Genomic DNA, 72,089 nt, shown 5'->3' with positions numbered 1-72,089 from the left:
GTGTGTGTGAGTGTGGGAATCACAGACGCAGATTCTTGTTTTATCACTGTGTGTGTGTGAGGGAATCACAGATACAGATCCTTGTTTTATCCCTGTGTGTGAGAGTGAGGGAATCACAGACACAGATCCTTGTTTTATCACTGTGTGTGTTAGTGAGGGGAGCAGAGACGCAAGTCCTTGTTTTATCACTTTCAGTGAGCGAGAGGGAATCACAGACACAGATCCTTGTTTTATCACTGTGTGTGTTAGTGAGGGAATCACAGACACGGATCCTTGTTCTATCACTGTGTTTGTGAGTGAGGGAATCACAGATGCAGATTGTTGTTTTATCATTGTGAGGGTGAGTGAGGGAATCACAGACACAGATCCTTGTTTTATCACTTTGTGTGTGAATGAAGGAATCACAGATACAGATCCTTGTTTTATCACTATGTGTGTGAGTGAGGGAATCACAGACACAGATCTTTGTTTTATCAGTGTGTATGTTAGTGAGAGAATCACAGACACAGATCCTTGTTTTATCACTCTGTGTGTGTGAGATAGAGAGAGAGAGAGAGAGTGGGAATCACAGACACAGATCCTTGTTTTATCACTGTGTGTGTGAGTGAGGGAATCACACACACAGATCCTTGTTTTATCATTGTGTGTGTGCGTGAGGCAATCCCAATCGCAGATCCTTGTTTTACCACTGTGTTTGTTCGTGAGGGAATCACAGATGCAGATTGTTGTTTTATCACTGTGAGCGTGAGTGAGGGAATCACAGACCTAGCCGCTTTTTATATCCCTGTGTGTGTGAGGGAGGGAAGCATTGTCACAGATCCTTGTTTCACCATTGTGCATATTAGTGACGGAATCATAGACACAGATCCTTGTTTTATCACTGTGTTTGTGAGTGAGGGAATCACAGACACAGATCCTTGTTTTATCACTGTGTGTGTTAGTGACAGAATCACAGATACGGATCCTTGTTTTATCACTGTGTGTGTTAGTGAGGGAATCACAGACGCAGATTCTTGTTTTATCATTGTTTACTTGAGTGAAGAAATTACTGACATCGATCCTTCTTTTATCGCAGTGCGTGTTAGTGAGGGAATCACAGACATAAATCCTTGTCTTATTACTGTGTGTGTGTGTGAGTGAATCACAGACACATATCCTTGTTTTATCACTGTGTTTGTTAGTGAGGGAATCACAGACACAGATCCTTGTTTTATCAATGTGCGTGAGTGAGGGAATCACAGACACTGATCCTTGTTTTATCACTGTGTGTGTGAGTGAGGGAATCACAGACACAGATCCTTGTTTTATCACTGTGTGTGTGTGAGGGATTCACAGACACAGATCCTTGTTTTATCACTGTGTGTGTGAGTGAGGGAATCACAGACACAGATCCTTGTATAATCAATGTGCGTTAGTGAGGGAATCACAGACACTGATCATTGTTTTATCAGTGTGTGTGTGAGTGAAGGAATCACAGACACAAATCCTTGTTTTATCACTTTGTGTGTGTGAGATAGAGAGAGAGAGAGAAAGAGAGTGTGTGTGGGAATCACAGACACAGATTCTTGTTTTATCACTGTGTGTGTGAGTGTGGGAATCACAGACTCAGATCCTTGTTTTATCACTGTGTGTGTGTGTGAGGGAATCACAGACACAGATCCTTGTTTTATCCCTGTTTGTGTTAGTGAGGGAATCACAGACACAGATCCTTGTTTTATCCCTGTGTGTGAGAGTGAGGGAATCACAGACACAGATCCTTGTTTTATCACTGTGTGTGTGTGTGAGGGAACCACAGACACAAATCCTTGTTTTATCGCTGAGTGTTAGTAAGGGAATCACAGACACAGATCCTTGTTTTATCACTGTGTGTGTGAGTGAGGGAATCACAGACACAGATCCTTGTTTTATCACTGTGTGTGTGAGTGAGGGAATCACAGACACAGATCCTTGTTTTATCACTGTGTGTGTGTGAGGGAATCACAGACACAGATCTTTGTTTTATCAGTGGGTGTGTGTGTGAGTGAGAGAATCACAGACACAAGATCCTTGTTTTATCAGTGTGTATGTTAGTGAGGGAATCACAGACACAGATCCTTGTTTTATCACTGTGTGTGTGTGAGACAGAGAGAGAGAGAGAGTGGGAATCACAGGCACACATCCTTGTTTTATCACTGTGTCTGTGTTAGTGAAGGAATCACAGACACAGATCCTTGTTTTATCACTCTGTGTGTGTGAGATCGAGAGAGTGAGAGAGAGAGAGTGGGAATCACAGACACAGATCCTTGTTTTATCACTGTGTGTGTGCGTGAGGGAATCACAGACACAGATCCTTGTTTTATCACTGTGTGTGTTAGTGAGGGAATCCCAATCGCAGATCCTTGTTTTACCACTGTGTGTGTTAGTGAGGGAATCACAGGCACAGATCCTTGTTTTATCACTGTGTGTGTGCGTGAGGGAATCACAGACTCAGATCCTTGTTTTATCACGGTGTGTGTTAGTGAGGGAATCACAGACTCAGATCCTTGTTTTATCACTGTGTGTGTGCGTGAGGGAATCACTCACACAGATCCTTGTTTTCTCACTGTGTGTGTTAGTGAGGAAATCAGAGACACAGATCCTTGTTTTATCATTGTGAGTGTTCGTGAGGGAATCCCAATTGCAGATCCTTATTTTATCACTGTGTTTGTGAGTGAGGGAATCACAGATGAAGACAGGTGTTTCCTCACTGTGTCTGTGTGAGGGAATGTCAGACTCAGTTCCTTGTTCTATCACTGTGTTTGTTAGTGAGGGAATCACTGATGCAGGTTGTTGTTTTATCACTGTGAGGGTGAGTGAGGGAATCACAGACCTAGCCGCTTTTTATACCCCTGTGTGTGTGAGGGAGGGAAGCATTGTCACAGATCCTTGTTTCACCATTGTGCATATTAGTGACAGAATCATAGACTCAGATCCTTGTACTATCACTTTGTGTGTGTATGAGGGAATCACAGACACAGATCTTGTTTTATCACTGTGTGTGTGAGTGAGGGAATCACAGACACAGATCCTTGTTTTATCACTTTGTGTGTGAATGAAGGAATCACAGACACAGGTCCTTGTTTTATCACTGTGTGTGTGTGTGAGGGAATCACAGACACAGATCCTTGTTTTATCAATGTGCGTGAGTGAGGGAATCACAGACACTGATCCTTGTTTTATTAGTGTGTGTGTGAGTGAAGGAATCACAGACACAAATCCTTGTTTTATTAGTGTGTGTGTGAGTGAAGGAATCACAGACACAAATCATTGTTTTATCACTTTGTGTGTGTCAGATAGAGAGAGAGAGAAAGAGAGAGTGTGTGGGAATCACAGACACTGATCCTTGTTTTATTTGTGTGTGTGTGAGTGAAGGAATCACAGACCCAAATCCTTGTTATATCACTGTGTGTGTGTGAGTGAGGACATCACAGACACAGACAGTTGTTTTATCACTGTGTGTGTTAGTGTGGGAATCACAGACACGGATCCTTGTTTTATGAGTGTGTGTGTGAGTGAGGGAATCACAGACACAGGTCCTTGTTTTATCACTGTGTTTGTTCGTGAGGGAATCACAGACACAGATCCTTGTTTTATCACTGTGTGTGTGAGTGAGGGAATCACAGACACAGATCCTTGTTTTATCACTGTGTTTGTTCGTGAGGGAATCACAGACACAGATCCTTGTTTTATCACTGTGTGTGTGTGAGGGAATCACAGACACAGATCCTTGTTTTATCACTGTGTGTGTGAGTGAGGGAATCACAGACACAGATCCTTGTATAATCAATGTGCGTGAGTGAGGGAATCACAGACACTGATCATTGTTTTATCAGTGTGTGTGTTAGTGAAGGAATCACAGACACAAATCCTTGTTTTATCACTTTGTGTGTGTGAGATAGAGAGAGAGAGAGAAAGAGAGTGTGTGTGGGAATCACAGACACAGATTCTTGTTTTATCACTGTGTGTCTGAGTGTGGGAATCACAGACGCAGATCCTCGTTTTATCACTGTGTGTGTGTGTGAGGGAATCACAGACACAGATCCTTGTTTTATCCCTGTTTGTGTTAGTGAGGGAATCACAGACACAGATCTTTGTTTTATCCCTGTGTGTGAGAGTGAGGGAATCACAGACACAGATCCTTGTTTTATCCCTTTGTGTGAGAGTGAGGGAATCACAGACACAGATCCTTGTTTTATCACTGTGTGTGTGTGTGAGGGAACCACAGACACAAATCCTTGTTTTATCGCTGAGTGTTAGTAAGGGAATCACAGACACAGATCCTTGTTTTATCACTGTGTGTGTGAGTGAGGGAATCACAGACACAGATCCTTGTTTTATCACTGTGTGTGTGAGTGAGGGAATCACAGACACAGATCCTTGTTTTATCACTGTGTGTGTTAGTGAGGGAATCACAGACACAGATCCTTGTTTTATCACTGTGTTTGTTAGTGAGGGAATCACAGATGCAGATTGTTGTTTTATCACTGTGTGTGTGAGTGAAGGAATCACAGACACAGATCCTTGTTTTATCACTGTGTGTGTGAGTGAGGGAATCACAGACACAGATCTTTGTTTTATCAGTGGGTGTGTGTGTGTGAGTGAGAGAATCACAGACACAAGATCCTTGTTTTATCAGTGTGTATGTTAGTGAGGGAATCACAGACACAGATCCTTGTTTTATCACTGTGTGTGTGTGAGATAGACAGAGAGAGAGTGGGAATCACAGGCACACATCCTTGTTTTATCACTGTGTCTGTGTTAGTGAAGGAATCACAGACACAGATCCTTGTTTTATCACTCTGTGTGTGTGAGATCGAGAGAGTGAGAGAGAGAGAGTGGGAATCACAGACACAGATCCTTGTTTTATCACTGTGTGTGTGCGTGAGGGAATCACAGACACTGATCATTGTTTTATCACTGTGTGTGTGTGTGAGGGAATCACAGACACAGATCCTTGTTTTATCCCTGTTTGTGTTAGTAAGGGAATCACAGACACAGATCCTTGTTTTATCACCGTGTGTGTTAGTGAGGGGAGCAGAGACGCAGGTCCTTGTTTTAGCACTTTCAGTGAGCGTCAGGGAATCCCAATCGCAGATCCTTGTTTTACCACTGTGTGTGTTAGTGAGGGAATCACAGGCACAGATCCTTGTTTTATCACTGTGTGTGTGCGTGAGGGAATCACAGACTCAGATCCTTGTTTTATCACGGTGTGTGTTAGTGAGGGAATCACAGACTCAGATCCTTGTTTTATCACTGTGTGTGTGCGTGAGGGAATCACTCACACAGATCCTTGTTTTACCACTGTGTTTGTGAGTGAGGGAATCACAGACACAGATCCTTGTTTTATCACTGTGTGTGTGAGTGAGGGAATCACAGATGAAGACAGGTGTTTCCTCACTGTGTCTGTGTGAGGGAATGTCAGACTCAGTTCCTTGTTCTATCACTGTGTTTGTTAGTGAGGGAATCACAGATGCAGATTGTTGTTTTATCACTGTGAGCGTGAGTGAGGGAATCACAGACCTAGCCGCTTTGTATACCCCTGTGTGTGTGAGGGAGGGAAGCATTGTCACAGATCCTTGTTTCACCATTGTGCATATTAGTGACGGAATCATAGACTCAGATCCTTGTACTATCACTTTGTGTGTGTGTGAGGGAATCACAGATGCAGATCCTTGTTTTATCCCCGTGTGTGTGTGTGTGAGGGAATCACAGACACAGATCCTTGTTTTATCACTGTGTGTGTGAGTGAGGGAATCACAGACACAGATCCTTGTTCTATCACTGTGTGTGTGCGTGAGGGAATCACTCACACAGATCCTTGTTTTACCACTGTGTTTGTGAGTGAGGGAATCACAGACACAGATCCTTGTTTTATCACTGTGTGTGTGAGTGAGGGAATCACAGATGAAGACAGGTGTTTCCTCACTGTGTCTGTGTGAGGGAATGTCAGACTCAGTTCCTTGTTCTATCACTGTGTTTGTTAGTGAGGGAATCACAGATGCAGATTGTTGTTTTATCACTGTGAGCGTGAGTGAGGGAATCACAGACCTAGCCGCTTTTTATACCCCTGTGTGTGTGAGGGAGGGAAGCATTGTCACAGATCCTTGTTTCACCATTGTGCATATTAGTGACGGAATCATAGACTCAGATCCTTGTACTATCACTTTGTGTGTGTGTGAGGGAATCACAGATGCAGATCCTTGTTTTATCCCCGTGTGTGTGTGTGAGGGAATCACAGACACAGATCCTTGTTTTATCACTGTGTGTGTGAGTGAGGGAATCACAGACACAGACCCTTGTTTTATCACTGTGTGTGTTAGTGAGGGAATCACAGACACAGATCCTTGTCTTATCACTGTGTGTGTGAGTGAAGGAAACACAAACAGAGATCCTTGTTTTATCCCGGTGTGTGTTCGTGAGGGAATCACAGACACAGATCCTTGTTTTATCACTGTGTGTGTGTGTGTGAGGGAATCACAGACACAGATCCTTGTTTTATCAATGTGTAGGTGTGCGTGTGTGTGTGTTGGCGGGGGAGTGTGTGTGTGTATGTATGTGTGTGTGTGTGAGATTGAGGGAATCACAGACACATATCCTTGTTTTATCACTGTGTTTGTTAGTGTGGGACTCACAGACACAGATCCTTGTTTTATCACTGTGTTTGTGAGTGAGGGAATCACAGACACAGATCCTTGTTTTATCACTGTGTTTGTGAGTGAGGGAATCACAGACACAGATCCTTGTTTTATCACTGTGTGTGTGAGTGAAGGAAACACAAACACAGATCCTTGTTTTATCCCGGTGTGTGTTCGTGAGGAAATCACAGACACAGATCCTTGTTTTATCACTGTGTGTGTGTGTGAGGGAATCACAGACACAGATCCTTGTTTTATCACTGTGTGTGAGTGTGGGAATCACAGACACAGATCCTTGTTTTATCAGTGTGTGTGTGAGTGAGGGAATCACAGACACGGATCCTTGTTTTATCACTGTGTGTGTGAGTGAAGGAATCACAGACACGGATCCTTGTTTTATCACTGTGTGTGAGAGTGAGGGAATCACAGACACAGATCCTTGTTTTATCACTGTGTGTGTTAGTGACGGAATCACAGACACAGATCCTTGTTTTATCACTGTGTGTGTGAGTGAGGGAATCACAGACACGGATCCTTGTTTTATCACTGTGTGTGTTAGTGAGGGAATCACAGACACAGATCCTTGTTTTATCATTGTTTACTTGGGTGAAGAAATTACTGACATCGATCCTTCTTTTATCGCAGTGCGTGTTAGTGAGGGAATCACAGACATAAATCCTTGTCTTATTACTGCGTGTGTGTGTGTTGGCGGGGGAGTGTGTGTGTGTGTGTGAGAGAGAGTGAGGGAATCACAGACACAGATCCTTGTTTTATCACTGTGTTTGTTAGTGAGGGAATCACAGACATAAATCCTTGTCTTATTACTGTGTTTGTGTGTGTGTGTGAGGGGATCACAGACAAAGCTCCTTGTTTTATCAATGTGTAGGTGTGCGTGTGTGTGTTGGCGGGGGAGTGTGTGTGTGTGTGCGAGTGAAGGAATCACAGACACATATCCTTGTTTTATCACTGTGTTTGTTAGTGAAGGAAACACAAACAGAGATCCTTGTTTATCACTGTGTGTGTGAGTGAGGGAATCACAGACACATATCCTTGTTTTCTCACTGTATGCATGAATGAGGGAATCACAGACACAGATCCTTGTTTTATCACTGTGTGTGAGAGTGAGGGAATCACAGACACAGATCCTTGTTTTATCACTGTGTGTGTGAGTGAGGGAATCACAGACACAGATCCTTGTTTTATCACTGTGTGTGTGCGTGAGGGAATCACAGACACAGATCCTTGTTTTATCACTGTGTGTGAGAGTGAAGGAAACACAAACAGAGATCCTTGTTTTATCACTGTGTGTGAGAGTGAGGGAATCACAGACACAGATTTTGGTTTTTTCAGTGTGCGTGTGAGAGTGAGGGAATCACAGACACAGATCCTTGTTTTATCAATGTGTGTGTGTCAGATAGAGAGAGAGAGAAAGAGAGAGTGTGTGGGAATCACAGACACAGATCCTTGTTTTATCGCTGTGTGTGAGAGTGAGGACATCACAGACACAGATAGTTGTTTTATCACTGTGTGTGTTAGTGTGGGAATCACAGACACGGATCCTAGTTTTATCAGTGTGTGTGTTAGTGAGGGAATCACAGACACAGATCCTTGTTTTATCACTGTGTGTGTGAGTGAGGGAATCACAGACACAGATCCTTGCTTTATCACTGTGTTTGTTCGTGAGGGAATCACAGACACAGATCCTTGTTTTATCACTGTGTGTGTGAGTGAGGGAATTACAGACACAGATCCTTGTTTTATCACTGTGTTTGTTAGTGAGGGAATCACAGACACAGATCCTTGTTTTATCACTGTGTGTGTGCGTGAGGGAATCACTCACACAGATCCTTGTTTTACCACTGTGTTTGTGAGTGAGGGAATCACAGACACAGATCCTTGTTTTATCACTGTGTGTGTGAGTGAGGGAATCACAGACACAGATCCTTGTTTTATCACTGTGTTTGTTCGTGAGGGAATCACAGACACAGATCCTTGTTTTATCACTGTGTGTGTGTGAGGGAATCACAGACACAGATCCTTGTTTTATCACTGTGTGTGTGAGTGAGGGAATCACAGACACAGATCCTTGTATAATCAATGTGCGTGAGTGAGGGAATCACAGACACTGATCATTGTTTTATCAGTGTGTGTGTTAGTGAAGGAATCACAGACACAAATCCTTGTTTTATCACTTTGTGTGTGTGAGATAGAGAGAGAGAGAGAAAGAGAGTGTGTGTGGGAATCACAGACACAGATTCTTGTTTTATCACTGTGTGTCTGAGTGTGGGAATCACAGACGCAGATCCTCGTTTTATCACTGTGTGTGTGTGTGAGGGAATCACAGACACAGATCCTTGTTTTATCCCTGTTTGTGTTAGTGAGGGAATCACAGACACAGATCCTTGTTTTATCCCTGTGTGTGAGAGTGAGGGAATCACAGACACAGATCCTTGTTTTATCCCTTTGTGTGAGAGTGAGGGAATCACAGACACAGATCCTTGTTTTATCACTGTGTGTGTGTGTGAGGGAACCACAGACACAAATCCTTGTTTTATCGCTGAGTGTTAGTAAGGGAATCACAGACACAGATCCTTGTTTTATCACTGTGTGTGTGAGTGAGGGAATCACAGACACAGATCCTTGTTTTATCACTGTGTGTGTGAGTGAAGGAATCACAGACACAGATCCTTGTTTTATCACTGTGTGTGTGAGTGAGGGAATCACAGACACAGATCTTTGTTTTATCAGTGGGTGTGTGTGTGTGAGTGAGAGAATCACAGACACAAGATCCTTGTTTTATCAGTGTGTATGTTAGTGAGGGAATCACAGACACAGATCCTTGTTTTATCACTGTGTGTGCGTGAGATAGACAGAGAGAGAGTGGGAATCACAGGCACACATCCTTGTTTTATCACTGTGTCTGTGTTAGTGAAGGAATCACAGACACAGATCCTTGTTTTATCACTCTGTGTGTGTGAGATCGAGAGAGTGAGAGAGAGAGAGTGGGAATCACAGACACAGATCCTTGTTTTATCACTGTGTGTGTGCGTGAGGGAATCACAGACACTGATCATTGTTTTATCACTGTGTGTGTGTGTGAGGGAATCACAGACACAGATCCTTGTTTTATCCCTGTTTGTGTTAGTAAGGGAATCACAGACACAGATCCTTGTTTTATCACCGTGTGTGTTAGTGAGGGGAGCAGAGACGCAGGTCCTTGTTTTAGCACTTTCAGTGAGCGTCAGGGAATCCCAATCGCAGATCCTTGTTTTACCACTGTGTGTGTTAGTGAGGGAATCACAGGCACAGATCCTTGTTTTATCACTGTGTGTGTGCGTGAGGGAATCACAGACTCAGATCCTTGTTTTATCACGGTGTGTGTTAGTGAGGGAATCACAGACTCAGATCCTTGTTTTATCACTGTGTGTGTGCGTGAGGGAATCACTCACACAGATCCTTGTTTTACCACTGTGTTTGTGAGTGAGGGAATCACAGACACAGATCCTTGTTTTATCACTGTGTGTGTGAGTGAGGGAATCACAGATGAAGACAGGTGTTTCCTCACTGTGTCTGTGTGAGGGAATGTCAGACTCAGTTCCTTGTTCTATCACTGTGTTTGTTAGTGAGGGAATCACAGATGCAGATTGTTGTTTTATCACTGTGAGCGTGAGTGAGGGAATCACAGACCTAGCCGCTTTGTATACCCCTGTGTGTGTGAGGGAGGGAAGCATTGTCACAGATCCTTGTTTCACCATTGTGCATATTAGTGACGGAATCATAGACTCAGATCCTTGTACTATCACTTTGTGTGTGTGTGAGGGAATCACAGATGCAGATCCTTGTTTTATCCCCGTGTGTGTGTGTGTGAGGGAATCACAGACACAGATCCTTGTTTTATCACTGTGTGTGTGAGTGAGGGAATCACAGACACAGATCCTTGTTTTATCACTGTGTGTGTGCGTGAGGGAATCACTCACACAGATCCTTGTTTTACCACTGTGTTTGTGAGTGAGGGAATCACAGACACAGATCCTTGTTTTATCACTGTGTGTGTGAGTGAGGGAATCACAGATGAAGACAGGTGTTTCCTCACTGTGTCTGTGTGAGGGAATGTCAGACTCAGTTCCTTGTTCTATCACTGTGTTTGTTAGTGAGGGAATCACAGATGCAGATTGTTGTTTTATCACTGTGAGCGTGAGTGAGGGAATCACAGACCTAGCCGCTTTTTATACCCCTGTGTGTGTGAGGGAGGGAAGCATTGTCACAGATCCTTGTTTCACCATTGTGCATATTAGTGACGGAATCATAGACTCAGATCCTTGTACTATCACTTTGTGTGTGTGTGAGGGAATCACAGATGCAGATCCTTGTTTTATCCCCGTGTGTGTGTGTGAGGGAATCACAGACACAGATCCTTGTTTTATCACTGTGTGTGTGAGTGAGGGAATCACAGACACAGACCCTTGTTTTATCACTGTGTGTGTTAGTGAGGGAATCACAGACACAGATCCTTGTCTTATCACTGTGTGTGTGAGTGAAGGAAACACAAACAGAGATCCTTGTTTTATCCCGGTGTGTGTTCGTGAGGGAATCACAGACACAGATCCTTGTTTTATCACTGTGTGTGTGTGTGTGTGAGGGAATCACAGACACAGATCCTTGTTTTATCAATGTGTAGGTGTGCGTGTGTGTGTGTTGGCGGGGGAGTGTGTGTGTGTATGTATGTGTGTGTGTGTGAGATTGAGGGAATCACAGACACATATCCTTGTTTTACTACTGTGTTTGTTAGTGAGGGAATCACAGACACAGATCCTTGTTTTATCAGTGTGTGTGTGAGTGTGGGAATCACAGACACAGATCTTTGTTTTATCACTGTGTTTGTTCGTGAGGGAATCACAGACACAGATCCTTGTTTTATCACTTTGTTTGTTAGTGAGGGAATCACAGACACAGATCCTTGTTTTATCACTGTGTGTGTGTGAGTGAGGGACTCACAGACACAGATCCTTGTGTTATCACTGTGTGTGTGAGTGAGGGAATCACAGACACAGATCCTTGTTGTATCACTGTGTGTGAGAGTGAGGGAATCACAGACACAGATCCTTGTTTTATCACTGTGTGTGTTAGTGAGGGAATCACAGACACAGATCCTTGTTTTATCACTGTGTGTGAGAGTGAAGGAAACACAAACAGAGATCCTTGTTTTATCACTGTGTGCGTGAGTGAGGGAATCACAGACACAGATCCTTGTTTTATCACTGTGTGTGTGAATGAGGGAATCACAGACACAGATCCTTGTTTTATCACTGTGTGTGTGCGTGAGGGAATCACAGACACAGATCCTTGTTTTATCACTGTGTGTGTGCGTGAGGGAATCACAGACACAGATCCTTGTTTTATCACTGTGTGTGAGAGTGAAGGAAACACAAACAGAGATCCTTGTTTTATCACTGTATGTGAGAGTGAGGGACTCACAGACACAGACCTTTGTTTTATCACTGTGTGTGAGAGTGAGGGAATCACAGACACAGATTTTGGTTTTTTCAGAGTGTGTGTGTGAGTGAGAGAACCACAGGCACAGATCCTTGTTTTATCACTGCGTGTGAGAGTGAGGGAATAACAGACACAGATCCTTGTTTTATCACTGTGTGTGTGAGTGAGGGAATCACAGACACTGATCCTTGATTTATCACTATGTGTGAGAGTTAAGGAAACACAAACAGAGATCCTAGTTTTATCACTGTGTGTGAGAGTGAGGGAATCACAGACACAGATTTTGGTTTTTTCAGTGTGTGTGTGTGTGTGTGAGGGAATCACAGACACAGATCCTTGTTTTATCACTGTGTGTGTGAGTGAGAGAATCACAGGCACAGATCCTTGTTTTCTCACTGTATGTGAGAGTGAGGGAATCACAGACACAGATCCTTGTTATATCACTGTGTGTGTGAGTGTGGGAATCACAGACACAGATCCTTGTTTTATCACTGTGTGTGTGAGTGTGGGAATCACAGACAAAGATCCTTGTTTTATCACTGTGTGTGTTAGTGAGGGAATCACAGACACAGATCCTTGTTTTATCACTGTGTGTGAGAGTGAGGGAATCACAGACACAGATCCTTGTTTTATCCCTGTGTGTGTGAGTGTGGGAATCACAGACTCAGATCCTTGTTTTATCACTGTGTGTGTGAGTGAGGGAATCACAGACACAGATCCTTGTTTTATCACTGTGTGTGTGAGTGAGGGAATCACAGACACAGATACTTGTTTTATCCCTGTGTGTGTGAGTGAGGGAATCACAGACACAGATCCTTGTTTAATCACTGTGTGTGTGAGTGTGGGAATCACAGACAAAGATCCTTGTTTTATCACTGTGTGTGTTAGTGAGGGAATCACAGACACAGATCCTTGTTTTATCCCTGTGTGTGTGAGTGTGGGAATCACAGACTCAGATCCTTGTTTTATCACTGTGTGTGTTAGTGAGGGAATCACAGATTCTAATCCTTGTTTTATCACTGTGTGTGTGAGTGAAGGAATCACAGACACGGATCCTTGTTTTATCACTGTGTGTGAGAGTGAGGGAATCACAGACACAGATCCTTGTTTTATCACTGTGTGTGTTAGTGACGGAATCACAGACACAGATCCTTGTTTTATCACTGTGTGTGTGAGTGAGGGAATCACAGACACGGATCCTTGTTTTATCACTGTGTGTGTTAGTGAGGGAATCACAGACACAGATCCTTGTTTTATCATTGTTTACTTGGGTGAAGAAATTACTGACATCGATCCTTCTTTTATCGCAGTGCGTGTTAGTGAGGGAATCACAGACATAAATCCTTGTCTTATTACTGCGTGTGTGTGTGTTGGCGGGGGAGTGTGTGTGTGTGTGTGAGAGAGAGTGAGGGAATCACAGACACAGATCCTTGTTTTATCACTGTGTTTGTTAGTGAGGGAATCACAGACATAAATCCTTGTCTTATTACTGTGTTTGTGTGTGTGTGTGAGGGGATCACAGACAAAGCTCCTTGTTTTATCAATGTGTAGGTGTGCGTGTGTGTGTTGGCGGGGGAGTGTGTGTGTGTGTGCGAGTGAAGGAATCACAGACACATATCCTTGTTTTATCACTGTGTTTGTTAGTGAAGGAAACACAAACAGAGATCCTTGTTTATCACTGTGTGTGTGAGTGAGGGAATCACAGACACAGATCCTTGTTTTCTCACTGTGTGCGTGAATGAGGGAATCACAGACACAGATCCTTGTTTTATCACTGTGTGTGAGAGTGAGGGAATCACAGACACAGATCCTTGTTTTATCACTGTGTGTGTGAGTGAGGGAATCACAGACACAGATCCTTGTTTTATCACTGTGTGTGTGCGTGAGGGAATCACAGACACAGATCCTTGTTTTATCACTGTGTGTGAGAGTGAAGGAAACACAAACAGAGATCCTTGTTTTATCACTGTGTGTGAGAGTGAGGGAATCACAGACACAGATTTTGGTTTTTTTCAGTGTGCGTGTGAGAGTGAGGGAATCACAGACACAGATCCTTGTTTTATCAATGTGTGTGTGAGTGAGGGAATCACAGACACAGATCCTTGATTTATCAGTGTGTGAGGGAATCACATACACAGATCCTTGTTATATCACTGTGTGTGTGTGTGTGTGTGAGGAAATCACAGACACAGATCCTTGTTTTATCACTGTGTGTGTGAGTGTGGGAATCACAGACACAGATCCTTGTTTTACCCCTGTGTGTGTGTGTGCGGAAATCACAGACACAGATCCTTGTTTTATCACTGTGTGTGTGAGTGTGGGAATCACAGACACAGATCCTTGTTTTATCACTGTGTGTGTTAGTGAGGGAATCACAGACACAGCTCCTTGTTTTATCCCTGTGTGTGTGAGTGTGGGAATCACAGACTCAGATCCTTGTTTTATCACTGTGTGTGTGAGTGAGGGAATCACAGACACAGATCCTTGTTTTATTAGTGTGTGTGTGTCAGATAGAGAGAGAGAGAAAGAGAGAGTGTGTGGGAATCACAGACACAGATCCTTGTTTTATCGCTGTGTGTGAGAGTGAGGACATCACAGACACAGATAGTTGTTTTATCACTGTGTGTGTTAGTGTGGGAATCACAGACACGGATCCTAGTTTTATCAGTGTGTGTGTTAGTGAGGGAATCACAGACACAGATCCTTGTTTTATCACTGTGTGTGTGAGTGAGGGAATCACAGACACAGATCCTTGCTTTATCACTGTGTTTGTTCGTGAGGGAATCACAGACACAGATCCTTGTTTTATCACTGTGTGTGTGAGTGAGGGAATTACAGACACAGATCCTTGTTTTATCACTGTGTTTGTTAGTGAGGGAATCACAGACACAGATCCTTGTTTAATCACTGTGTGTGTGAGTGAGGGAATCACAGACACAGATCCTTGTTTAATCACTGTGTGTGTGAGTGAGGGAATCACAGACACAGATCTTTGTTTTACTACTGTGTTTGTTAGTGAGGGAATCACAGACACAGATCCTTGTTTTATCAGTGTGTGTGTGAGTGTGGGAATCACAAACACAGATCTTTGTTTTATCACTGTGTTTGTTCGTGAGGGAATCACAGACACAGATCCTTGTTTTATCACTGTGTGTGTGAGTGAGGGAATCACAGACACAGATCCTTGTTTTATCACTGTGTTTGTTCGTGAGGGAATCACAGACACAGATCCTTGTTTTATCAGTGTGTGTGTGAGTGTGGGAATCACAGACACAGATCTTTGTTTTATCACTGTGTTTGTTCGTGAGGGAATCACAGACACAGATCCTTGTTTTATCACTTTGTTTGTTAGTGAGGGAATCACAGACACAGATCCTTGTTTTATCACTGTGTGTGTGTGAGTGAGGGACTCACAGACACAGATCCTTGTGTTATCACTGTGTGTGTGAGTGAGGGAATCACAGACACAGATCCTTGTTGTATCACTGTGTGTGAGAGTGAGGGAATCACAGACACAGATCCTTGTTTTATCACTGTGTGTGTTAGTGAGGGAATCACAGACACAGATCCTTGTTTTATCACTGTGTGTGAGAGTGAAGGAAACACAAACAGAGATCCTAGTTTTATCACTGTGTGCGTGAGTGAGGGAATCACAGACACAGATCCTTGTTTTATCACTGTGTGTGTGAATGAGGGAATCACAGACACAGATCCTTGTTTTATCACTGTGTGTGTGCGTGAGGGAATCACAGACACAGATCCTTGTTTTATCACTGTGTGTGTGCGTGAGGGAATCACAGACACAGATCCTTGTTTTATCACTGTGTGTGAGAGTGAAGGAAACACAAACAGAGATCCTTGTTTTATCACTGTATGTGAGAGTGAGGGACTCACAGACACAGACCTTTGTTTTATCACTGTGTGTGAGAGTGAGGGAATCACAGACACAGATCCTTGATTTATCACTATGTGTGAGAGTTAAGGAAACACAAACAGAGATCCTAGTTTTATCACTGTGTGTGAGAGTGAGGGAATCACAGACACAGATTTTGGTTTTTTCAGTGTGTGTGTGTGTGTGAGGGAATCACAGACACAGATCCTTGTTTTATCACTGTGTGTGTGAGTGAGAGAATCACAGGCACAGATCCTTGTTTTCTCACTGTATGTGAGAGTGAGGGAATCACAGACACAGATCCTTGTTATATCACTGTGTGTGTGAGTGTGGGAATCACAGACACAGATCCTTGTTTTATCACTGTGTGTGTGAGTGTGGGAATCACAGACAAAGATCCTTGTTTTATCACTGTGTGTGTTAGTGAGGGAATCACAGACACAGATCCTTGTTTTATCACTGTGTGTGAGAGTGAGGGAATCACAGACACAGATCCTTGTTTTATCCCTGTGTGTGTGAGTGTGGGAATCACAGACTCAGATCCTTGTTTTATCACTGTGTGTGTGAGTGAGGGAATCACAGACAAAGATCCTTGTTTTATCACTGTGTGTGTTAGTGAGGGAATCACAGATTCAGATCCTTGTTTTATCACTGTGTGTGAGAGTGAGGGAATCACAGACACAGATCCTTGTTTTATCCCTGTGTGTGTGAGTGTGGGAATCACAGACTCAGATCCTTGTTTTATCACTGTGTGTGTGAGTGAGGGAATCACAGACACAGATCCTTGTTTTATCACTGTGTGTGTGAGTGAGGGAATCACAGACACAGATACTTGTTTTATCCCTGTGTGTGTGAGTGAGGGAATCACAGACACAGATCCTTGGTTAATCACTGTGTATGTGAGTGTGGGAATCACAGGCACAGATCCTTGTTTTATCACTTTGTGTGTGAGTGAGGGAATCACAGACACAGATCCTTGTTTTATCACTGTGTTTGTTAGTGAAGGAATCACAGACACAGATCCTTGTTTTATCACTGTGTGTGTGAGTGAAGGAATCACACGCACAGATCCTTGTTTTATCACTGTATGTGTTAGTGTGGGAATCACAGGAACGGATCCTTGTTTTATCAGTCTGTGTGTGAGTGAGGGAATCACAGACACAGATCCTTGTTTTATACTGTGTTTGTTCGTGAGGGAATCAGAGACCCAAATCCTTGTTATATCACTGTGTGTGTGTATGTGTGAGGGAATCACAGACAAAGATCCTTGTTTTATCAATGTGTAGGTGTGCGTGTGTGTGTTGGCGGGGGAGTGTGTGTGCGTGTGTGTGTGTGTGTGTGTGTGTGTGTGAGAGTGAGGGAATCACAGACACAAATCCTTGTTTTATCACTGTGTGTGTGTGAGGGATTCACAGACACAGATCCTTGTTTTCTCACTGTCTGTGTGAGTGTGGGAATCACAGACACACATCCTTGTTTTATCACTGTGTTTGTTCGTGAGGGAATCACAGACACAGATCCTTGTTTTATCAATGTGCGTGAGTGAGGGAATCACAGACACTGATCGTTGTTTTATTAGTCTGTGTGTGAGTGAGGGAATCACAGACACAGATCCTTGTTTTATCACTGTGTTTGTTAGTGAAGGAATCACAGACACAGATCCTTGTTTTATCACTGTGTGTGTGAGTGAAGGAATCACACGCACAGATCCTTGTTTTATCACTGTATGTGTGAGTGAGGGAATCACAGACACAGATCCTTGTTTAATCACTGTGTATGTGAGTGTGGGAATCACAGGCACAGATCCTTGTTTTATCACTTTGTGTGTGAGTGAGGGAATCACAGACACAGATCCTTGTTTTATCACTGTGTTTGTTAGTGAAGGAATCACAGACACAGATCCTTGTTTTATCACTGTGTGTGTGAGTGAAGGAATCACACGCACAGATCCTTGTTTTATCACTGTATGTGTTAGTGTGGGAATCACAGGAACGGATCCTTGTTTTATCAGTCTGTGTGTGAGTGAGGGAATCACAGACACAGATCCTTGTTTTATACTGTGTTTGTTCGTGAGGGAATCAGAGACCCAAATCCTTGTTATATCACTGTGTGTGTGTATGTGTGAGGGAATCACAGACAAAGATCCTTGTTTTATCAATGTGTAGGTGTGCGTGTGTGTGTTGGCGGGGGAGTGTGTGTGCGTGTGTGTGTGTGTGTGTGTGTGTGTGTGAGAGTGAGGGAATCACAGACACAAATCCTTGTTTTATCACTGTGTGTGTGTGAGGGATTCACAGACACAGATCCTTGTTTTCTCACTGTCTGTGTGAGTGTGGGAATCACAGACACACATCCTTGTTTTATCACTGTGTTTGTTCGTGAGGGAATCACAGACACAGATCCTTGTTTTATCAATGTGCGTGAGTGAGGGAATCACAGACACTGATCGTTGTTTTATTAGTCTGTGTGTGAGTGAGGGAATCACAGACACAGATCCTTGTTTTATCACTGTGTTTGTTAGTGAAGGAATCACAGACACAGATCCTTGTTTTATCACTGTGTGTGTGAGTGAAGGAATCACACGCACAGATCCTTGTTTTATCACTGTATGTGTGAGTGAGGGAATCACAGACACAGATCCTTGTTTAATCACTGTGTATGTGAGTGTGGGAATCACAGGCACAGATCCTTGTTTTATCACTTTGTGTGTGAGTGAGGGAATCACAGACACAGATCCTTGTTTTATCACTGTGTTTGTTAGTGAAGGAATCACAGACACAGATCCTTGTTTTATCACTGTGTGTGTGAGTGAAGGAATCACACGCACAGATCCTTGTTTTATCACTGTATGTGTGTGTTTGTGTGAGGGAATCACAGACACGGATCCTTGTTTTATCAGTCTGTGTGTAATTGAGGGAATCACAGACACAGATCCTTGTTTTATCACTGTGTTTGTTCGTGAGGGAATCACAGACCCAAATCCTTGTTATATCACTGCGTGTGTGTGTGTGTGTGAGGGAATCACAGACAAAGATCCTTGTTTTATCAATGTGTAGGTGTGCGTGTGTGTGTTGGCGGGGGAGTGTGTGTGTGTGTGTGTGTGTGTGTGTGAGAGTGAGGGAATCACAGACACAAATCCTTGTTTTATCACTGTGTGTGTGTGAGGGATTCACAGACACAGATCCTTGTTTTCTCACTGTCTGTGTGAGTGTGGGAATCACAGACACACATCCTTGTTTTATCACTGTGTTTGTTCGTGAGGGAATCACAGACACAGATCCTTGTTTTATCAATGTGCGTGAGTGAGGGAATCACAGACACTGATCGTTGTTTTATTAGTCTGTGTGTGAGTGAGGGAATCACAGACACAGATCCTTGTTTTATCACTGTGTGTGTGAGTGAGGGAATCACAGACACAGATCCTTGTTTTATCGCTGTGTTTGTTAGTGAGGGAATCACAGACACAGATCCTTGTTTTATCCATGTGCGTGAGTGAGGGAATCACAGACACAGATCTTTGTTTTATAACTGTGTGTTAGTGTGGGAATCACAGACACGGATCCTTGTTTTATCAGTCTATGTGTGAGTGAGGGAATCACAGACACAGATCCTTGTTCTATCACTGTGTTTGTTCGGGAGGGAATCACAGACCCAAATCCTTGTTATATTACTGTGTGTGTGTGTGTGAGGAAATCACAGACACAGATCCTTGTTTTATCAGTGTGTGTATGAGTGTGGGAATCACAGACACAGATCCTTGTTTTATCACTGTGTGTGTGAGGGAATCACAGACACAGATCCTTGTTTTATCACTGTGTGTGTGAGTGTGGGAATCACAGACACAGATCCTTGCTTTATCACTGTGTGTGTGTTAGTGAGGGAATCACAGACACAGATCCTTGTTTTATCACTGTGTGTGTGAGTGAGGGAATCACAGACACAGATCCTTGTTTTACCACTGTGTGTGAGAGTGAAGGAAACACAAACAGAGATCCTTGTTTCATCACTGTGTGTGAGAGTGAGGGAATCACAGACACAGATTTTGGTTTTTTCAGTGTGTGTGTGTGTGTGTGTGTGTGTGAGTGAGGGAATCACAGACACAGATCCTTGTTTTATCATTGTGTGTGTTAGTGAAGGAATCACAGACACAGATCCTTGTTTTATCACTGTGTATGTTCGCGAGGGAATCACAGACACAGATCTTTGTTTTATGACTGTGTGTGAGAGTGAGGGAATCACAGACACAGATCCTTGTTTTATCACTGTGTGTGTGAGTAAAGGAATCACAGACACGGATCCTTGTTTTATCACTGTGTGTGTTAGTGAGGGAATCACAGACACAAATCCTTGTTTTATCCCTGTGTGTGAGAGTGACGGAATCACAGACACAGATCCTTGTGCATGTTAGTGAGGGAATCACAGAGACAGATCTTTGTGTATGTTAGTGAGGGAATCACAGACACAGATCCTTGTGCATGTTAGTGAGGGAATCACAAACACAGTTCCTTGTGCATGTTAGTGAGGGAATCACAAACACAGATCCTTGTGCATGTTAGTGAGGGAATCACAGGCACAGATCCTTGTGCATGTTAGTGAGGGAATCACAGGCACAGATTCTTGTGTATGTTAGTGAGGGAATCACAGGCATAGATCCTTGTGCATGTTCGTGAGGGAATCACAGACACAGATCCTTGTGCATGTTAGTGAGGGAATCACAGTCCCAGATCCTTGTGCATGTTAGTGAGGGAATCACAGACACAGATCCTTGTGCATGTTCGTGAGGGAATCACAGACACAGATCCTTGTGCCTGTTAGTGAGGGAATCACAGACACAGATCCTTGTGCATGTTGGTGAGGGAATCACAGACACAGATCCTTGTGCATGTTAGTGAGGGAATCACAGTCACAGATCCTGTGTGCACGTCGGTGAGGGAATCACAGACACAGATCCTTGTGCATGTTAGTGAGGGAATCACAGACACAGATCCTTGTGCATGTTAGTGAGGGAATCACAGACACAGATCCTTGTGCATGTTAGTGAGGGAATCACAGACACAGATCCTTGTGCATGTTTGTGAGGGAATCACAGACACAGATCCTTGTGCATGTTAGTGAGGGAATCACAGACACAGATCCTTGTGCATGTTAGTGAGGGAATCACAGACACAGATTCTTGTGCATGTTAGTGAGGGAATCACAGACACGGATCCTTGTGCATAGCAGTGAGGGAATCACAGACATAGCTCCTTGTTTTATGACTGTGTGTATCGTCTTGGTGAACGTGGCTGTTGCCTAACACCACTTGATCGCCCTCAATCAGTATTTGAGTTGCACCGATTAATGTGTTAAACTGCCATCTAGAGGTCTGTTTTGAGAACAGGTTGGAGTGTTCAGATTATATCTGATTCCCACTTCATTGCGAAATTGGGCACTGTTGCTTTTTGTTAATGGAGCTTTTGTGGCACACTGATAGTGTCCCCACCAGGATGTTTGGTTCAAATCCTACTTGCCATGAAGTTGGGTTGTTACACTTCTGAAGAGGTTGCTGGAAAATATCGACTCTTGTTCAAGGGAGTGTGTGGGACATTCGTTGTGTCCCTGCTTCTCAGCCAGATAGGTAAAGTCTCAACTGAAACCATCGTGGAGATGTGTCTGAACAGGTTGATTAAAACATCACCTTCTGTTCAGAGCATTCCAATCATTTGTGAAGGCCCTAAAGTAGCTGGGAGTGCAGAATTATTTTTCATTATTTTAAATGCTCGCACTCATGAAGAGAAGCAAGTGACCCAACAGTTGCTCAGCAATGATGTCATGAAGCACTTTTTCACCACAACCTGTTGTAGAATTATGGCAAGTTTTCCAAAAAAGGCTACTTGATGCTTGGTCTGTAAATTGGAGCTTTCAAAATGAGGTTGCAAGATTTTGTTTTGGATAAGTGTGTTAAAAGCTACAGAACGTACGTAAACTGGATACAGATATGGTCCAGATTAGCCATAATTAGCCCATTTATCTCTCCACCCTGGAGGCTCCCTGCCTTCATTCCTGATGAAGGGCTTTTGCCCGAAACGTCGATTTTCCTGCTCCTCGGATGCTGCCTGACCTGCTGTGCTTTTCCAGCACCACTCTAATCTCGACTCTGATCTCCAGCATCTGCAGTCCTCACTTTCGCCTAGTTGATTTTAACCTTACTACAAATCCTCTTGCAAGGAAGCCTATCTTGAAGAAGTTCTCCTCCTCTCTCTACAAAGATCTCAGTGAGTCCCTCTCTCACTGCAACCCCCAGGTCATCTCCTCTGCCCTGAAGCTCTTCAACCATGTACTGAAACAGACTCGCTAGCACAACCACATCTGCTTCCTCAGTGCCTGCCTCTGCAACTCCCATTTACCTCTCCACCCCAGAGGCTCCCTGCCTCATTCCTGATGAAGGGCTTTTGCCCGAAAGGTCGACTTTCCTGCTCCTCAGATGCTGCCTGACCTGCTGTGCTTTTCCAGCACCACTCTAATCTAGCCCTAATTCCCAGTTACTACAGATGGGAATGACAACAAATCGCTGATGAGTCAGTGAAACGATGACCTGCCTGCCTGCCAAGAACAAGGTGATTGCCTCCCAGGTAGCTGAATAACTTGTAGGTGTAAACAAAATAGCCAGAAGCTTTTGGATACCCAGAAATGAAGGTCCTGTCTTTGTCTTTGCAACGAACACTTCAAACTTCAAGACACTCAGTTAATTTTCCCTCAACAGTTGCTTTCAGCTGTTGTTTTTGACCAACAAGTGTGAGTTATGAACCAGTAGATTAGAGTCTCCTGCACAGAAGTGAAAGTACCTGATCTGAGAGAGAAATCGATGAACTGCAATCTCAAATGAGCAAAGGATCAGCTCAGTGAACCATGTGGACTGGAATCATTTAACTGCATTCTCTCCACCCTTAACACCATTAAGTTTTATCCATCCATTGTGTAAGGGGGTTAGAGTTTATGTGTAGATAAAATCTGTTTATTATTGTAAATAGTAATTCTTGTTAAGGCCAGAGACCAGGCCTGTGCTTCCTATCAACCTGGATCTAAACGTAGAGGTAAATTTGATGAATTTTGTGCAGCTTGATGAAACTTTTAACTTATCTGTTCTGAGGAAGGGTCACCAGACCTGAAACATTAACTCTGATTTGTCTCCACAGATGCTGCCAGACCTGCTGAGCCCTTCCAATAATGCATGTTTTGTTTCAGATTTACAGCATCTGCAGTTCGTTAATTTTAGTGATGACTCCAGGAACAGTGGGATTTGATTTTCAGTGCACCACCCCTGTCAGGCAATGACAAACTTTGGGGACCCAACTAGGATCGATTTTGAAACAGAGGCAATGGGGGGGGTGTGGTATTAGTAAATGTAACAAGTGAAGGAAAGTGCCAAGTTCTCTCTTGTACATAAGACATGGCATTGGAAATAGCAAATGATTTTGAGTCTCTGACAATGTTAAGAGAACTTTCAAAACTTAGGATGTTTGAATTTGTGGCCGCAAAGCAGGAAGCATTGCCTGAGAGAGCTAAGAAGGCAGATATAAGTGAAGTACTTGCATGACACTTGGGTTCAGGTGAAGTACAAGATACCAGATACTCCTGATCATGGAACATTAGAATCAGGTCATACTCAGTTATGGTTAATGCAGCTTGAGCAAGAGGTTGCAATTCAAAAATGAAGACCAAGGGAATACAGAAAAAGAAAAGAAAGAGCAGACAAAGATAAAGAAGGGGGAATGTAATTGCAAAGAATAGAAATGAGAAAATTAGAATTCCAAAGACAAGTGAAAATGAGGAACATGAATTACAGCTTGAAATGATACAATTGAAGAGACACCAGATCCTGCAGGTCATGATTTGAAGTCCTGTCAAGGAAATGTTTGGATAAACCTGACCAAACTTTGAAGAAAAAGATGTGGAGGCATTCTTCATATCATTTGATAAATAGTTAGACAGATGAGTTGTGTAAATGAGGCTGGATATTCCTCATGTCGAGTCAGTTGGCAGATAAAGCACATGAAACTTATGTCAGAGGAGGGTTCTCAGGGCTATGAGACTGTCAAAGAAAACTATATGATATGAGTTAGTACCAGAGGCATACAGGCAAAGAAACTAAGGAGGCAGTCTGAGCAAACCGATGTTGAATTGGAAACGTTGAAGCAAAGTCAATTTCACAGGTGGATAAGGTGGAAGCTGAAATCACAGACAACCACCATCTTTCTTGGAGAACGTATTCTCTTTGATTTCAAAATCTCACTACCTTCTGCCGTAAGAACCCATTATGAGAACCAGAGTTGCAACTGTTTGACAGGTAGGAATAATGACAACTGTGAGCTGATCCATAAAACGAAACCTTTTTTGTGGACCCACAAAAATCAAAAGGGATAGAAAGTGCAAAACTCAAACAAAGGAAAGTAGCCAGAGTCAAGAATGGATAGCCAGTTGGGAATGCCCTAATGTTTCCTCCTCCGATCAGAATGGGAAGTACAGAGGATAGAGGCGAAGATTGGAAGCTGAGGTATTTCCATTATAGCAAGGTGGGACACATTCATTCAGAATGTTGGAAGTTGTGAGGGAAACCCATGGGACATATTAGAACTTGCATGAATAAGTCTAAAAAGGAATGGCCATAGGTCAAACTGTAGCTTTAACTACAAATAAGAGACTGAAGGTAAACACTGTTGAGATTGTATATGTAGTACATAGTATAGATAAGAATTATAAAGCTTTTTTATCTAAAGGGAAGATAACCCCCTTTCCTTCAAATGAAGCATCAAAACCCATAATTATATCAAGATATACAGAGGTTATTCAAACTCTATTGATGGAGGAGGATTTCGCTTTCCTTCCAGGGAATTCAATGAAAACCAAAATGTCAGTAAGTGAGATAGGTGGAGAGTGTATCCCAGTATCACCATACAAAGTCCAGTTGGAGTCTGACTTGTCTGGACTGGTGGTGGTCAGGATATTTTAGAAATTAGTAGTGGATGGAGTCGATTTACTTTGGGATATGATGTAGCTGGAGGGAAAATTATTGCCTCGTCTATAGTCATGGAAAGTCTATTTGAGGCTATGGAGACCGAACAATTGTAGGAATTGGTTCCAGATACTTTTCCATCATGTGCCACCAGAGCAACAGATAAACAAAGCCCATTACCAGAGGTTCACCACAGTAATATCACAATTCAATGTTAGGATGATTGAAACTTTATTTTAGAATGAGGATAATTTTAAATGTTTGGCATCTCTTCATTAATTGAGGCTCAGAAAGCTGATCCAGAATTAAGTGAGCACAGTGAACGGTGGCTCAGTGGTTAGCACGGCTGCCTCACAGCACCAGGGTGCCAGGTTTGATTCCAGCCTCGGGTGACTGTCTGTGTGGAGTTTGCACATTCTCCCCATGTCTGCGTGGGTTTCCTCTGGATGCTCCGGTTTCCTTCCACAGTCCAAAGATGTGCAAGTCAGGTGAATTGGCCATGCTAAATTGTCCGTAGTGTTAGGTGCATTAGTCAGAGGGAAATGGGTCTGGGTGGGTTACTCTTCGGAGGGTCGGTGTGCACTGGTTGGGCCAGAGGGCCTGTTTCCACACTGTAGGGAATCGAATCTAATCACAATGAAGCTGAGACTGAGGGAGTTCCAATGTGTTGTTATATTAGAAAAAGTTTTGATGAAGAAGTGGAGACACCCTCTCAGACCTGCAGACAAAGAATGGACAGTTGCTCAGAAAATAGTGACACCACCTGAATATTGTAATGAGATATTGAGAATAGCACATGACATTGCAGGAATAGCAGGACACATAGGAATATGGAAAACACAGACATTTTCTCATGGACGTGACTGCATAAAGATGTGTTGGGTGTTAGGAAACCTCAACATGAAATCAAACCAGCAATTTTGGTTCTTCAGGAACTGTTGAGTATCGTTCAGTTGAGTGATATTGGATTGTATTCATACTATTACCAAAAATGAAAGCAGGTCATCAGTATATCCTTGCAATTCTGGATATGACCATCCAATTCCCAGAAATTGAGAACAACTCGGCTTTATTTTCCACTTGTCACAGATTACCAATTCAGATACAATCTGATCGGTGTTCTAACTTTGTCTCAGGTTTTCCAGTTAGTAATTTGGGTATAAAACAATTGAAGGCAACTGTGTATCATCTGCAAACACAAGGATCTTTAGAGACATACTTTCAGACTCTCAAAACCATGATTAAGGCATACAGTCACAAATACCCACAGAACTGAGATAAAGGATTAGATCTCACAATTTGCTACTAAAGATTCCTGAAATGAATTTGAATTGAATTTATGGTCATGAGATTACAGGTCCATTAAAATTGACGAGGGAAAAGTTTTGAATCATAAAGATGAATCCTCACTGTTGGATTATGTGTTGATGATTCTAGAAAGACTCACAGGGAGCATGTAGAGGAACTTTGAAAGCTTCACAAGTGAAAGAATAAGTATATGAACATTCATCAACTAGAAAATTTCAAGCAGGAAATAAAGTATTGGTATTGTTGCCTTCACAAGGTCAATCACTGAAACCACAATTCAGTGGTCCATATAAAATAGTTAGAAAGGTTAGTCAAGTTACTTATCTAATTAATAGTCCCTATCCTGGGAAGAAGAATTGGTTATGTCACATCAAAATGAAAGATATTATCAGAGGGAAGAGGATAAAGAGGAACAAGTGTGTTAGATGGTAAGAATGATGAAAAATAACAATGAGGGATGTGGAAGGGGAGATAGTTCTGAAAGCGAACTCCTCCTATTTGACTAGCCAACACAGAAACATTGGAATATTTATTCTAATATTTAGAGAAAAGGCAATGGGAGGATCTTGTAAGACTATTTAGAAAGTATAAATTCATCTGTAGAGGTACACTTGGATGTACTACATTAGCTAGATATAGCGTGAATGTAGGAGAGTTGAAAGCAAGAAAACAGCACCCAGAAAAGCAAGCACAGGTGGAAAAGCATTTAATTGAACCTCATCAAAGCAGCTGGAGTTCACTGGTACTGTGAGTTCCTATACTCGATGGATCAACTGGATTCTGTGTAGATTATAGAAGACAAATTCGGTCATGAAGACCGATTCGCACCCATTAACTGATATGGTTGGCAGCATCTCAATCCTTTCTAAAATTGACCTGTTTAAAGAGTACTTCTAAGTGCCACTGACATAAAAAACTAGGGAAATATCCACTTTTGTTGCATCAAATAGATTATACCAGTATGTGATGCCATTTGGTTTAAAGAACGCCCAGCTACATTCTAGAGTCTTATGAATCAAGTTCTAGCTGAGGTTTGAAACTGTGCAGTTTACTTAGATGATGTTTAGTGTGTGGGAAAACATGGGAAGAGCACGAGAGACAAGTGGAAGACCTATTTAAGTAATTACAGTTGGCGAACTTTGTAGTTGGTTTTGCCAAAAGTGAATTCAGAAGAATAAGAGTAATTTATCTGGGACATATTGTAGGATAAATGCTGCCAAGGACAGCAAAAGTAAAGGCTGTAATAGAATTCCCTGTTCCTAAAACTAAATGATATATTTTTTTAGGGATGTGAAGGCTTTAGCAGAAGTTTGTGCAAATTTCAGCATAATAGACAAATTTGTTCAAAGAAAATGGCTCAGCGCTTAGCACTGCTGCCTCACAGTGCCAGGGACCCAGGTTCAATTCCAACCTTGGGTGACTGTGTGGAGTTTGCACATTCTCCCCGTGTCTCCGTGGGTTTCCTCCGGGTGCTCTAGTTTTCTCCCACAGTCCAAAGATGTGCAGGCCAGGTGAATTGGCCAGGCTAAATTACCCGTAGTGTTAGGTGCATTAGTCAGAGGGAAATGGGTCTGGGTGGGTTACTGTTTGGAGGGTTGATGTGGACTTGTTGGGCCGAAGGGCCTGTTTCCACACTATAGGGAATCTAATCTAGTCTAAAAAAACAAAACAAATGTGGTGTGGTCAGCAGAATGCCAAGCAGCCTTTGAGAAGCTGAAGGCAATTTTAATAAATAAACTAGTGTTGACCACTCCAGACTTCTCCTGACATTTTGAAGTGGGAGCTGATGATAGTATCCTGGGGGCAGTGCAGTCTTGTCACAAGATGATGAGTCATCTTGTCACAAGATGAATACAGAAGCCAGTGGGGTTCTTTTCAAAGGAACTAAACAAGTATCAGAAGATGTATTCTACCATAGGAAAACAGATGTTGGGACACTGTACTTTCCAACACTTTGAAGTAAATGTCCAACATGATGTCAAGGCGACACTAATTTACACTGATCGTAATCCACTGGCCGTCTTTGAAAAGCTTAAAGGTTTGCAGACGACACAAAGGTTGGAGGTGTCGTTGACAGTATAGAGGGCTGTTGTAGGCTGCAGCGGGACATTGACAGGATGCAGAGATGGGCTGAGACGTGGCAGATGGAGTTCAACCTGGATAAATGCGAGGTGGTGCATTTTGGAAGGTTGAATTTGAAAGCTGAGTACAGGATTAAGGATAGGATTCTTGGCAGTGTGGAGGAACAGAGGGATCTTAGGATGCAGGTACATAGATCCCTTAAAATGGCCACCCAAGTGGACAGGGTAGTTAAGAAAGCATATGGTGTTTTGGCTTTCATTAACAGGGGGATTGAGTTGAAGAGTCGTGAGATCTTGTTGCAGCTCTATAAAACTTTGGTTAGACCGCACTTGGAATACTGCGTCCAGTTCTGGTCGCCCTATTATAGGAAAGATGTGGATGCTTTGGAGAGGGTTCAGAGGAGGTTTACCAGGATGCTGCCTGGAGTGGAGGGCTTATCTTATGAAAAGAGGTTGACTGAGCTCGTACTTCTTTCATTGGAGAAAACGAGGAGGAGGAGAGGGGACCTAATTGAGGTAAACAAGATAATGAGAGGCATAGATAGAGTCGATAGACAGAGAGTATTTCCCAGGGCAGAAATGGCTAACACCGGACTCATAGTTTTAAGCTGGTTGGAGGAAAGTATAGAGGGGATGTCAGAGATGGGTTCTTTACACAGAGAGTTGTGAGAGCATGGAATGCGTTGCCAGCAGCAGTTGTGGAAGCGAGGTCATTGGGGACATTTAAGAGACTACTGGACATGCATATGGTCACAGAAATTTGAGGGTGCATACATGAGGATCAATGGTCTGCACAACATCGTGGGCTGAAGGGCCTGTTCTGTGCTGTACTGTTCTATGTTTTGATTGTCCCAAGTGAAAGCTTTTGGAATAAGTTAAATATTTAATAAATGCTTAGACTGTGCTGTATAGGGTTGAATGGGGGGAGGTTGGGGAAGGGTGAATCGATGCAAGTCATGTGTTTTGTTTTTGTTTCTCACGTACTTTGTGATGAAAGAAATTTTTGAAATAGCATTTTCTAAATTTGGAGGTATGTAAAATCTATATTTTCTTATTTTTCCTCTCTTTTTGATTGTGGACTGAAGTTTTTAAAACAAAGGATTGTGGAAGAGATTGACATGTAAAAGAACTGGATCGACTGGACTTGCACTCATCGGAATTTCAAAGAATGGGGGGTGATCTCATAGAAACGTAAGATCCTGTTGGGGTTGGACAGGCTAATTCCCAATGTTGGGCAAGTCCAGAACTAGGGGTCATAGTTTAAGAATAAGGGGAAAGCCATTCAGGACTGAGATGAGGAAGAATTTCTTCACTCAGTTGTGAATCTATGGAATTTCCTACCATGGAAAACTGTCGGAGCCAGTTTGTTCAATATATTTAAGAGGGAGCAGGACATAGGCCTTTAGATTAGATTACCTATAGTGTGGAAACAGGACCTTCGACCTAACATGTCCACACTGACCCTCCAAAGAGCAACCCACCCAGACCCATTCCCCTACATTCACCACTGACTAATGCACCTAACACTACGGGCAATTTACCATGGCCAATTCACCTGACCTGCACATCTTTGGACTGTGGGAGGAAACCGGAGCACCCGGAGGAAACCCACACAGACACAGGGAGAATGTGCAAACTCCACACAGACAGTTGCCTGAGGCAGGAATTGAACCTGGGTCCCTGGCACTGTGAGGCAGCAGTGCTAACCACTGAGCCACTCTGCTGCCCTTGTGGCTAAAGGGATCACAGGGTATGGAGAGAAAGCGGGAATGGGATACTGAAATTGCATGATCATACTGAAGGGTGGTGCAGGCTCGAAGGGCCAAATGGCCTACTGCTGCACCTATTTTCTATGTTTCTATTGCTGTAAAAGTCATTTTAAAAGTCAGCTACCAGCACTTATTGTGTTATTCACACTGTTGTTTGTTCAACTAGTGGGGAGATCTTGCTGCAAATGAGATGAAACCAGAGATTGCGTCCAAAATGAGATTGAGATTCAGTTAGAAACAAGTAGTAGCTGATTGATAACTGGTCATCATTCTACAGACCAATGATAAAGGCCTTCTGCCTGAAAACAATTATGTAATTGGTGTCCAGATGACTGAACACATTGTGGGTGGGAATGAGATAGCCAGAAGTCTCCAGACTCATTGGAAGGAAGGACAGCATGACAGCTCAGTGGTTAGCACTGCTGCCTCACAACATCACAGACCTGGGTTTGATTCTAGCCTTGGGTGACTGTGTCTATAGCTTGCATGTTCTCCCCACATTGAATGGGTTTCTGCCAGGTGCTCCCGTTTCCTCCCACATTCCAAAGTGCGCAAATTAGGTGGATTGGCCATAGTAAATTTTCCATAGTGTACAGGCTAGTTATAATAGCTGTGGTAAACATGGGGTGATGGTGATGATGGGGGCTGGGCTGGACCTGGATGGTATGCTCGGAGGGTTGCTGCAACTCGATGGGCCGAGTGACCTCTTCCTGAACTCTATGGATTCTAAGTTGTCTTTGTTTCAACAGCAAAAAAGACCTAAAGCCTGAAGAAACCTAGTTCATTTTCCCTCACCAGTTGCTGTAAGCTGTTGCTTTTGATCAGTAAGTTATAAATGTTGAATTGTGAAACAGTCTTTCTGTGCCTCTTGCATGCAGAGATGTAGAGAGGGAGAGATCAATGAACTACAAGTCCTAACAAGCAAAAGGGGTCTTCTCAGTAAGCCCTGCTGACAGGGATCACTGAACTGCCTTCCCAAATTTCCCTCTATCCATAACACCAGTGTTTTTGTGTTCATCTGTCTGCGTCTGTATCAGGGAATTTAATGAAGGTGTTAGAGTTTCAACTCGTAGAGTTATATCAATAGTTCATAATTATTTGCTATAGTTAGAATCTGTTAACTTGTAATAAATGGTCATTCTTGTTAAGGACAGAAACTTGAACTGTGCTTAATGTCAATCTGGGTTTTAAAAAGGCAGGTAAATTGGGAAATTTTGCAGACATTGAACAATACAAAAAGGACAATGTAAAACTTACAGTTGTCAAGTACATGTGGTCATCAAATGCAACCTACCAACACCAAAAGACAGTGTAACTCATTTTAAGGAAAGAACACTGAAGATAATGGGTTTGTAAAATCATGCCTGAGAAGTGGGCTTAAATGGAAGTTAAGGCAATATGTTAGATTGCAACTGCGCTGCACACAGCTTATTCTGGACTTATATTGACCTCACTGAATTTAAAACCAGGCTCACTACTTTTGCATGCATATGTCGGATTCCCATTCTGTTACTTCCATGTGCAGGTATTTCTGCAATGTTTAGCAAAAAAAAATTAGCATCTACGATGCTAATTAGAAAGCCACAGCTGCAAAAAAAATGCAGAAGAAATGAATGTATTGAGAGGGAGCCGAGGGTCCCTCTGATTTTAATGTCATAACACTGAAGCAGCATGTGTATGTTAAGGAGCTCACGATCCTGCCTTGTAACCTGATGCAACATCTTCTGGTGTTGCAGGAACCCTGATTAGCAGGATAATTGTGGCTTCAGCAGGAAGGAGAATTTCCACAGCATTTTGGCAGGGGGTGGGTGGAGATAGTGTTTCTATTACCTGATTGTGAAAGACAAGTAAAATCTGGCTGCAACTGAGCCAACAACTTACATTTGTATAACACCTTGAATGTGAAAAGATGACCTACATTGCTTTACAGGAGTGCGAGCTGACAAATATTGATATTAAGCCAAAGAAGGAGCCATTGACCAAACAGGTTGGTGAAAGAGTTTGGTTTTCAGCAGTCTGTTAACAGAGAACTGGACAAGAAGTGAATTTTAGGAGGGAACTCCAAGGTTTACAGCGCATGCAAATGAAGGCAAGTCTGCAAATGCCAGATCTGAGGCGATTGATGATGTGCAAGAGGCCAGTTGGAGGAGTGCTGCATTCTTGTAAGGCTGTGGGAAATTACAGCATTAGGTAAAGCAAAGGGTTTTGAAAAAAAGAGGATAAAATTTGAGGCGCTGATAGATTGGGAATTAATTAAGGTCACTGCGCACAGGGCTAAATGATAATCACAATAGAGACAGCAGAGTATTGGATGATCTCAGTCTTTGGAGGGTAGAATGTTTCAGGCCAGGCATGTGTGTTTCAGACTCATTAATTGAAAGGTAACAAAAACACAAGCAAGGGTGTTAGCAGCAGGAGTGCTGAAGCAAGGCCGGAGGCAGGCAATTTTATGTAGTTGGAAGTATGCATTCTTGCTGATGGAGAGAACATGTGGTTGGAAGTTCTGCGCCAGGTCAAATAACTGCATGAGTAAGCCATTTGGCCCCTTGAGCCTGCTCTATCATTCAATAGGATCATGACTGGTCTGATAGTTCTCACCATTTTCCTGCCCTTTCCCCCAACCCTCGATTTCTCCCTACTGATCAAGAATCTACCTATCTCAGCCTTCAATATAGACAAAAAAGCTGCAGATGCTCGAATCCAAAATACATAGGCAGGAGGCTAAAAGAACACAGCAAGCCAGGCAGCACCAAGAGCTGCGCAGTTCTGACGAAGGGTTATACCTGAAACGTCGACTTCTTCACTTCCTGATGCTGCCTGGCTTGCTGTGTTCTTCTAGCCTCCTGCCTGTGTCTTTTCAATATACACAAGGCCTCTCCTTGCTACAGAGAGCTGTAGAAGCAGTTCCAAAGACACGCAACCTTCTTAGAGAAGAAATTCTTCCTTATCTCAGTCTTAAATGGGTGTCCCTTAATTCTGAGACTACGGAGGCCAAGGTTGAGAATGATCCGTTTCAGCCTGAAAGAGTGACCTGGGAAATTGACAGCGAGAGAACAAGGTTTGTGGCAGAAACCAAGAGCAAGTGGAATGAATGTTAACATTTACTATGTCTTTGTTAACATTTGCAACAACAACATTTCCACTCACTGAAAACTATCAGTTATGGAACATTTCAGTTGTTTTAAAAACACAAAAATACCAGTTTATAAAAAGCACATATCTGCACAAAAATACTTATTCTGAGATTATTCTGTGGACAAAGCTACAAAGCACAAGTTGGGAATGTGATTGGAATACTCCCCACTTTCCTAGATGAGTGTAATCCCAACAACTCTGGAAGTTTAACATCACCCAGGACAAAGCAGTTGGCTTCTTGAACACCACAACCACAAACATTCATTCCTTACACAATAAACGCTTAGTAACAGCAGTGTATACTATCTGCGAAATGTATTGCAGAAATTGACAAAGGCTTCTCAGACAGCATCTCCCAAAACCATGACTGCTACCACACAGAAAGACATGGGCAGTGTTCGAGGAACAACACCACCTTTAATTTCCTCCTCCAAGCCACTCTCTATCCTGCTTTGGAAATATATCACTGTTCCTTCAATTTTGTTGGGTCAAAGTCCTGAAACACTGTCCATGATGACATTGTGGGTCTGTTTACACCACGTGGACTGCACTTCTCAAGGAACATTGTGGATGGGTCATTGCTGCCTCACATGGATAAGGTCCCAGGTTCGATTCCAGCTTCAGGTGACTGTCTGTGTGGAGTTTGCCCATTCTCCCCATGTCTGCATGGGTTTCCTCCCACAATCCAAAGATGTGTGGGCCAGGTGAATTGGCCATGGGAAATTGCCCATAGTGTTAAGTGTCAGATGGAGATGGGTTACTCTTTGCAAGGTTGGTGTGGACTGGTTGGCCTGAAAGGCCTGTTTCCACACTCTAGGGAATCTAATCAAATGCTAAGTTTGTTTAGTAGTGCCCCCATCCTAAGAAAGAATTAAAAGAAAACTTATCTGTGAAAATTCTGATCCATAAGAAATAAGTGTTTGTAAGATTGTTCAAAAACAAAACAAAATACTTAAAGTCAGAGAGGTGTACAGCATGGAAACAGACCCTTTGGTCCAACTCATCTATGCCGACCAGATATCCCAACTTAATCCAGTCCCATTTGCCAGCACTTGACCCATATCCCTCCATACCTTCCCTATTCATATACCCATCCAGATGCCTTTTAAATGTTGTAAACTGTACCAGCCACCACCACTTCCTCTGGCAGCTCAGTCCATACATACACCACCCTCTGTGTGGAAAAAGTTGCCCGTTGGGTCAGTTTTAAATTTGTCCCCTCTCATCCTAAGCCAATGTCTTCTAGTTCAGGACTCCCCTACTCCAGGGAACACTTACTGAGCTTATGAACAAACATATTTGTAAGAAATGTTTATCTGTCAAATAGAAGTACCTACTTATTATAAATATATTTTCAAATTTATATCTATCCAAAAGAAATATTTAGAAATACTTATTTATAAGAAATATCTACCAACAAGAAATGTTTACTTGCAAAACAAAAAAACAGATTTCTATTTACAAGAAATATTTATAAGACGTATTTAGAATAAAGACTTATACTGTCAAACATCTATCCACAGCAAATATTTTAAGAAATTACAAGAAGTTCCAAGAAATATCTGTGGAGAAAAGAAAATTCTCCACAAGAAACTCATATTCTCAATACTTAGCAATTGGGAAAAAAAGGATGACCCAGAAACAATTATCGACATTAATTATATTCTCAAATAATCATCTCCTTGTCATGGAAGATGCAGTTCTACAATAAATGAACATCTAAAATAAACATTCCTCAATGAGAAATGTGAAAAAGTAGTTATAAAGTTTTAAAAAAACGCGTTTGTGTGTGTGTGTGTACATTACTGTCTACAGGACACCCGATTTACAGCGATAGAGGCGGAGAGTTCCAAGGGAGGGCTTACCCGTGCCCAGATGAGAACAGACCCCCTCCCCTTTATTATCCAGTTTCCGGGGCCTGCCTCTGCTGCTTGCATATTTAAAAAGGGGGGGGCGAGCAGGCTAAGCAATGTCGTGGAGCGGGTCAAGCTCTTGCAAACCATGTTCAGGATCTGTGTACTGCTGGCTTGCTTCGGAGTGCCCGGGCGGCTGGGGGCACTGGGCGCAATGATCGAGTGTGCCCCGTGCAACAAGCAGGCGCTGTCAGCCTGCCACCCCCCGCGGGGCTGCGAGCTGGTGAAGGAGTCCGGCTGCGGCTGCTGCTTGACATGCGCGCTGGCCGAGGGAGCTGCGTGCGGCGTTTACACCGAGAGCTGTGCGTCTGGGCTCAGATGCGTCCCGCGCAGTGGAGACAAAGCGCCGCTCCAGGCGCTGCTGCAGGGACGGGCGGTCTGCCGCAGCCTCAAGCGGAGGAACCAGGTCCAGCGGGAAGGTGAGTCAGCCGCCACCGCCGGGTAAGTTTCCCCCGTCACCCCCCTTTCCTCCAGCTCTGATTGACTAGCAAGTGGCTGCACTCGGGTTTGGTCAGTGCAAATCTGACCGAACTGTTCAAAACCGCAGTCCCAAAGATGTGCATGTCTGGTGGATTGGCTGTGGCAAGTGGGGAGGAGGAGGGTGGCTTTGGGGAGGATTCCCTCTTCGGAGGGTCGGTGTGGACTTGATGGGACGAATGGCCCCTTTTCTGCACTGTAGAGATTCTATGATTCATTGGGCAGCGATCTGATCGAGGGAGGGTACAAGACACTTAAAAGAAGTCTGTGCAGGTATAGTCAGGTTGTGATGTCTTCAGTTTAATGAGGAAAGGCAAGTGGGTGGGTGGGTACAAGGCAGCAGCAACACTAAATGTTAAACAGGCGAGGGAGGGACAGGGATTCACTTTCTGCCTCCTTTTGGCTCTCCGGTCTCTTGTCAAACCCACTAGCAAAGTGGGCACTGGGTCAAGTCACCAAGAATGGTTAGCAACTTGAAAAGTTCTGAATAGGAAGGAAAATGGCAGAACTGTGACTGGACAGGAGGTCACTTTTTCAGGTAAGTTTAAAAACAAAATCTGCATATGCTGGAAATTGGAATCTAGATCAGAGTGGTGCTGGAAAAGCACAGCAGGTCAGGCAGCATCCGAGGAGCAGGAAAATCGACGTTTCAGGCAAAAGCCCTTCATCAGGAATGAGGCTGGGATTTCAGCCCATGCCTGTTCTGTTTCTCTGTCTCCCGTCTTCTCTTAACTCTGTACATGATTCTTTTCCTTTCCGGATAACCATCTAGTTTCCTTTTCTACTGTTTTGATTTGAATCTGCCTCCACCAGACTCTCAAGCAGTACGTTCCAGAAATGATTTTCATTAAAAAAAATCGAAAGAATTGCTGATGCTGTAAATCAGAAAAACTCAGCAGGTCTGCGAAGAGAAATTCGGGGCGCGTTACTCTTGCTCCGAACTGGACCCAGTTTATTTTATCATAGAATCCCTCCACTGATCCATGCAGACCCAGTCCCCTGCCATTTTACTGTATACTTCCTAAACTAAACTATACACACTTGAACACTATGGCCAATTCACCCTGACCTGCACAGCTTTGGACTGTGGGAGAAAACCAGAGCACCCGGAGGAAACCCACACAGACGCGGGGAGAATGTGGAGGAAACCCACACAGACAGTCACTACTGGAATTGAACCCCGGGTCCCAGTGCTAACTACTGAGTCACCGTGCCGCTTTAGGCGGGAGAGTCCAAACCCCGCAAAAAGTGTTCAACGACATGTATTAAAACAGTGAGGATGGAGGGAGTATGCAGTATTCAAAACGTTGCCTGCTTAGACAGTCACTTCAGACTGTGTAGTCATGTTACTGTCGATAGGACTCACATGCTTTTGTTTCTTGATGTTTTGTGCCATCACGGCATCCGAATGCACCCTTCCCCCATCCCCCATCCCCCATCTTTTAGCGTTGCAAAGGGAAATTGCCGCAACTTATTAACCTGCTTAACGTTGGTTCAGGGATAATTTGCGGTCAACGACACCGGCTGAAACTTTTTCCGCTCTTCAAAATAGTGCCACGCCGCGGGTTCTTTTGTTTGAAATCCCTAACGAGAAGGCACAGCAACCCCCTGCGATGTAGTGAGGGCGCTGCCTGCAGCGGTAGCAGCCTGGCTTTTGTACTCCCAGTCTCTTCCCCCAGTCGGACTTGAAGCTCCGGAACGCTGCAGGACCGGTGAACTTCATTCTGAGGCGACAACATCATCGAGTCACCGGAGGGACGCCTGTCCCTTTTTTTTGGTCCTGTGTGAATCTGAACTGGAACAGCCTGAGAGAAAGCTCTTCAGGGGTGAGCGCAGCCAGCGAAGGAGCGTTTTCTTATCCCGGCTCTGTTTTCGAAAGGTCTTTTATTGAGTGAGTGAATGAGTGGGGAGTTTGGCCGGGTGAGTGTGCTTGGTTAAGGAGAGGAAGGGAATTGGGGGAGATCGCTTGTGCTGCTCGGTTGATTTTTGTTTATCCAACCCTTCGACCGGGTGTCAGACTAACATTGGCGGGATGGCGTAAAGTATCTGCTTGAACTTTGCGGACAATTTCTGTGGATGCCTGTACGTCAGGACTCCTGTAGGGTCAGCTCCAACGACCTGGAGACAGCGATTTACCGAACTTAGGACAGCTGCACTCTTTTTATTTTGGAAATCTTTCCTGAGACGAACCCACTAAGTCCCCTCTCCTGACAAGAACTGAGTCTGCAAAAGAAGTAGCGCCGATCTCCTGCAGTTAAACGGCGGTCGTTCCACAGAACGGATCAAACAGAAATGATTGTGCTTTTTTTTCAGTAAAGGCATTTAGTGCAACTGTAGGGACATGTTCGCATGACTTGGGATTCCGAACCAAGTCTAATATTGGCTAAATCAGCAGAAGCTCATTTGAAAGAGGAGGGTTTGAGTTTTCTACCCTGAACCCAATTCAGGGCTCCAACATATCCATGATGGGGAAGTGCCGGTGTTGGACAGGGCTGGACAAAGTCCCAAGTCACACAACACCAGGTTATAGTCCAACAGGTTTGGTTGAAATCACAAGCTTAAGCACTGCTCCTTGCACAACTGAAGTGGGGATATCACTTGATTATGTTGGACAAAAGTCACAAGCTTTCAGAGTGCTGCTCCTTCACCTGCAGAAGGAGCAGTGCTTAAGCTTGTGATTTCAATCAAACCTGTCGGACTATGACCTGGTGCTGTCTTCTGACTTGGTCCACCATAACCAAGGTATATTCTCCGAGCCATGAGTAACCTGGAGCTTGCTCTAGTGATGTGCTTGGTTCCTTGTGCCCTGGGATGCTGGATATTGATGTGGGCTGTGTGAGGCAATGGTGCTAACTCGAATTTTGTTGCATTGACTGACCTGAGAGTGATTCCAGCACCATCTCCTGACCTGGTTTGTTCCTCTTCCTGCAGGAAAGCTCCTAGATGGTGGAGAGAAGTATTCCTTAGCAAAGAAAGAGCACAGTGGCAAAAACCATGGACTGCAGCTAGCAAATCCTAGTCAGCATTTGACACCAAAACCTCAACAAGGAAATCACCATTCACCAAAGGGAACCGTGCACACAATAGTGAACCCTTCCAAAGTTCCATCTGTCACCACCCCTGTGGCAGACTCTGAATATGTAAGTGCCAGACTTGGCAGGGGGAGCAGATTGTATGTCAACAAATTCAAAGTATATTGAATTCCTGCCCAGGAGAGCTTCAAGTTAGAACAGTTTGGTTAGCAGATTTTATGCTGTCAAAGGCTGTTTGAATGTCCTGAGATTCATTGAGGCAGTTGTACACTCATTCTGATGATCGCAGCTAACAAGGTTAGACAATTGTGAATTGGGGGGGGGAAAAAGCTCAATACAAGTCATCAGATCAAACACCACAGTTTAATAATTCCAAGAAAGACATTGTGCATTTTGCATTGTTTAATTGCCTTTCACTCCATCAGACTGTCCCAAAACACTGAGCATTAACTAATGCTAAACCCTTACTTCCATTGTGGTCCTGAAGACCATGACTAAGTCAAACCTGAATTCCCACAGGAATTAAAGTTAGATCCAAATCTAGATTCCTTTGGACACTTCCAGTTCAGAAAACCCAAGTTATGAATTGAAATACATGTGCAGCATTCAAATTAGATAACACTGACTAGTCTCAATTTCTTCTGAAGCTGTCGCTCACTAGCGAGGATGACTTGCTTTCACTTCTGAGATGGTTGGCTGAGCTAAATGTGTACAGTCTCCAGCAGGTGCTGCTTGGAGGATCAGGTGGTTGAGTTGCTTGGAATTTTTTTTGCCCCCTCAGCCACGTTGAGCTCTCTAGCTCGGACACACTGCAAACCTAATCAGTTTGAGATTCAGCTTCCTGAAGGGTAAATACCAAACGTATTTTCCACTCAAACACGCTCCTGAGCGAAGGCAAGTAATTTTTCCCTGTGTGACTCCTCCCCATGTCACCTGATGTAAAGCACCACAAACAGTTACAACATTTACATCACTGTGCACAGTTGAGTAGGGCTGTTTCGAGATTCACAAAAATGAACATCCCAGGCTTCAGCTTATTCCTTGCAAAAACAAAACTCTTGATTTGGATATTCTTCATTAAGAACTTTTACTTCAGAGCTTTTTCAGAAAAAAACAGAATCATGGTTCTCAAATGCGACAGAGAGCCTGCAGTCCCATCTGCTTTTGGAATCGGTCAGGTCATGGCATCCAGTATCACATCAACACTAAATTATGGGAAACAATGTGCAATGATACCAAGGCTACATACAGTGACCTGACATGCTGCACAACCGCGCAAAACAATGTTGCATTGAAATTGAAAGCGCAAATCAGAATACTGGCTCTAAAAGTTGTGACTTTCAAGCAAAACCATTTAAAGTTGGACAACTTCAAAACAAACTTGCTGTAAGTACTTAATTGATGCATAGTAATGGCAGAAAAAATGACAACCAATGTAGCAAATTAACATTTGTACATGTGCAACAGGCCTATATCATGTGTGGCTCAGTCTTGCTCCTGTACATGCACAGAACACTGGGTAAAAAGGATGACTTAGTCCCACGTAGTACACTCCCTATATAGCCTGTTTGTCTGTCAGCTCCTGTACATGTAAGGTACACTAGATTAAAAAGGAATGATTTACTCCCATATAGCCTGTGTCATCATCTGTACATATACAGATCACTGGGCAGGTAAAAGGAAATGATTCACCATAGCAGCCATCCAAACTCAATTATGTGATCATCACCGTTACTCAAGTAACTGACTGGGACTGTTCCTTCCAGTTGGGAGGTGCTATAGAAGAGCGATCTGAAATAGGGGAAAGTCTCTCTTTTGTTGGATTAATTCTCCAGCATGGGAGTAACTCTAGTGAGAGTAATCGGAATCGTTACTGTGGAGTATATACCATTGCAATGAAGCAATTCTGATTGCAGAATCTGTGGGTGATGGTGACCTGGTGTTGTAAGAGACAGATCTACCCTTTGTGGCTCCCGAAACAATGCTGATGATACATAGAGAGAGAAGAATGGAAATAGGATAATCATGGCCAGTGGAAGTTAGGTACAATGGAAAGCCCAGTGCTTTGAATAAGTGCACATTGGCATGTTAAATAACATTTCCTCTCCTACCCTTCTGCTGACCTACTGACAAGTTCCATTAAAGTCTCTTAATGTGCAAAAAATCTTGTTGAGGTGGTTCCAATAGAGTGCGAAGGGCCTGAAGTGATTGTTTCTGGGTAATTGCTTCCTCCAGAGGCTGCTCATAATGCCAAGGAGTCTGGGTTTATACCTGATACTGTTATTTGTCAAGCATATTAAGATGATAGGATGAGTTTGAGTCTCCAGAGAAGTAGTAAATCTGCACCAACTCTCTACAGCTAACCAGGCAATGGCCTTCAGTCAAGATGTAGGTTTAGGGGACACCTTGCCTGATTATTTTTTTGACTGGAACAGATAATTTTGAAGTGTATAGTCGGGTAAGAACATTTTAAATAAGTAGAGGGGAAAAACTTGAAGAGCATTTTACTCCTATTTGGAACAGAATGTGAACAGCTTTTGTGAACAATGTACTTAGGCAGTAAAACAGGACTCAGTGGACTAAAGACTGAATTGGAGAGGATTCAGTGGGAGAGTTGGTGCAGGAGGGTCAGAGTTTGGTGAACAAATGAGTCTCTTTGCATGTACAACTTTGGAGTGGTGGCTCAGTACTGCTGTCTCCCAGCATGAGGGACCTGGGTTTAATTCCAGCCTCAGGTGACTGGCTGTGTGAAGTTTCCTCCGGGCGCTTTGGTTTCTTCCCACAGTCCAAAGATATGCAGGTCAGGTTTATTGGCTAGGCGAATTGCCCCACAGTGTCTAGGAATGTGCAGGCTTGTTGGATTAGTCATTTGAGAAATGCAAGGTTATTTGGATAGGGTGAGGGATGTTCTTCAGAGGAGTTTTGGGAACTTGATGGGCTGAATGACCTGCTTCCACGCTGTCGGAGTTCGATGATTCTAACCAGTTGCTTGTCTGTGCTTAGGGCCCATGTCGCAGGGAGATGGAATCAATTCTCCAGGACCTGAAACCAGAGTTTTTCCGTAGCCCAGAGGACATTTACATCCCAAACTGTGATAAACAAGGGTTCTACCGGAGCAAGCAGGCAAGTCGTAACAAATATCCCAACTGATTTGTTAACCTTTATACTGCAATCGTTAAGTGAAGTCCTCTCCTCCAAGCCACTAGTAAAGTCTGAGGCAGAGTGGTGTAAAATGGGTGAGAGTAAGACAATAGATCTTGGATTTGACTATGTGCCATTGATTTTTGCCTCCCCTCCCCTCCCCTCCCCTGTAAAACTCATGAAGGATGGGATTTCCCACCAGTTGCATGGCTGGCAGCAACACCTGCAGTGGTGACCATGGGCCAGGCTGGTGTGAGGGTGGGTGTTGTCCACCTTGGTGAAATCAGGGAAGTATTATTGAGGGCATCACATGCAGGATCCCCACCCTTGTCCAACTCCAGCTAGAGCTGCTGGCCTTCCTACGTGGTATGAGCCTGCTCTTGTGGTGGGTAGGATAGCAGTGGCCCAGGATGGAGCAATTAAATAGCCATTGAGTGCCCACTTACAGGTGTCAATTAGGCTAAGGATGTGTGAGCTGCCTAACAGCTTGTTTCAATTGTGGTGGGGAACATCGGAAGTTGGGTGGATGATGGGTAATAGCATCCAGTGGATTTTAGGTATTCTTGCCTCCTACTCTAGCTTGCCAGTGGGGCAGTATATAATCCAAATCCAATCCCAGATTTCTGAACAGTTTGATTTCCTGAATGGACTATTTATTTTATTTTTTTCCCCCTCCCATGTTGTTGGGCTCTGAGGGCAATTGTTATCCTTATCCTTTTCTCCCCCCCCCAACCTTGTGTCACCAATTAACTTTTCCTTTTAACCTATTGCGAATCCTCTTGCAGGGATGCCTTCCTTGAAGAAGCTCTCTTCCACTTTCTCCTAACCAATTAACTCCTCAATGACCAAGGTTAGGATTGGCTAGTCAGTTTGGCCCTATGTGTAACTGAAAATGCAGAGGCCTGGATTCCCTATACTCAATTTTTATGTGACGGCAAAACTCATTAAAATAAATTCCTGGTACTGTTGTCAATGGCTACGGCCGCCAACATGGAGTCCAGTCCTGGCTTGTGGGATGAAGTCTCCATGGTGACCACAGGATATAGTGAGTGTCAACATCTCAGTCCCCTGAGAATACGGGAGGGCGGTAACCTGGGCCAGTTCTTAGAGTGGCATGGTGGCTCAGTGCTGACCTGGATTCAATTCCACCCTTGGCAATTGTGGAATTTGCATATTCTACCCGTTTTCTCCCACAGTCCAAAGATGTGTGGGTTCGGTGGATTGGCCATGCTAAATTGCCCTTGGTGGTCAGAAATGTGCAGGTTGGGTGGATTAGCCATAGGAAATGCAAGGTCACAGGGATAGGGTAGGGGGTTGGGTCTGGGTTGGATGTTCTTCGAAGGGTTGATGTGAACTTGATGAGCCAAATGGCCTGCTCCCACATTGTAGGGATTCTACAATGACTTCTTCTCCTTCACAGTTCTGTTATGTAGCTGTTGTATTTTGTTTTTAAATCTAACTTGTCTTTTAGATGTGAACTCATTTTTAAGTGTCTCAGTTGGTCACATTCTCTTGGCACCTGAGCCAGAAGGTCAAGGCACACTTCAGGGACTTGAGCTCATCATCCATGACAATCGATCGCAGTACCAAGCGAGGGCTGTTGGAACATTAAGTATTCTTGGACACATACTATCTCGGGAAGATAGCTAGAACGGCAAAGGAAAAGTAAATGTGGGCCTAGTGAGAAAGGATCTGTTATCAGAAAATCACGAAGTTGAATCCTTCTAAGTGGAAACTAGGAATAATGTGTCAGCAAATACTGATGGAGGTTGTGTATAGACCCTCAAAATAGTTAAAACACTAAATCATAATTGAATGGAGCATATAAAAATAAGCAATGTAGTAATCGTAAGGGACTTCAATCTTCATTTGGACTGGATGGATCAAAGTGGTGAGAGTAGCTCAGATAATGAGCTTGTGACTTGTTGGTTTCCTGGAACAAGATGGTGGCACCAATTAGGGATAAACCTATTTTGGTTTAATGTTGTGTAATGAGGCATGGCTCATTAATAATCTGCTGAAAGCTATCAAAGAAGGCTGAGGTTAGAAACAGGAGAGGAGAGGTCACACAGCTTGAGATTTTTTTATAGGCCTCCGCAGAGTTCCAGGGAGGTGGAAGAGAGGATTAGCAAAATTATTCTGGGTAGGAGTGAAAGGAACAGGGTGGTCATTATGGGGGACTTTAACTTCCCCAACATTGATTGGAAATGCTGTAACTCTGTCGGATGGATCCGTTTTTGTCCAATGTGAACAGGAGGGTTTCCTGACACAGTATGTCGAAGGGCCGACAAGTGGGGAGGCCACACTGGATCTGGTGCTTGGTAATGAACCAGGCCAGGTGTTTGATTTATAGGTGAGCACTTTGGAGAGAGTGACCATAATTCAGCTACTTTTAGTTTAGCGATGGAAAGGAATAGGTACATGCCACAGATCAAGAGTTATCGATGGGGCAAGGGCAATTATAATGTGATTAGGCAAGAATTAGGATGCATAGAATGGGGTAGGAAAATGCAGGGGATGCAGACAATGTGGAGCTGGTTTAAGGAACTGATATTGTGTGTCCTTGATAGGTATGTCCCTGTCAGGCAGGGAGGAAGTGATAAGGTAAGGGAAAGAGCTGAAAATGTGTTGCTGGAAAAGCGCAGCGGGTCAGGCAGCATCCAAGGGAACTATGGTTTAGTACAGAAATTGCAACGTTTGTTAAGAAGAAGGAGGCTTCTGTGTTGATGAGGCGATGGAGTGTTACAGATCAGCTAGGAAGGATTTAAAGAGTTAAGAAGAGCAAAGAGAGGACACGAGCAGTCTTTAGCAAATAGAATAAAGGAGAACCCTAAAGCTTTCTATAGGTATGTGAGGAATAAAAGAATGACGAGGGAAGGAATAGGGCGAGTCAAAGACAGAAGTGGGAAGTTGAATGCGGACCCTGTAGAGATCGGAGAGGTGCGAAACGAACATTTCTCATTGATTTTTCACTCAGGAAAGGGAGAATATTGTAGAGGAGAAGAATGAGATACTGGACTAAAATGGATCGAGGTTAGTTATGCACAGGTGTTATCAATTCTAGGAGGAGTGAAAGTAGACAAGTTCCCTGGGCCGGATGGGATTTATCAGAGGATTCTCTGGAAAGCTAGGGAGGAGATAGCAGAGCCTTTGGCTTTGATTATTTGCGTCACCATTGTCTACCTGGAGGATTGCAAATGTGCCCTTGTTCAAGAAGGGCAGTAGAGATGGCCCAGGTAATTATAGACCAGTGAGCCTTACTTCTGTTGTCAGAAAGATTTTGGAAAGGATTATAAGAGATAAGATTTATAATCCTCTAGCAAGCAACAATTTGATTTCAGATCGTCAACATGGTTTCGTCAGGGGCAGGTCGTATCTTACAAACCTCATTGAGTTTTTGAGAAGGTGACCAAGAATGTGGATGAGGGTAGGGCAGTTGATGTGGTATACATGGACTTCAGTAAAGCCTTTGATGAGGTTCCACACGGTAGACTGATGGAGAAAATGCAGAGGCATGGGATTGAGGGTGATTTAACAGTTTGGATTAGAAAGTGCCTTTCTGAAAGAAGGCAGCGAGTGGTGGTTGATGGAAAATATTCAGCCTGGGGTCCGGTTACTACTGGTGTGCCACAAGGATCTGTTTTGGGACCTCTGCTGTTTGACATTTTTATAAATGACTTAGACGCAGGCATAGGTGGATGGATTAGTAAATTTGCAGACGACACTAAAGTCGGTGGAGTAGTGGACAGTTTGGAAGAATGTTACAGGTTGCAGGGGGACTTGGATAAACTGCAGAATTGGGCTGAGGTGGCAAATGGAGTTCAATGCAGCTAAATGTGAGGCGATGCACTTTGGGAAGAATAACAGGATGGCAGAGTACGAGATCAATGGAAAGATTCTTGGTAGTTTGGATGTGCAGAGGGATCTTGGAGTCCATGTACATAGATCCCTGAAAGTTGCCATCCAGGTGGATAGTGCTGTTAAGAAGGCATACGGTGTGTTAGGTTTCATTGGTAGAGGGATTGAGTTCCGGAGCCGGAATATCATGCTGCAACTATACAAAACGCTGGTGCGGCCACACTTGGAATATTGTGTACAGTTCTGGTCGCCCCATTACAGAAAGGATGTGGAAGCATTGGAAAAGGTGCAGAGGAGATTTACCAGGATGTTGCCTGGTCTGTATTGAAGGTCTTATAAGAATAGGCTGAGGGACTTGGGTCTGTTCTCATTGGAAAGAAGAAGGCTAAGAGGGGATTTGATAGAGACATACAAGATGATCAGAGGGTAGACAGTGAAAGTCTTTTTCCGAGGATGATGACGTCAGCTTGTACGAGGGGGCATAACTACAAATTGAGGGGTGATAGATTTAAGACAAATGTCAGAGGCAGGTTCTTCACACAGAGAGTGGTAAGGGTGTGGAATGCCCTACCTGCTAATGTAGTTAACTCAGCCACATTAGGGAGATTTAAACAATCCTTCGATAAGCACATGGATGATGATGGAATAGTGTAGGGGGATGAGCTGAGAATAGTTCACAGGTCGGTGCAACAACGAGGGCTGAAGGGCCTGTTCTGCGCTGGATTGTTCTGTTCTAAGAATTTATTTCCTATGTATTTGTCTTTGTTTAATTTTGAGAGGGATACTGCCTAAGCTTGATTGGATAATTAGACTAAAAGGCATGGTGGAAAATAAACAGTAGGAAACATCTTTTAAAAAGGTGTTTGACAAAATATGTTCCATTTTGGGGAAAAAAAACCAGGGAGGTTCCATCCATGGTTTACTAAGGAGGTTAAACATATTATTGGATTAAAATAGGTGTAAAACTTTGCAAGGAATAGTTATATTGTTACAAGTTGATAGGGAGTGTTTTCAAAACCAGCAAATGTTGATAATCAGGAAAAATTAGTACACAAGAATTTAGCCCAGGGACAAAAATAGATTGTAAGAGTTTTTAGAAGTGTATAAAAAGGAGAAAATCTAAAGTAAGCAATCACCTCTTTAGAAGAAAAGACTGGATAAATTATCAGGGAGAATGAGGAAGTGGTGGAGCTACAGAACAAACTTTTTTGTCTGTCTTGGAAGACATAAGAGTTTGTTAGATTCTAGAACGGTCCCAGTTGATTGAAAATTAGCAAATATTTCAAGAAAATAGGAAAGAGCATCAATGGGCAGCTACAGCCAGTTTGTCTGCTCGCATTCAACAGGAAATTACTCATAAAACCACATGAAATGTATCTAATCATATTATAAAAGGAAAATTTGTGTTTGATAAATTTAATTAGAGGTTTTTCTGGATGTAACTAGTAGGGTGTGATCAGTAGATGTGTATATAGGGAATTCCAAAAGCCCCTCAAGGACGACTCTAGTTCGGGGTGACATATTAGCATGGATCGAGAATTTGGTTAAGGGACAGGAAGCAAAATAAGGCTAAGTGGGGCATTTTCAAGTTGGCAGACTATGACTAGTGGAGTGCTGTAAAGATCAGTGTTGGGGCCTTAGCTGCTCATGAAGAGGCAGAGAGTAATATATCTAAGCTTGATGTTACAAAACTCAATGGAAATATAAACCTCAAGGCAAATACAGAGGCTGCAGAGAGTTATAGATACGTTAAGAGTGTCGTGGTAGTCCTTGGTTGTCCTGCGATAAGAGGCGATGTAAATTGGATCGAACGTTCTGTGGAGTTTAGAAGAATGGGATGTGTTCTCATTGAAACGTGCGAACTTCTGATGGAGTTTGACAGAGTAGAACTGTGAAAAGTTGTTTCTTTGATCTGGGAAATTTAGAACATGGGATAAGGAGCTGATCATTCGGGACTAAGATGAGGCAAAATATCTTCAATCAAAGGATAGGGAATTGTTGAAATTCCTTGAGTTGAGTGCTCCGTCATTGAACATCTTTTTAAGGCCAAAACGTTTGGTCTCTTGCAATTGGCAGGATAGAACATGTAGAGAAAGTGGAGTTGAAGCCGAAGATCAGCCATAATTGGGCTGAAAGGTGGAGCAGGCTCAAGGGCTGACTGGTCTACATCCTGGTCATCAGTCTTGGACAGTGTTTGGTGTCAACCAGAATCACTGAGTGTTGTCATTGCTCTCTGTAGGAGCTTGTGTAAAGTCCCTCCAGGTTTCCTGCATTAAGCAACACGATACTTCAAAAGTGTGTACTTAATTGTCTGCGAACTGCACCAGAACATCTCCAAGAATGTTTAGTTTGTCTGTTTCTCTCCTTCCACTAAAGCCAGATATTTTCCATCTTTCATAGTGCAAGCCGTCAAGAGGCAGAAAACGGGGTCACTGCTGGTGTGTGGATAAGTATGGGCATTCACTTCCTGGGCTACTGAGTAGGAAAAGGCCAGTGTCCTGTGTGCAAAGCTCATCTTCTGAAGAGGTTGGATCTTAATCTGCGCACTCTCCTGAGGGCAGCATTGCCTGAAGTTTCTAAAGAGAAGATTCAACTAGAAAGAATAACTCTCCAATCAGCCTTACTCTACCTGTAGATCACCTCCTAGAATGAGCCAACAGGCTTTTCTGGAACTGTACCTCCTAGAAGTAGTGTAGTTTAAAGGTTACAAAATATGTCACAACTGCAATGAACAGCTTCTGAAATTTCACTTTAATTCTGATTCCTACTTGTTTTGAACCTGGGATAAACCCCTTTTTTTTCCAAGGTGCCCAGTGAACAGTGCCTGACATTATCAGAACTCGCTAGCATGGTTTCCATGCCCCATAGTTTGACTCATTTTCTAGCACCAACCTTGATTCTGAGGTTTACGTCCTGCTGGTGAAAATGTTTCTGGTAGAACCAGGTTGTGCCTGGTACTGCTAAACTATGGCATTCAGAAAATGCTGGCTAACCCTCCCTGGTCACTCAGTGGGTGAAAACACCAGCTGTCTTAGTCCTGAGCCAGCCAGACCTGACCATTGCTATATTGCTTGCTATGATCCCTTCAGGAAAATGTGTGTTTGTAGTTGTTGAGCTGTGATTCTCTCTCTCTCTCTCTCTCTCTCTCTCTCTCTCTCTCTCTCTCTCTCTCTCTCTCTCTCTCTCTCTCTCTCTCTCTCTCTCTCTCTCTCTCTCTCTCTCTCTCTCTCTCTCTCTCACAATTGCAGGGCTTCCTCGGTCCCCTCACACTCTGGCTAGCTGTCTGAGATGTTGACAGTGGAGCCAGACCCCAGAATGAATACCCCCCCTCAGGAGAGCAGCAGATACAAACTTCATGAGTACAGGGAGTGTAGCAGTTATATTACTGAAGCTGTAATTCAGACTCTGATTAATTCAGCCGAAAACCTGTTCTGTTGCTGACTCAGAGGACTGGAGTGGCCACACATTTACCCCATAGATTGTGATCACCTGGAGTGTTTAATGTGTCTCCTTCATATACTTTGAGTAGAAGTTTTCAAGTAAGGTATTAAACTTCTTGCTTAATATAAACTTTTGAAAAAATGCTGGGTGAAGTTGGAGACTGCATTCTGGCAAACAGAAACTTCTATTTTGTTTTGTCATATCTCATAATTGGCATGCAGAATAATTGGCATTGACCACTTTCAAATGGCTGTTCATTGAAGTTTGATTTTCTTTCTTGACATATTTAGTTTTGTGCAGAAGTGTTTTTGAATGGATCAGATGTCACTGTCCTGCTCTTCCTCTTCAAACAATTTCAAAATATTACTTTTAATATTCTGCCTAAAAGTTCCCTGTTGACTGTCAGGATGTCCATTGGGTGTGTACTGTCCTTGGGATCTGAGTTAGTGTGGGCACACAACCCCAACAGTTTTACATCACTTTACAGGACTTGATAAGCACTATGTTTTTTTTATGCATCTATATATTTAAATTCCATGAAAATAAATCGAATGTAGAGTGTCTAAAAATCAATAAATACTTCTTTATGGTAAATTTGTGGTGTTGCTTTAACATTTTGGGATTTATCTTTGCACTGTTTTATTTAATAAAACCACATCTTTTAACATTTTTATCTTTTCTGATTCTTATTAATCATTTTTGGGATAGTTTGGGATTAGTGTGGACAACACTCAATAAAATAGTAATGTTAACCAATCCATCTGATTGTGACTTTTCCAAAGGAAGGATTGCCTGAGAAACACTGACCATACTTTCAGTACAGAAGTGGAGGGAACTGGGAGGAATACTTGGTCCTAATTGGCAAGAAGCTGCTGCTTCTCACATGCACCTTACGGAATGATACCACACAGAATGAAGCCATTCAGTCCATTGAAGATGTCCTGGCTCTTTTGAAAGTAGTCCTACTCTCACCTGCTCTTGGCATACAGTCAATCCTGAGTTCTTTCCATTCACATACTTATCCTATCCATTCCTCCTTTTGAAAGTTACGGTGGAAGCAGTTTTCGTTATCTTTTCAGGCAATTTATTCCAGATCGGTCCGCGTGAGAACATCTCCCTTTTTTTATTTTTGTTAATGGTCTAAACTCAGTCTCCTCTGGTTAGATATTTTGTAATCAACCTGCTTAGAGATGTTATAACACACCTCTGGACCAGGTAGAACTTGAGCCCCGGTCTCCTGGCCCAGAAAAAACATTAGGCAGGGATATTAGTGTTGCACAAGAGCTCTCAAAGGTCAACTCTGGGTTTCTTTTCATCGTCACTGCCAGTTCCTGCTGAGTTTCTTCACAATAACTACAACCCAAATAAAAAACAAATTGCTAATCAATCTGCTTAGGCAGGTTATGGATTAGTGGTGCTGGAAGAGCACAGCAGTTCAGGCAGCATCCAACGAGCAGCGAAATCGACGTTTCGGGCAAAAGCCCTTCATCAGGAATATTTTGCCCGAAATGTTGATTTTTTTTTTTGCTGCTCCTCGGATGCTGCCTGAACTGCTGTGCTCTTCCAGCACCACTAATCCAGAATCTGGTTTCCAGCATCTGCAGTTATTGTTTTTACCTTAGGCATGTTGTGTCACATTCCTGGGACAGGTGGGACTCTAAGCTGGGTCTCCTTGCTCAGAGGTACGGTTGCTACTACTGTGTCACAAGAGTCTCTCCCTTTATTTTTTTTTGTATATATTCAGAAGTGCTCTTACGCACAACGAAATGTTTTTTCCACCACAAATCATCTGTGGGACTTTCTTTTTTTTTCTTCTTCTCTACCCAGAAATGAACATAACCACAGAAGAGGGGCAGGCAGTCACCTGAGATGACCCTATTCACAGCCTGCTGCCTGACCATGGCCCAGACCAGGAGTGGACTCACTAGGAGGTCCTCTGATCTGAATGCCCAAAGGTCAGCAGTGTGGGCCTGAAGTAAAACCAGAAATCCAACGGGAAAAAAATTTTAAATAACTGTAAAAAGGGGTCCAGTCGCCCACAGCCAATATCTACATGGTCCACAACACCACAAAATGAACAGTTGGGCTGGGAGTCAGTGAGCCGTGACGATCTATGGTTACAGGGGACTGCTGTGTGCAACATCCTCCACGCCAGGTCCCTGATGGAAAGTGGGAGGACTCCCACTGGAGATCCCCACCTCCTGGGGGCAAAACGGGATGCCTGTGTCCAAATGGGTGATGAAGGAGAAGAAATGGGTGTATACATCCGAAGCCTGGACAGGGAAACTCCTCCACAACAAATGGAAAGCCGTGAGGTAGCTCAGGTACCTGTGGGAGGTTCTGGGATGATGTGGGGCCGATGTGGAATTCTATCTGAGCAGGGCATACGTCCAGGTGTGATCCCACCACACACCTGAGTATTCTTCAATTTAGGAATCGGGTCAAATCTCAGGCGACTGACTGTGTGGAGTTTGCACATTCTCCCCATGTCTGCGTGGGTTTCCTCTGGGTGCTCCGGTTTCCTCCCACAGTCCAAAAATGTGCAGGTTAGGTTTGGCCATGCTAAATTGCCCGTAGTGTTAGGTAAGGGGTAAATGTAGGGGAATGGGTGGGTTGTGCTTCGGCGGGTCGGTGTGGACTTGTTGGGCCGAAGGGCCTTTTTCCACACTGAGTAATCGAATCTAAAGTCCAGGCATCACCAGTTTTAGGCATCAGCGATGAGGTGGATGTCCACAGCCACTCTGCTCACCAACTCCAGAGGCTCGTGGGGTACCATATGGATCCGTGCTAGGATCCCAGCCATTCAACAAAATATGTTCATGATTTAGATGAGTGAGCTAAATGTAATATTTCAAAATTTGCAGAAACTGGATGGAACTGTTACTGTGAAAGGGATGTAGAAATGCTTCAGTGTAATTTGGGCAAGTTGATCAAAAGGGCAAATGCATGAGGTTAATAAATATGAGGTTATCCACCTTGGGAACAAAACCAGGAAGACATATTAAGAAAGAGAACACTGCAACAAGGCCTGGGTGTCCTTGTACTGTATACCAATTGCTGAAAGTAAGCGTGCACATGCAGAAGGTAAATAGTATGTTGTCCTTCGTAGCGAAAGGATTCACACATAGAAGCAGGGATACCTTGCTGCAATTGCAAACGGCCTTTGTGAGACCTCACCTGAAGTATTATGTGCAGTTTTTGTCTCCTTATCTTCAGAAGGATGTTCTGGTAATGGAGGGAGTACAGTGACCAGACTGATTCCTGAAATGGCAGGACCGATATAAAGAGAACCTGGAATGATTTGGATTATACTCACGGGGGGGTTTAGAAGAATGAGAGGGGATCTCATAGAAACTTACAAAATTCTTACAGGTAGAGACAGGATAAACACATGAAGTGTGTTCCCAATCCCACCACTGCAGATGTTCTGGAATTAAGAGTCTAATGATGGCCATGAATCTGCTGCCAATTGTCAGAGAAACCCATCTCATTCACAAATAACCTTTAGGAAAGAAAACTGCCATCCTTACCTGGTCTGGCCTAAGTGTGACTTCAGATCCACGGCAACATGGTTAACTCTGAACTGCCCTCTGGGCAATTAGGGATGGGCAATAAATGCTGACCCAGCCAGTGACATCTTTGTCCTATGATTGACTAGTGGAAAAAAAAGACTGTGGAGTCAAGAACCAGTGGTCACAGTCCAAGGATATTGGGGATATCATTTAAGACAGAGATGAGGAGAAGTTTCATCACCTAGTGAGTGAGAGGTGAGCCAATGGAATTCTCTGTCACACAGAAAACAGTCAAACATTGATTTCAAGAAGGAGCTGGGATAGCACTTGGGCTAAATGGATCAAAGAATATGGGGGAGAAGTGGGAATAGGATATTGAATTGGATGATTAGCAGTGATCGTAATGAATGGCTCATTGATGAAATAGCCTGTTCCTGCTCCTGTTTTCTGTGTTTCTAGATAGTTATGATCCACCTTGCCAAATGAGTTCTCCTGGACGAGGGATAGGGAGGTGCTCGATTAGACCAGTGCTCTGGGAAAAATGGATCAGGTGGATATTGTAGTGGGTCCTCTGTCCTGGGACTGTGTACAACTAGTCTGGGTGGATTGTGTGGTCCAGCAAGTGAGGTGGCACCGCCCTGATGAAAGTTTTGTAATCCATACCAGATGCCAGTTTTTAAAAAACAAATTGGTTTTGGCAGCCAAGAAAGGGGTAGCCCTCAGGCAACAAAACATTCGTCTAGGAGCCGGGTGTAGTTTTCACCGTCACCCACCAGCCCCCCGCCCCTTCCTCCACCCCACCCCACCCCGCCCCAGGACCTTCCAGAATGCCTTGAGGAACTCCATAGTCAGTCCACCCCGCCCCAGGGACTTGCCCCTGGAGAGACGTTCACCAGTCAACTCCTCCTAACGCAGAGGGACGTTGAACCTCTCAGCACCCTCTGCACCAAGCTGCGGCAGGTCCTCCCACTGCCAGCTTCCTCACTGGATGGATCCAGAGAGAAGAAAGCTGGATCGTCATCCCTCACTCGGGCCCTAACGCCTGTTGATCCGAGATGAGGGATCCGTCATTGACGAGCAACACGAGGGTGCATGCCGCATCCTTCCTGTCCTGGAGGACCGAGACTTTCTGGAACCTGCATTGCAGCTTCCTGTTTGCTGTTGATGTTGAGGCTGGATGTGGTCATCTTCGTGTCAGCAACAGTGTGCAACTGTCACCATCTCCCTTCAGTGTGTGGAGGAAGGAAGGGTACACAGGGACCTCGGCTCCCTCAGGAGGTCACCAAGAAACATCCTGAACCACCATCAGTCATTCTGGGCTATTCCAGGGTGTTGGGTGGATTAGAAGACCAGCATGAAATTATTCTGGTGGTCCAGAACCAGCTGGATTATATCCCTGCGACAAAGGATCTTCCCAAGAATCTCTGGGAGTTCCTGGGGGGTGGGGGGAAGGTGAATGAGGAAAAGCACAATAGGTGGTTTAAGGGAATCGTTCTTCATTGGACACAAGCTCTGGATCATCCCCAGCACCCACCACTGAGCCCTCAGCTTCTGACCTGAAGATCACTGGCATAGGGTTCTACTTTGGTCTCCACTGGGGACAATGGCATGAGAGGGTTTGGACCATCAGGTAGCAGGGAACTTGGAGTCCTTCTCCTCTCCCAACACCAGGTTTAACAAGTTTAAGAACATTCCTCCTCTAGCAGGGAGACCAGAATTGAACACAATAGATTAGAATCCCTGCAGTGTAGAAACAGGCCCTTCTGCCCAAGAAGTCCACACTGACCTTGCAAAGAGTAACCCATCCAGACCCATTTCCCTACCCTATATTTACCCCCAACGAATGCACCTGACACTAAGGGCAATTTAGCATGGCCAATTCACCTGGTCTGCAAATCTTTGGACTGTGGGAGGAAGCCGGAGGAAACCCACGCAGACACAGGGAGAATGTGCAAACTCTGCACCCGAGGCTGGAATCAAACCTGGGTCCCTGGTGCTGCGAGACAGCAGTGCTAACCGCTGAGGCACCGTGCAGTATTCCAATAGTATTTTACAATGTCTTCCATAAGTACTGGATGCCTGAAGCAAGGCTTTTGCCCGAAACGTCCTCGGATGCTGCTTGATCTGCTGTGCTTTTCCAGCATCATGCCCTCGGCCCTTAAGCAAGGGTCCTCCCTCAAGTCTGAGGTGCCCGGTCTGTGCTCTGTGATCTTCCAAAGGTACTGGCAGGTATTCCTCACTGACAAGGAACCCCTTCTTGAGAGCCTTGAGTGTGCGTCTTGTTTGGGCTGCAGGAAGAAATCAGGCTTCCCGTACATTTTGGGGCCACATGATTGCTGAAGGGCTGATAATGGCTCAATGGTCACAATGTAGGTGTACAAGAGCTGAAAACACTGAGTGCTGGGGTGGTATCATGGAAAAGAGTAGAAGGATCCAGTCGCTGGAAAAGTGACGGAGAAGGGTGGGTACTGTACTCTCAGTGGTGTTATTCAGCCTGCCAGCTGTGTAGCAATGGGCAGTCCAAGGATGTGGGTCAGTGTAGGCTGTGTCCCAGTGTATGCTATGGCCCTATAAACGACATGGCCCAGTATAGGATATGGCCCCATGTGGGAAGTGGACATAGGAGGAGATGGAACCCAGACAGAGAGAGAGATATGAAAAGGGTCAGCAGACAAAGAGTTTGTTGATAGTAGGTCAGGACAGAAGAGAAGTCGAATATGTGATAGTGAGAGCAGAGCGTAGGAGAGAATGGGTAGGGTGTACTGAAAGCAAACTATGTCATTGATAGGGCCAGGGTGTGGGGTGGATAAAAAAAACATGGAAGGAAGGAACCAGGCTTGAAAGTTATTGAGCTCAGTTTGAGTCCAAGAAGCTTCAGGGTCCCCAAGCAGAACATGAGATGCTGTTCTTCAAGCTTGCGCTGATTCTCACCGGAGCACTGCAGCAAACCTGAGACAGTAATATTGGCACGGGAACATGGTGGTGTGTTGAAGTGGCAGGCCACCAGAAGCTCAGGGTCATCTTTGTGGACAGAACGTCGGTGTTTTGCAAGGCTGTCAGCCTGCCTACGCTTCATTTCCTCAATGTAGAGGAGACCACATTATGAGCAGTGAACACATTGGGCCAGATTGAGTGCAGGTAAATTGCGGCTTCACCTGGAAGGTGTGCTTGGGACCTTGGATACTGAGGAGGGAGGAAGTAAACAGTCAGGTGTTACACCTTCTGGGATTGCATGGGAAGGTATCATTGGGGTCTGGGGAGGTGTTGGGAGTGCAGGAGGAGTGGACCAGGGTATCCCAGAGGAAATGGTCCCCGTGGGATGCTGACAAGGGAGGGGATGGTTATATGTGTCTGGTGGTGGTATCCTCCTTGGAGGTGGATCTTCCAGATGTGGATATTGCTGGGGTGGAAAATGAAAACGGGGAGACTCTATCATTGTTCTGGATATGGCCTAATGCAGGATGTGGCCCAGAGTGGGACCTTGCCCAGAAAAGGACTTGATCCAGTTTTGGATATGACCCAGTGTAGGGTGTGGCCCAGAGTAGAGTGTGGACCAAAACAGGATTTGGCCCAAAGACTGAACCTGTCCCAGTGTAGGACCTGGCCTAGTGAAAGATGTGGGCCAGTTTAAAATGTGCCCAGTGTAGGAGCTGGCCCAGAGTAGGAGCTGGCCCAGTGTCGGATATGAGCCAGTGCAGGGTGTGGCCCATGTAGTGTGTGGCCCAGAACAGGACTTATTCCAGTCCAGTTTGTGGCTCAGTGTCAGATGTAGAACTTTGGGGGGAAAAAAAAGTCAAAACAACAGCAGTTTTAAAAGGGAGAAGAGCAGACAAAGGAAGCACATGGTGAGGTCAGTGCAGGAGAGAGAGAGAGAGAGAGAAAGAGAGAGAGAGAACCTGCACAGTTACTGCCTTTGCTGTTTGAATTTGTGTATCGCTGGACATCGGAGTGCATCTGGGAAAATTAACAAACAGTAAAATTCACAACCAATCTTGGAGGAACTGTTGGGCGAAGTTCACAGCACAGAATCAGCTCAGTTAATTGTTGTTTTAAGTCTGTCCAAGAGAAAAGCTGCAGTAGTGGGTACAGTGGATTCTTTCTTGATTATATATTTTTGGAGATAAGTCTCTTGATTAAACTTAAAATATAAGCCAGAACTATTAATTTAACCTGGGGCAGTGTTTGTAGAGGAATAAGACGGTGTTATTTTCTGGGTCTGTAGATTGTGAAGGGGCAAAAATGGCCTTTGCAGTGACATGTACTACTTGTCAGATGTGGGAGTTTAAAGAGAGTTTAAGGGTTACTGCGGATTGTATCTGCCATAAATGCTGCTGGGTGCGAATCTTATCAGATCAAGTGAATCGGTTGGAGAGACAGATAGAAGCGATGAGGAATTTGCAACAGCAACAGTATGTGATGGATGGCAGTTATAGGAAGGGGGGAAAGTCTCAGATACAGTCACACAGATGGGTTAACTCCAGGAAGGGTAAGAGAGGTAGGCAGCTAGTGCAGGAGTCTTTTGTGGATATACCCATTTCAAACAGGTATGCTGTTTTGGAAAACGTAGGGGGTGATGGATTCTCAGAGGAACGTAGCACAAACAGCCAAGTTTCTGGTGTTGAGACTGGCTCTAATGCAACGAGGGGTACGTTGGGTTCCAAGAGGGGATTCTGTAGTCAGAGGTACAGACAGACGTTTCTGTGGCCCGCAGAGAAAAAGCAGAATGGTGTGTTGTTTCCCTGGTGCTAGGATCAAGGATGTCTCAGAGAGGGTGCAGAATGTTCTCATGGGGGAGAGGGGCCAGCAGGAGCTCATTGTCCACATTGGAACCAACGACCATAGGAAGGGAAAAGTTTGAGACTCTGAAGGGAGATTACAGAGAGTTAGGCAGAAATTTAAAAAGGAGGTCCTCAAGGGTAGTAATATCTGGATTACTCCCAGTGCTACGAGCTAGTGAGGGCAGGAATAGGAGGATAGAACAGATGAAAGCATGGCTGAAGATCTGGTGTATGGGCGAAGGATTCACATTTTTGGATCATTGGAATCTCTTTGGGGTAGAAGTGACCTGTACAAGAAGGACAGAGTGCACCTAAATTGGAAGGGGACGAATATACTGGCAGGGAGATTTGCTAGAACTGCTTGGGGGAGTGGGGGGGAGGTGGACCCCAGGGAGATAGTGAGAAAGGAGATCGATCTGAGACTGGTACAGCTGAGAACAGAAGTGAGTCAAACAGTCAGGGCAAGCAGGGACAAGGTAGGACTAATAAATTAGACTGCATTTATTTCAATGCAAGGGGCCTAACAGGGAAGGCAGATGAACTCAGGGCATGGTTAGGAACATGGGACTGGGATATCATAGTAATTACGGAAACATGGCTCAGGGATGGGCAGGACTGGCAGCTTAATGTTCCAGGATACAAACGCTACAGGAAGGACAGAAAGGGAGGCAAGAGAGGAGGGGGAGTGGCATTTTTGATAAGGGATAGCATTACAGCTGTGCTGAGGGAGGATATTCCCAGAAATACATCCAGGGACGTTATTTGGGTGGAACTGAGAAATAAGAAAGGGATGATCACCTTATTGGGATTGTATTATAGACCCCCTAATAGTCAGAGGGAAATTGAGAAACAAACTTGGAAGGAGGACTCAGCTATCTGTAAGAATAGATATGGTTATGGAGGGGATTTTAACTTTCCAACATCGACTGGGACTGCCATAGTGTTAAGGGTTTAGATGGAGAGGAATTTCTTAAGTGTATACAAGATAATTTTCTGATTCAGTATGTGGATGTACCTACTAGAGAAGGTGCAAAACTTGACCTACTCTTGGGAAATAAGGCAGGGCAGGTGACTGAGGTGTCAGTGGGGGAGCACATTGGGGCCAGCGACCATAATTCTATTTGTTTTAAAATAGTGATGGAAAAGGATAGACCAGATCTAAAAGTCTAAGTTCTAAATTGGAGAAAGGCCAATTTTGACGGTATTAGGCAAGAACGTTCGAAAGCTGATTGGAGGCAGATGTTCACAGGTAAAGGGACGGCTGGAAAATGGGAAGCCTTCAGAAATGAGATAACAAGAATCCAGAGAAAGTATATTCCTGTCAGGGTGAAAGGGAAGGCTGGTAGGTATAGGGAATGCTGGATGACTAAAGAAATTGAGGGTTTGGTTACGAAAAAGAAGGAAGCATATGTCAGGTATAGACAGGATAGATCGAGTGAATCCTTAGAAGAGTAGAAAGGCAGTAGGAGTATACTTAAGAGGGAAATCAGGAGGGCACAAAGGGGACATGAGATAGTTTTGGCAAATAGAATTAAGGAGAATCCAAAGGGTTTTTACAAAGGACAAAAGGGTAACTAGGGAGAGAATAGGGCCCCTCAAAGATCAGCAAGGCGGCCTTTGTGTGGAGCCACAGAAAATGTGGAAGTTACTAAATGATTATTTTGCATCAATATTTACTGTGGAAAAGGATATGGACGATATAGACTGTGGGGAAATAGATGGTGACATCTTGCAAAATGACCAGATTACAGAGGAGGAAGTGTTGGATTTCTTGAAACGGTTAAAGGTGGATAAATCCCCAGGACCTGATCAGGTGTATCTGAGAACTCTGTGGGAAACTAGAGAAGTGATTGCTGGGCATCTTGCTGAGATATTTGTATCATTGATAGTCACAGGTGAGGTGCTGGAAGACTGGAGGTTGGCAAATGTGGTGCCACTGTTTGCAAAGGGTGGTAAAGACAAGCCAGTGAACTATAGACCTCGGTGGTGGGCAAGTTGTTGGAGGGAATCCTGAGGGACAGGATGTACATTTATTTGGATAGGAAAGGACTGATTTGGGATAGTCAACATGGCTTTGTGCATGGGAAATCATGTCTCACAAACATAATTGAGTTTTTTGAAGAACTAACAAAGAAAATTGATGAGGGCAGAGCAGTAGATGTAATCTATATGGACTTCAGTAAGGCGTTCGACAAGGTTCCCCATGGGAGACTGATTAGCAAGGTTAGATCTCATGGAATACAGGGAGAACTAGCCATTTGGTTACAGAACTGGCTCAAAGGTAGAAGACAGAGGGTGGTGGTGGAGGGTTGTTTTTCAGACTGAGGCCTGTGACTAGTGGAGTGCCACAAGGATCGGTGCTGGGCCCTCTACTTTTTGTCATTTACATAAATGATTTGGATGCGAGGATAAGAGGTACAATTACAAGGATGTTGCCAGAGTTGGAGGATTTGAGCTATAGGGAGAAGCTGAACAGCCTGGGGCTGTTTTCCCTGGAGCGTCGGAGGCTGAGGGGTGACCTTATAGAGGTTTACAAAATTATGGGGGGCATAGATAGGATAAATAGACGAAGTCTTTTCCCTGGGGTCGGGGAGTCCAGAACTAGAGTGCATAGGTTTAGGGTGAGAGGGGAAAGATATAAAAGAGACCTAAGGGGCAACTTTTTCACGCAGAGGCTGGTACGTGTATGGAATGAGCTGCCAGAGGAAGTGGTGGAGGCTGGTACAATTACAGCATTTAAAAGGCATTTGACTGGATATATGAATAGGAAGGGTTTGGAGGGATATGGGCCGGGTGCTGGCAGGTGGGACTAGATTGGGTTGGGATATCTAGTCGGCATGGATGGGTTGGACCGAATGGTCTGTTTCCATGCTGTACATCTCTATGACTCTATGACTATCTGTGATCCAATGTAGGAATTAGCCCAATTGAGGATCATGCCCAGAGTAGGACCTCATCCAGTGCAGGATGTGGCCCAGAGTAGGATGGGGCCCAGAGCAGGGTGGGGCCCATTGTACGACCTGGCCCAGTGTAAGATATGGCCTAGAATAGGACTTGGTCCAGTGTCGGATATGGTTCACTGTAGGACCTGGCCCGGAGTGGGACCTTGCCCAGTGCAGGACATGGATCAGTTCAGAATGTGTTTCAATTTAGGGCATGGCCCAGAATAGGACTGGCCCAGAGTAGGACCTGCCCACTGTGGGATGTGGCCCAGAAGACAATGTGGTCCAGAGTAAGATGGGGCATGAAGTGTGACGGAGCCTAGTGTAGGACCTGGTACAGTTTATGATGTGGCCCAGAATAGGACTTGGTCCAGTGTCGGATATAGTCCGCTGTAGAATGTGGCCCAGTGTAGGACCTGTCCCAGTGCAGGATACGCCATGGGTAGTATTGTGGCCTGGAGTAGGCCTGAGGAATAAGAAACTGATCAGGGAGAAGGTTGGGCCGATCAGGGATAGTGGAGGGAACTTGTGCGTGGAGTCTGAGCAGATAGGGGAAGCCCTAAATAAGTTTTTTGCTTCGGTTTTCACCAAGGAAAGGGAACTTGTTGTAAATGAAAACCTTGAGGAGCTGGGAGACAGTCTTCACTGGATCAAGATTGATGAAGTTGATGTGCCGGAAATTTTGCAAAACATTAAGATTGATAAGTCCCCAGGGCCAGAGCAGATTTATCCTAGGCTGCTCCGGGAAGTGAGAAAGGAGGTTGTTCAGCCGCTGGTGGTATATTTGCCTCCTCACTCTCCATGGGAGTTGTACCGGAGGATTGGAAGGAGGCGAATGTTGTTCCTATTTTCAAGAAGGGTAATAGGGAAATCCCTGGCAATTACAGACCAGTCAGTCTTATGTCTGTGGTCAGCAAGGTTTTGGAAAGAATTCTGAAGGAGAGGATTTATGACTATTTGGCAAGGCATTGTGTGATTAAAGGCAGTCAGCATGGCTTTGTGAGGGGCAGGTCATGCCTCACAAATCTTATTGAGTTCTTTGAGGAGGTGTCAAGACAGGTCGACGATGGTCGAGCAGTGGATGTGGTGTATATGGACTTCAGCAAGGCATTTGATAGGGTCCCCCATGGTAGGCTCATTCATCAAGTCAGGAAGTATGGGATACAGGGAGATTTGGCAATCTGGATTCAGAATTGGTTGGCTGACAGAAGGCAAAGAGTGTTTGTAGATGGAAAATATTCTGCCTGGAGGTCAGTTTGAGTGGGGTCCTGCAGGGCTGAAAATATGTTGCTAGAAAAGCGCAGCAGGTCCGGCAGCATCCAGGGAACAGGAGACTCGACGTTTCGGGCATCAGCCCTTCTTCAGGAAGGGCTCCCGCAGGGCTCTGTTCTGGGGCCTCTGCTCTTTGTAGTTTTTATAAATGACTTGGATGAGGAGGTTGAGGGGTGGGTTAGTAAATTTGCAGATGACACAAAGGTTGGAGGTGTCCTCGATAGTATCGAGGGCTACTGCAGACTGCAGCAAGATATGGACAGGATGCAGAGCTGGGCTGAGAAATGGCAGATGGAGTTCAACCTGGATAAATGTAGAGTGATGCATTTTGGAAGGTCAAACTCGAATGCTGAATATAGGATTAAAGACAGGATTCTTGGCTGTGTGGAGGAACAGAGGGATCTGGGTGTGCAAGTACATAGATCCCTCAAAGTTGCCAGCTAAGTGGATAGAGTTGTTAAGAAAGCATATGGTGTTTTGGCTTCCATTAACAGGGGGATCGAGTTTAAGAGTCGTGAGGTTTTGCTGCAGCTCTACAAGTCCCTGGTGAGACCACACTTGGAATATTGTGTCCAGTTCTGGTCACCCTACTATAGGAAAGATACAGAGGCTTTGGAGAGGTTGCAAAGAAGATTTACCAGGATGCTGCCTGGACTGGAGGGCTTGCCTTATGAAGAAAGGTTGACTAAGCTCGGACTTTTCTCTTTGGAGAGAAGGAGGAAGAGAGGAGACCTGATAGAGATGTACAAAATAATGAGAGGAATAGATAGAGTCAATAGCCAGAGACTTTTCCCCAGGGCAGGATTGACTGATATGAGAAGTCATCGTTTGAAGATATTTGGAGGAAGGTATAAAGGAGACGTCAGAGGTAGCTTCTTTACGCAGAGAGTTGTGAATGCATGGAATACGTTGCCAGCGGTGGTGGTGGAAGCAGAGTCCTTGGGGACATTTAAGCAACTGCTGGAGATGCACATGGATAGCAGAGAGTTGAGGGGTGTGTAGGTTTGGTTGCTATATTTTACATTAGGATTAAATCTTGGCACAAAGGGCCTGTTCTGTGCTGTACTTTTCTATGTTCTATTTTCTATGACAGGGCCCACTGTTCAGTGTAAGCTCAGTGTAACTGGTATGAGCTCAAAGAGTAGGAGCTCTGGGTCAGAGATGGGAGGCTGCTGAGCAAAAGGAGGTTCTGAGTTCAATCCCCGGGTTCGATTCCAACCTCAGGCAACTGTCTGTGTGGAGTTTGTGCAATCTCCCTGTGCCTGCATTGGTTTCCTCGGGGTGCTCCGGTTTCCTACCACATTCCAAAGATATGCAGGTGCAGTGAATTGGCTGTGCTAAATTGCCCGTCGTGTTTAAGAATGTGTGGTTTGGGTGCATTAGTCAGGAGAAACATAAAGTGATAGGGTAGGGGTAATGGGTCTGGCTGGGCTACTTTACGGAGGGTTGGTGTAGATTTGTTGGGCCAAATGGCCTGTTTCCAAACTGTAGAGATTCTATGATTCTGTGATGTGGACCAGTTTAGAATGTACTGGGCTTACCAGTGTAAGACGTGGCTCAGAGTAGGGCCTGGCCAAGGATAGGGTGCGGCCTGATGGAGGATGGGGTCTGGAGGAGAGTGGGGCCCAGAGTAGGACAGGGCCCAGTGCAGGATCTGTCCCAGAATAGGACTTGGTCTGGTGTCAGATATTGTCCGCAGTAGGTTATGGCGCAGTAAAGTTGAGGCCTAGAGTAGGACCTGTCCCAGGGCAGGATGTGGCTCAGTGTCGGATGTGGCACAGTGTAGGACCTGGCCCAGGGAAAGATATGGCCCAGTATAGGACCTGTCCCAGGGCAGGATGTGGCTCAGTGTCGGATGTGGCACAGTGTAGGACATGGCCCAGTGAAAGATATGGCCCAGTATAGGACCTGGCCCAGGGAAGGGTGTGGGCTAATTTCAAATGTGTCCTAGTGTATGACATGGCCCAGACTAGAAATTGGCCCACTGTTGGACGTGGCCCGGTGAAAGAAAGGCATGGCTTAGAGTAGAGGATTTGGCCTGAAGGACAAGGCCCAGAGGAGGATGGGGCCCAGAGTAGAACGGGGCGCACTGTAGGACCTGGCCCAGTGTCAGATGTGATCCGCTGTAGGGTGTGCCCATATGTAGGGTGTGGCCCAGAGTAGGACTGGGCCCAATAGAGGATGTGGCCCAGAGAAGAGGACATGTCCCAGTGCAAGATGTGGCTCAGTGTAAGACTTGGGGCTCAATGGAGGATATATCGCAGTATAGGACCTGTCCCAGTGCAGGATGTAGCCCAGAGGACAACATGTCCCAGAGTAGGACCTGGTCCAGTGAAGGATATGGGCCAATTTAGAATGTGTCCCAGTGTAGGACTTGGCCCAGAGCACTGCCAGGCCCAGGGTTGAATCTGGTCCAGTGTCGGATATGATCCTTTGTAGGATGTGGTCCATGTAGTGTGTGGCCCAGAGTAGGATCTTTCCTAATTTAGGATGTGGCCCAGAGTAAGGCCTGATGTTGTGGCCATAACAGAGACATGGGTTTCTCAGGGGCAGGAATGGTTGCTGGATGTTCCAGGGTTTAGAGCATTTAAAAATAATAGGGAGGGAGGGGGGCGGGGGGGAAGAGGAGGGGGAAAGAGGAGGAGGGCACAACTAATCAGAGAGGGCATCACAGCTACAGAAGCTTCCATTGTTGAGGAAGATCTGCCGACTGAGCCAGTATGGGTGGAAATTAGGAACAAGGGCTCATGCCCGAAACGTCGATTCTCCTGCTCCTTGGATGCTGCCTGACCTGCTGCACTTTTCCAGCAACACATTTTCGGCTCTGGAAATTAGGAACAGTAAGGGAGCAGTCACCTCTTTAGGGGTTTACTACAGGCCCCCCAATAGCAGCAGGGAGATGGAAGAAAGCATAGGTCGGCAGATTTTGGAAAAGTGTGGACGTAGTAGGGTTGTTGTAATAGGTGACTTTAACTTTCCCAATATTGATTGGAACCTCCTTCGAGCAGAAGATTTGAATGGAGCTGTTTTTATAAGGTGTGTTCAGGAGGGTTTCCTAACTCAGTACATTGAGAGGCCGTTGATCCAATCAATACTGTGGGCCAGTGTCGGATGTTGTGGCCCAGTGAAGGACATGGCCCAGAGTAAGGTGAGGCTCAGAGTAGGATGTAGCAAGTGGTTTCAAATAAACCTGTTGGACTATAACCTGATGTCATGTGACTTTTGACCTTGTCCACCCAAGTCCAACAAAGGCACTTCCATATCTCTGCAGTGTGTACAGGAGCTGCTGTTCTCTGCAGTGTACACGAGGACTGCTGTTCTCTACAGTATACACAGAATGAGTTTCCATGCACATTTCCCCTTCATTATCAAGATCACCTATTTCTAACTCAGTCTTCATCCAACTCTACTCATCACATCTACTGCTAAAACTGTCTTTTGTCACCTCTCGGGAATAAACTATGCTAACACATGCCACGCAGATCTCCTACAATCAACCTCCCCGTAACCTTGAGCTCATCCAAGACTCTGCTCCCCATTGACTTACTTGCACAAAGTCTTGTTCACCCAACAACTCCTGTGCTTGCTGATTCACAAAGGCTCCTGCTTCAAATGGACCAACATTTTAAAGTAGAACAGAAATTGCTAGAGGAACTCAACTGGTCTGGCAGCAGCTGGGGAGAGAAACCAGAGTAAAGTTTTAAGGTCATTGCTGCTTTTTTTAGAATTAATTTTGTTGCATTCCTGCTTTTCTGATGAAGGATGACTCCACTGAAACTTTGACTCTACTTTCTCTCCAGAGATGCTGCCACATCTGCTGAGTTTCTCCAGCAATTTCTATTTGGGTTTCCTGTTTTCTTTGCTGGTTATGATCATCTCTCTCTCTGATCTCTTCTGGCCCAGTGTAGGGTGTGACATTTAGAAACAGTCAACAGAAGTCAGCATAAAAGACATAACCTCAAAGAAACGCGCAGTGTAAGATTGAAAGAAAGCGAGACAATTGCAGAGAGGTGATCTGATAAAGGTGAAGAATGAATGAGCATAGACTCAGATCCACAGGAAAGGAGCTAGACCAACTCCAGAACCATGGAACATCTCAGAGACAGAGCAGCACAGAACTAAAATCTCAAAACTGTAGACCAATAGTTAAACTGACTCGTCTCTGAAACAACTTGATGTTTTAATTTGAAAATCTCCTGCTGAAATTTGCAACTGGGAAGATATCAGAAGCACTGCAGTCAGAGAAAAAATCATGCAGTTGAGGAAATATCTGGGGATGAGGTGATATGCGCAGCCCCCTTGAACATCCTTTTAAATAAGTTTCAAAATTCGATCACTGTGAATTAAGGATAAACCTTCAGAAGAAACAAATGCTTCTCTTGGTTTACTGGGTGTAAACCACCCTTACAAAACCCTTGGGAAAGAAGTTTTAACAATCTATCACCCTGAGTTCAGGATAGAAATTCACATTATTCCCACCTCCTGCCCAGGATGACCATGCGTGCTCTCGACTGCAAATTACCCCTTCGCATTGTCAGCAGTCTCTCACCTTGACAATGATGACGATGATTAGATTAGATTCCCTACAGTGTGGAAACAGGCCCTATGGCCCAACAAGTCCGCACCGACCCTCTGAAGAGTAACCCACCCAGACCCATTACCTTACAATTACCCCTGACTAATGCAACGAACACTATGGTCAAGTTAGCATGGCCAATTCACCTGGCCGCATATCTTTGGATTGTGGGAGGAAACTGGAGCACCCGGAGAAAACTCACGCAGACACAGGGAGAATGTGCAAACTCCACACAAAACAATCACCCAAGGCAGGAATTGTACCTGGGTCCCTGGTGTTATGAGGCAGCAGTGCTAACCACTGAGGCACGGTGCTGCCCCAAGGTACTTCAGGATCATGAATTTCTGTCCTGGTTCTTTTTGTGATGGAAAGGACTAGTGGCTCTTCCAAACAAGCCAAAGAAACACAATCTCCACAATAAATGGAACTACAGTTCACAAATATTGTGTTAACCTGTTTCCACGCTATAGATTTCCCAGCGTGGTATGGTGTGGTGTCCTTCCTGCAGCAGCCTCACAACATACACTGACAGACCTGCCCCATCAAAGCTGTACCCCAGTGTTATATAATGTCAGACCTGTACCTACTTGCACTGTGCCCCAGTGGTATGCAGTAACAAACCTGTCCTCACCAGTACTGAAAAAGGGCTGATGCCCGAAACGTCGATTCTCCTGTTCCTTGGATGCTGCCTGACCTGCTGCGCTTTTCCAGCAACACATTTTCAGCTCACCAGTACTGTACCCCAGTGTTATACAGTAACAGACCTGTCCCCACCAGTACTGTACCCCAGTGTTATACACTGACAGACCTGTCCCCACCAGTGCTGTACCCCAGTGTTATACAGGGACAGACCTGTCCCCACCAGTACTGTATCCCAGTGTTATACAGGGACAAACCTGTCCCCACCAGTACTGTACCCCAGTGTTAAACAGTAACAGATCTGTCCTCACCAGTACTGTATCCCAGTGTTATACAGGAACAGACCTATCCTCACCAGTACTGTACCCCAGTGTTATACAGGAACAGACCTGTCCTCACCAGTACTGTAACCTCAGTGTGATGTTGTAAGCGTCCAGAATTAATAATATGTGCAACTGTATAGATGCAAAAGACAGGTGAAAGTATGGACTACAATGGGAACAAGTAACAAGGTGATTTGATTTTCAGAAGAGGGCGAGAGAGAAAGGGGAGAGGGAAGGGAGAAAGAGGTGGGTGAGAGAGATGGGAGAGAGGGAGGAAAGGGAAGGGTGAAAGAGAGGGATAGAAAGAAGGGGAGATCGAGTTGGAGTTAGAGTGACAGAGAGAGAGTGTCAGGCAAGTCTTTGTGTGGTCTGTCAATGTTCAGTTCTGTGTGTACAGTTGACATCTCTTTCTCAAGTACAAGACCCCTCCCAGATCTCTAAAACTTCCTCTAGTGCCCACAACACATCTTATGTCTGTAACGGTCTACAGCTCCTTCCTGCAATTCCTCACGATATCTCAGTCCTCAATTCCCCACTGCCCTGTCAATCTCCACAACATCTCAAATCCCTGTGACACTTTGCACCCCTATAACTTCTTTACAATGCGCCTTATATTTGAAATTGCCTCCATGCCCTCTATATCTCTTTTGCCTCCTCCAACACATATTCCTCTCCCTACCTTTGGAAACCCCTCCCGATATAGCAATTTGTACTGGCTTTGTAAGGTCATTCAGGCTCTTATCTCTCTCCGTATCCATGTCACCACTTTCAGCACCTAAAACTCTCCCTGTTTCTATCATCTCATTAAACTCTAACATTTTCTCCTTGTCCAACGTCTCCTCCTGCTACTGGAACCCCTGCTATCACTTTAACACCTGCAGCTCCAACAAATTTCCCTTTCTCGTTATACCATCAAGTGGTAACAATGCTCCTAATTCTGCAATATCCTCTAATTCGTACAGCTCCCCTCGTGTTCTTGCAGCCTGTACAACCATTCCAAACATTTGTACATCTTGCAGTTTATCACAAGCCTCCTCAATGCTGTTGCCTCCTTCAGACCAAATCGTCTTCATTTTCCAGTCCCAGCAACCCTCTCTTCCTCATATTGTAGCTGCGTTGAACCCTTCAGCCATTGTCCTTCTTCCTTTAACCTGCTTCTGCGTATCTTCCATGGAATGTCCTTCACTTTTCACAACCTCCCTCTATCCCTGTAGCACTTTGCATCTTTTTACAATCCTCACAGAGTCATAGAATCCTAAAGCTTGGAGACGGGCCTTTCAGCACAAACCTGTCCCGGCTGACCAAAATGTCCCCATCCGCAATAATCCCATTTCCCTCCACTTGGCACATACCCTTCGAAACCTTTCCTATCCATATATTTGTCCGAATGCCTTTTAAATGTTCTTAATGTACCCGCCTCAACCACTTCCACTGGCAGCTCATTCCATATGCATAACACACTCTGTGTAAAAAAAGTTGTCCCTGTGGTTCCCTTTTATTCTTTCCCGTCTAACCTTAAACTGATGCCCTCTAGTCCTCTACTCCCCAGTTCTGGGTAAAAGACTGCATGCATTCACCCTATCTATGCCTCTCATGATCTTTTACACTTCTAGAAGATCCCCCCTCAGTCTCCTACGGTCAAAAGAAAAATGTCCGAGCTTGTCAGAACTCTCCCTATAACTCAGACCCTTGAGTCCTAGCAACATTCTTGTAAATTTCTTCTGCACTCTTTCCAGTTTAATATTGCAAGTGACCAAAAATTGAACACAATACTCCAAGTGCAGCCTCACAAACGTCCTGTATAACTGCAACATAACTTACAGGGTAGCTAGATAAGAACTCAAAAATGGACCGAGGAGAGCTAGGAGGGGGCATGAGAAAGCCTTGGCGGAAAGGATTAGGGAAAACTCCAAGGCATTCTGCACTTACATGAGGAATAAGAGAATGATCAGAGACAGGGTAGGGCCAATCAGAGATAGTGGAGGGAACTTGTGCCTGGAGTCTGAAGAGGTGGGGAAGGCCCTAAGTGAGATTTTTGCCTCAGTATTCACGAGAGAGAGGGACCTTGTTGATAGTGAGAGCACCATGGACTAGGTTAATAGGCTTAAACAGAGTGATATTAAGGAATGTGCTGGGAATTCTGGGAAACATCAAGATAGATAAGTCCTCAGGGTCGGACCAGATATATCCAAGGTTACTATGGGAAGCGGGGAATGAGATTGCTGTGTCTCTGGCGATGATCTTTGCATTCTCTATCTCCATGGGAGAAATATCAGCTGATTGGAGAGAGGTGAATATTGGCCGTCCGTTCAAGAGAGGGACTAGGGAAATCCCTGGGAATTACAGACCAGTCAGTCTTACGTCTGTGGTAAGCAAGGTACTGGAAAGGATTCTGAGAGATAGGATTGATGACTATTTGGAAACCTGTAGTTTGATTAACGATAGTCAGCATGGTTCTGTGAGGGGCAGGTCATGCCTCACAAGCCTTATTGAGTTCTTTGAGGATGTGATGAGACAAGTTGACGAAGATCAAGTAGTGGATGTGGTGTATATGGATTTCAGTAAGGCATTTAATAAGGTTCCCCACAGTACGCTCATTCAGAAAGTTAGGAGGTATGGGATACAGGGAAATCTGGCTGTCTAGAAACAGAATTGGCTGACCAAAGGAAGACAGTGAGCGGCAGTGGATGGAAAGTATTCCGCCTGGAGGTCGGTGACCAGTTGTGTCCCACAGGGATCTGCTCTTGGGCCTCTGCTGTTTATAGTTTTTAATAAAGGACTTGGATGAAGAAGTGGGAGGGTGGGTTAGTAAGTTTGCCGATGACACAAAGGTCAGTGGTGTTGTAGATAGCGTCAAGGGCTGTTTCAGGCTACAACAAGACATTGACAAGATGCAGAGCTGGACTGAGAAATGGCAGGTGGAGTTCAACCTGGATAACTGCGAAGTGATTCATTTTGGAAGGTCAAATTTGAATGCTGAATACAGCGTTAAAAACAGGATTCTTGACAGTGTGGAGGAACAACAGGATGTTGGGGTCCACGTACATAGATCCCTCAACGTTGCCAACCAAGTTAATAGGGTTGTTAAGTAGGCGGATGATGTTTTGGCTTTCATTAACAGGGGGATTGAGTTTAAGAGCTGTGAGGTTTTGCTGCAGCTCTATAAAACCTTGGTTAGACCACGCTTGGAATATTGTGTTCAGTTCTGGTCGCTTCATTATAGGAAGGATGTGGAAGCTTTAGAGAGGGTGCAGAGGAGATCTACCAGGATGCTGCCTGGATTGGAGGGCTTGTCTTATGAAGAAAGGTTGAGTGAGCTAGAGCTTTTCTCACAGAACAGAAGAAGGAAGAAAGGTGAATTGATAGAGGTGTACAAGGTAATAACAGGCATTGATAGAGTAGATAGCCAGAGACTTCACCAGTGCAGAAATGGGTGTCATGGAGGGGCGTGATATTAAGATAATTGGAGGAAGGTGATGTCAGAGGTGGGTTCTTTATGCAGAGAGCAGTGGTGCATGGAATACACTGCCAGTGGTGGTAGTATAGTCAGAGACATTAGGAACATGTAATCCACTGTTGGACAAGAAGGGCTCATGCCTGAAACGTCGATTCTCTCACTCCTTGGATGCTGCCTGACCTGCTGCGCTTTTCCAGCAACACATTTTCAGCAAGAAACTCCTGCCTTGATTTGACTTTCCAAAATGCATGTCCTCATCCTTTGCAATATTCAACTCCATTTGACATTTCTCAGCCCACTTTCCCAGCTGATCAAGGTCCTGTTGCAGTTTCTGATAACCTTTCTCACTGTCCACAATACTCTTTATTTTAGTGTCATCAGCAAGCTTAGTAATCGCGCCTTGTACATTCTCACCCAAATCGTTGACATCGATAACAAAGGTAACAGTTCCAGCACTGACCCCTGAGGCACTCCACTAGTCACAGGCCTCCAGTCTGACCAGCATCCTTCCACTATTACCCTCTGCTTCCTACCATCAAGCCAATTGTGTATCCAATTTGCCAGCTCCCCCTGGATTCCAGGCAATCTAACCTTCCAGAGCCACCAGCCACGTGGAGCCTTATCAAAGGTCTTACTGAAATTCTTGTAGATCATCTCTACCACCCTGCCCTCATCAATTTTCCTGGTCACTTGATCAAAGAACTCTAGCAAATTTATGAGGCATGATCTCGCACCCACAAAGACATGCTGCCTACTCCTCATCAACCCCTGTCTTTCTAAATGCATGTATATCTTCTCCCTCAGAATCTTCTCAAGTAATTTACCTACCACAGATGAGTTCCCAGGTTTTTCTTTGCAGCCGTTCTTGAATAAGGATACAGCATTCACTCTCCTCCAGTCTTCCGGGACCCCACCCATGGCTAACGATGATGCACATATATCAGCCTGGGCCCCCCTTCAGCTTTGTATACTCTTCCAGTCATGATAGATCTCTCCAACGCGGTTAAGTCCACTGGATGGTACAACCCTCCCTGTCATGTACTCATCAGGAAATTAGAGGGCTCTGAGTCGAGAATACTGCAGACATTGTGGGGAACCTCATTTATACATGGGCATAAAAGCCAGATTTGTCAAATCTTCAAAACAATCCAATAGTTGAGTCAAATGAATTTTTCCATTACTTTTTTCTCTCCTGCTTTCCCATTCTGTTGTCTCTGCACAATGGTGTGCACCTTGGATTATTTACATCCCAGCCTTGATCATCCAGTAACCATTCTCTATTGTGGTGATGAGGTTCAAACTGCCTGTCTCAGTGTCACTGGGCTGTCTATTTTATTGCAGATGGCAATGATGGCAATTAGAGCGTAGTATATTTTATCATTCATGGAAAATGTTACAAACATTTTCG

General features: G+C 44.4%; 1 protein-coding gene across 1 annotated transcript; it reads left to right on the top strand.

The window, feature by feature from the left end:
• The first annotated feature begins 35,306 nt into the window (after positions 1–35,306).
• Positions 35,307–49,776, top strand: LOC140471338 (insulin-like growth factor-binding protein 5). Its single transcript, XM_072567355.1, has 4 exons — positions 35,307–35,652; positions 38,642–38,850; positions 41,746–41,865; positions 48,142–49,776. Exons 1-4 carry the CDS (start codon positions 35,322–35,324, stop codon positions 48,277–48,279), a joined length of 798 nt encoding a protein of 265 aa, XP_072423456.1. The 5' UTR covers positions 35,307–35,321; the 3' UTR covers positions 48,280–49,776.
• Positions 49,777–72,089: the final 22,313 nt, after the last annotated feature.

The sequence above is a fragment of the Chiloscyllium punctatum genome, chromosome X (assembly GCF_047496795.1).
Source record: "Chiloscyllium punctatum isolate Juve2018m chromosome X, sChiPun1.3, whole genome shotgun sequence".
NCBI classification, from domain to species: Eukaryota; Metazoa; Chordata; class Chondrichthyes; order Orectolobiformes; family Hemiscylliidae; genus Chiloscyllium; species Chiloscyllium punctatum.
Note: the sequence above shows the minus strand (reverse complement) of the source record. Positions and strands in the feature narration are given on the sequence as shown.

Excerpts from the sequence above, each read along its gene's own strand:
- LOC140471338 (XM_072567355.1), top strand. The coding sequence starts at position 35,322 with ATGTTCAGGATCTGTGTACTGCTGGCTTGCTTCGGAGTGCCCGGGCGG. Across the intron at positions 35,653-38,641 it reads GAACCAGGTCCAGCGGGAAG|GAAAGCTCCTAGATGGTGGA; the intron begins GTGAGTCAGCCG and ends CTCTTCCTGCAG. Across the intron at positions 41,866-48,141 it reads GGTTCTACCGGAGCAAGCAG|TGCAAGCCGTCAAGAGGCAG; the intron begins GCAAGTCGTAAC and ends CATCTTTCATAG.